The sequence below is a fragment of the Spinacia oleracea genome, chromosome 4 (genome assembly GCF_020520425.1).
Source record: "Spinacia oleracea cultivar Varoflay chromosome 4, BTI_SOV_V1, whole genome shotgun sequence".
Classification (NCBI taxonomy): domain Eukaryota; kingdom Viridiplantae; phylum Streptophyta; class Magnoliopsida; order Caryophyllales; family Amaranthaceae; genus Spinacia; species Spinacia oleracea.
In genome coordinates, this window is record NC_079490.1 from 33,271,105 (window position 1) to 33,343,193 (window position 72,089).

The window sequence follows — 72,089 nt, forward strand, 5'->3', positions numbered from 1 at the left end:
AATTCTAGAATTCAGACCGTTTTCGTTATTGGGGCGTGGTTTGGACCTTGCTTTCCTACTGACCAAACTCCAAGGTCCGTACTTAGGCCCAGTTGCTACAACTGAATCCATGCATTCATTGTCATTTTCTAGACCTTGAAACTCACCCAAGTTAGAAGCTTCCACAATGTTCATGCCATGATTATCATTAGTATCATGCAAAGGACTCTGATTATCCTTCTGTTTTCCCTTATCTTTGTTATTGATGGACTTATCCGCAACATAACTTTATTGTAAATGACCAATTCGTCCACAAGCAAAACATAATGAAGAAATATTCTCATATTGAATGGCTTGCCAAGCACCGCCAACCCAAATCTTAGTAATTAAAGGTTTTGACAAGTCTATGTCGACACATACACGTGCATACCTTCCTCGTGTTACTTTATCCGTCGCATAATCCACCCGAATAGGTTTTCCGACCACTTTTTCAATCGCAAACAACACTTCCTTATCATAGTACTCAATCGGTAACTCATCAATTCGAATCCACACATACATATTATCAAAACCATTCTTTGACGGCCTAAAATTGGGCTTCCATGTTGAAATCATTAAGTAATGATCCAGGATGAACCAAGGACCCCCCAAACAACGCTTTTTCATAATCATCAGATTGAGTAAACTTGAATAAATAAACACTACTACCAACATCAATAAACTCCAACGATCCTTTAATTCTCCACATAGCACGAACCCTAGACTCCATAAGACTAGATTTAACATTGATGCCTAAACACTTACCCATTAAGGTGAGTTTCCAAGGAGATCTTAACATATCCAACGTTAACTTTTAAATTGGAGAGCCAAATCTTCTTCTGGGGCTAACTCTTCACTTTCATCCCAATCCTTGGATGCGGTAATGATTATCCTAGCTTCCGAGAACCATTGCGTAGATGATGCTACTACCTCTCGAAAGGATTGATTTACCTTTGGCAACGGATAATGATCATCTCCATGCTGATCCTCCATCACAACTTTATCTGGGGGATCTGATGGTGTTGAGACCTCCATCCGAGAAGGTAACAAGGAACTTAAAACAAAGTTGAACTCTTTCTAACTTTTGCTTGGAATCACTATATCGCTCTACAATTTCTTACAAATTCATTTGAGTGTACTTAGAATAACATATAACGATCCAAGCTAGGTAAAGCTTTGAATGCCTTGTGTATGTACCATCTAAAAACTTGGTTGATTAAATTTACTTTCGATAAACATAAATTCAGTCTACAATAAATATATGTATACCCGAGTGTACAATAGACATATACATACTCGTGACTTGTTTTGCTTATATCTTTTTCAGTAAGCTAAGCAAGCTTCATGGTTCCTGAAAGAATTATATTTCGTGATTATCTCATTCATTGAGGTATCAATAAATACATTCATACAAATGAGTAATTTCTAGGTGCTAAGTATGGTTAAATATGCTAACAAATAATTTTACGTTATTTTACAAGTAAGAAATATATTTACATATATTATAATACTACCCCGCAGTCGAAACAAGAGACTTTCGAACGTTGAGAAGGTCCCAAAAATCTTTAAACAAGACTTGTGGAAGGATTTTAGTAAAAATATCGGCAATCTGATATCTAGACGGAACATGTAGTACACGAACCTGTCCATGCGCAACTTTCTCACGGACAAAGTGGATGTACGTCCATTTCAATGTGCTTGGTGCGCTGATGTTGTACTGGTTACCTGAAAGATAGATAATACTCACATTGTCACAATAAACCAAGGTCGCCTTACGAATCGGACAATGTAGCTCTAATAGAAGATTTCAAATCCATCAGGATTGGAGACAACATTAGCAACCCCTCTATTGTAATACCTCGTATTTTTCTGTACTTATAAATATATTTTATTATATTTATAAAGCATTTTTATGATTCTTAGAATTTAAATCGCATTTAAATATTATTTAAATATTTTATTAACTAATTAGAATATTCATTATTTAAATTAATTAAGAAATGAATTTATTATTTAAACTCGGGAATTTATTGGGTTTGATTTTTAAATGTTTTGAATTAATTCTAATCCCAATTCGTTCTACTAGTTGAGCCCAACTTAGATTTCTAACCTCAAATTTTTAATTCAAACCCAACCATCTATTTTGAAAAGCCCAATATCAATTTCCTAAGCCTAACCCATTAGGGATTGAGGAAGCCTATCAATACCCCACTTCATTAAATTGATCCCCACTCCCTCATTAATTTTCTTTCTCCTCTTTCTTGCACCACACAACCGACCCCTCTCTCTTTCTCTCGTCCCTCTCCTTGCCCGCGCACAGCAGCCGAGCACTTCGCGCCTCGTTGCTGCCTCATTCCCTCGTGCACACGTTGCTCTCGCTCCTTATTGTTGCACGCTGCTGCTGCCCCGCACAACACTCGTGCCTTCACTCCCTCTCCCTCGCCTCTCGTCGCTGCATCACTCGCACACTCTCGTGCCTTCTCTTGCTCGCTGCCGAGCCTTGCTGCCCCGTGTTGCTGGCCGTCGCACACCACACGCACACACACGAGCACCGTGTGTTGTCGTGTATTATACTCCGTATATTTTGATCCTTTTGCTCCCAATCACATTCAATTCGTGATTGTACCATGCTATAGGCCGGTTTGGTATAATTATCTTCTTCTTCCTTGCCTATTCTATTTCAATTCCGTGTTTTAAATTAAATTATTATTATTATTATGGATTTTGATTAATTAAACTGCTGGGATCGGTTATGAACACCGAATTTTATTGATTTGTATGATTGGATTAATGAGGAGTATTTTATATTGAAGTACTACAATTTTCAGATTCGTTATTTAATAAAGTGTCAATTTTTAAAGGTTTAAAGTGACTTTTATGACAAATTAGGGTTAAGGTTTTAATCGCAACTTAATGGTTGATTGATTTACAAAATTTAATGTTAATTTCAATTATGGAAATCAAGTATAATTTTCAGAATTATTTCAAGGCTTAAAAGTTTCGATTTTGATGATTTTAAAGGTGGAAAATTAATGTTTTCATACTGGGACTTTAGGTTTTCAATTGAGATTATTATTTTAATGGACAATTAATTTCTAACTAATTCAAAGGTTTTTGTATTTATAAAATTTGGTGGAAATTTAGTGAGCATGAGTAATAATTAAATTTCATTATTTTAATGATAGGAGGTGATTTCTAATCTTGAGTCGTGATTCTCAAAGTGGCCCCCGTACTTAGATATTCGAGGTACGTACTGAAGGAAATAATGCCATTGGTAGAAGTATGCATTCAATGCTAAGTCTAATAAACGCGGTTCAGTATTAATTAATTAAACAAGTTAATAATTCAGTGAGATCAAGTGAGCTGAATGCCTAGCTAGAGGCCGCTTCAGTTCAAGTGGAATTAATAATATTAATCCACAACTTACTCTTGACTGAATCCGTAGGGTCACACAAATAGTACGTGAACGGATCAAGTATTTAAGTAAATTAAATACTCTATTTATGAATGTTCGGAATCGATGGATCTCGGTTCCAGTGGGAGCTGAAATCTTCAACAGGCAAAATATGAATACTCCGGAAACGATGATATTGCCGGAAACAGAAATATGGATCATAACAGAAATATAAATATTATCCAAGTCGTAGATGTTGCCGGAAACGTAAAAATGGTACGTATCGGAAAATATTATCGAAAATAGAAATTTGTTGGAATCGGAAATATTGCCGGAAACGGAAATATTATAGGAATCGGAAATATTGTCGGAATCGGGAATAAATTCCGGAATCGGAAATATTAAATATTTGTTCGAATCGGAAATAAATTTCGGAATCAGAAATATTAAATATTGTTCGAATCGGAAAAGAATTCCGGAATCGGAAAACGAATCGGAAGCGCGACGTACGAAATGATCGTCGGACGAGCTTACTAGACGCAAGGCCCGGCACGAAGCCATGCCCGCGCCTAGCGAAGCCCGTGCGCACAGCGAGCAGCAAGGCAAGGCCCAGCAGCAGCGCCCACGATGGGCCGCGTGCTGCCAGCGCCCTTCCTTGGGCCGAGCCGCGCACCAATGCCCTTTGTGGGCTGCGTGTGTGCAATGCTACATACGATCGATTCCTTGGTCGTTTAGGATTTCATGATTAAACCGTTTTCCTAATTCTACACGAATTAAATATTTTTGTGTTTGATTAAACATTAAATTCTAATGGATTAATTTAACTAGAATCCTAATAGATTTAGTTATTTGAATCCTAGTAGAAATCTAAGTCCGTTATTTCCACCCTAAAAATACGTGGTTCATAATCACAATTTATACACAACAATTCAATAAGTATTCATATAGTTTAAGTTCAAGTACGAATTTAATAAACTGCCTAAATATATAACTAAGCTTTCGAATAAACATAATACCTTACAAAATATCCTACTTGGTTTGAATCCAAGGCGGATCCGAACGTGCCGTGGACTATCTACGGATGGGTGACATTTGGAGTCCTAAACTTGTTCTTGTTCGGTTCAGGAGCAGCTAGGGAAGGCACGCATCACACGTATGTATCCTAAATTATGCTAATTGATTATGTGGCAATTAATTTGAATTCCTGGCTTTATGGTTTTTCCGCATGAAATATATGTTTTATATTTGTCATAACCTAACAGTGGTATCACGAGCCTCTAATTAATTCCATAATCAATTATAGTTAACATGGTTAAATTTTATAAATTTGCAATGAATTAAAGGGGTGATTAATTTCGTTGTATGTAATTAATTGCAAGTTCGTGCGATTATTTGATTATATGTTCGCAGGATTTTTCGGCACTTTTGTCAATAATGGTCGAAATCGTATAATTTGATAGTGAATTTCGCACGACGTTTTAAAATTTTGACAAAAATCAGGGATTTGTCGCCGAACCCAGAATTCCCAAATTCGAAGCCTAATTATGACGTTTCAGAGGTTTTAGTTTTTCGAACGCAAAATTTATAATTTTATGATGTTAAATTAAATATTTGCGAACCTTGTTTGTAAATATTGAATCTATGAATTACCTTACAGTATATGTTAAACAAATTTAAAGCCTAAACTTGTTAATTATACAACCTAACTTGTAATTGTAATTAATTTGTTGAAATTCGAATAATTTAGAATTTGTTTTGATTTTCATAATTAGTTAGTAATTTAAGTAGGATTCTATGATTAAAAACCACCATAAAATTTGTTGAAATTGAAAAGTTTTAAAATTTTATGACCTAGATTTGAATCCATGAAAATAAATATAATCGGAAATTAATTTGAATAATAAATTTTCGATTTTTCGCCTAAATTTATGAAATTAATATGAGCTATTAATTTGTCAATAAACTTAAATTATAAAAGTTTAGATTTTTATGAAAATCGTTCATGAATCTTGCATGCACGAAGCAATGGAAGCTAAGTGTTACCCTTAAGGGGTGTTGCATTGTGCGGGCATGCGACGACGAGCAAGGGAGCTCGTCGCCCATGTGGTACTAGGCAGCCAGCAAGGCACGGGGCACATGCGCGGGGGCTACGCTCCTGTGCGGTGTGTGTGCTGTGTGCATGTGAGCGAGTGGCGAGACGAAGGCAACGAGTACACAGGCCGCGCGCGCGAGCAGCGAGCGATGCTTGCTGCGTGCTATGCGTGGCCTGCTCGACGCTTGTGCTACGACCATCGCAGTGGCAGGCCATGGGCGCTGCACTCGTGCATGCGGCCCATGGGCGCTGCTACTACAAGGCTTCGACGAGGCATGGGAGCAAGCATGTGGCTTTGACTTAGCCCGTTGGTTCGTTTTTTTTTTTTTGGTTAAAACCAATTTTAATTAAGTTTAATTTCGTAATTTAATTTTTTCTCGGAATTTAATTTTGATTAATTTAATTATTATAAATTAATTTATACTAATTATTTTACTAAAATTAAAACCATGATAAAATTTAAATTAACTAATTTTAATCAACTGAAAATAAAATTAAAGGATTTAAATATTATTTTATATGAGCTTTAAATTTTAATTAAATTAAATTTGTAAGTTTCCGGTTGGACTAGGAAATATACTTTTATGTTTAAAATTTGTAAAGCATGTAAATTTCTTGGTTTTAGTGGGAGCTTTTAGTCATTAAACTCTTGATTAGGTCTACATTCCTTTAAGGTTAAAACAACGCGATTAGAACTAATAAGGATTGAATAATTTGTAGATTATTGGAAGCCTTAATTAGTTGTTGCAAATATTTATGTGATGCATAATATGTTCTACTAACTTGCTATGTGGGCCATTCATTGATAAATGAATGGGTGAATGGTATATTGTAAATGTACTGTTTTGCAGGTTATGGAAAGGGACTAGTATGACCCAAATAGGATAGAAAATATGGTATGCATACCATTAATTTGAATGTAAAAGTGGCATAATGCACCAAAGTTTTTAAGTTTAAATATGGTATTCGTACCATCAAATAGTTGTAATTAGTTTCAACTAGATTTAAAGCCCGTGCGATGCACGGGTTAATTTTTTTTTTTATGAGATATTTTTTCAACTTTAAGTGATAGTTAAGAATGGGTCTTTATTTATCTATTAAATTTTTAAAAAATAAATGTTTAAAATTTATCTCTTATAATCTTTTACCGGATCTTTATTTATCTATTTTTAATTTTCTCGTACTATCTTTTACTCCCTCCATTCCTTTTTGTTGTTCCCATTTCCTTTTTTGGCGTTTCTTTTTGTTGTTCCCCTACTGAATCTTTACTATTTTTGGCCATAGTTTTTTTTACCAATTTACCCTAAGATTCCCCACTATTTACCAAAAATACCCTAAGATTCTACCCTTTCCCACCCACTTTTACCCCACCCACCTTATTTAATTATTTAACCTAACCCCACCCCCCTCCCTTTATAACCCGTCGCTTTCTCACACTTCACTCTCATCCCTCATTCTGATTTCTCTCTCTCACCTCTTCGGATCTCTCTCTCTCTCTCTCTCTCTTATTTCACTCTCTCTCTCTCTTAAAATCCCTCCCCTGTTCTTGAGAAAACCCTAGATTTTCCGCCTCTGTTCTGGGTTTTCCTCTCCAAATCTCTCAAATCTGAAACGTTTTCGCCGAAAAACTTTCATAAAAATTACTCGGATTCATTTTCCGATCAGATCCCCTCTATGTTTGTCCCCTTTTTGGTCCCTAATCGTCGCTGATCTTTGTTTTTCTGGTACGTGATGGGTTCTTCTTTGTCTAGAACTCGAGATGATTCTAGGGTGGGAACTTCTGGTCAAAGAATCCCCGATTCCAACTGTGATTGGGGATCCAAGTGCAACTGTCCCAATAACGAGCATTCCTACTCCGCCGAATATAAAAACAATCTGTATTTGGCCCAAAAAGAAAATACGAGTACTCGAAACTATTTGGAAGAATGGTTTCGGAAGAGGGAAGTGGAGCCAGGAGAGGAGGTTGAGTCAAAATATGACGATCGGAAACCCACTCCCTCAGATCTGCGTTTTTTCGGTGAAGGAGATTCCGACGAGGTATTACTTTTGATTTTTTGCGATTTATTTAGGGTTATTTATGTCGGTTTTATTAAAATGGTTTGATGATTGTTTGCATGTCTAAAAAAGTGGGATTTGATAAATGTTGGATTTATTTAGAGTATTGTTCATTGAACTCGGATTATTTATTGGATAAGTTGCTCTGATTTCCCATTGCATGTGTTAAAAATGCAGATCTGATATTATTTCGAATTTGTTGGGAATTTTTTGGAGATTTGTTGGATTCAATCGGGCTTTTTATGTTATTTTTTGCTCTGTTTTCTCATTGCATGTTGTTAAAATTGAGTTCTGATTTTATTTGGATATATTTGGAAATTATTTGAAGAAAATCGGAATATTCATGTGTTTTGTTGATCTGTTTTCCCATTGCATGTGGTTAAAAATGGGATCTGGATGTATTTGGGATTTTTTTGAAATTTTTTCGGTAAAAATGGGATCTGGATGTAAAAATGGGATATGGATTTATTTATCTTTTTTACTTCCTAGCAAAATTTATCTTTTATTATCTTTTACCGGGTTTACAATTTTAAAAGACGAACATATCTGAATCATCCACCTAAATCGCATCCATATGTCAAACTGCTAATAAAGCAACTTAATTCCGTCAAAAAGAATGCTAAAACCAGATATAATAAGCAAAAATTAGGAGAGAAGAAGTACCAATAGATTCATGTAATGGTCAGGATCAAAGGATGGGGAATTAATTGTATCCAATGTAGCGTACTTTGAAGAAAGTGTACTTGAATTAGCTACTGAAATTGTTTGATCCGTGAAATAGAAGCTCGATAAAGATTAACTCGGCAAAGAAGTAATCAACATCGTGCAACAGAAAAAATAACACCATTGAATCTTCTCGGAGACTCGGAGTCATTGAGACATGAACGTAAAGGGATATTTTCAGCAAGAAAATTCACCTTAGATGGTAATACAAAGCTAGAACAACGATGTGATTAAACCATAGGTAAAAGAATGGTCATATTATACAAACTATGGAAAACCGATATGATTTTGTCCAAGGTCGTCAAAAAGTTGATCTCAGGATCTTTGATGCAATGTTAATCATAAAATATGATCAAGATGTTAACCGAGTTAAAGAACAAATCTAAACTTTAGCATAATTCTTTGCCTTACCTAGGATAATCCTTTGCAATTACTCGTATCCATTATGGCAAATCATAAAATCATTCTTGGAAAAAAAAAAAAGTAAGTACCCTACACAATGCCTACAAAGTATAAAGCATTAACAAATGAACAAATACTAATAAGGCTTACTATGAAAAATACATTCAACAAATTAAAAACAAATTATTAAGAACAAATTATACAAAACGTTTATTTGCTTAAAGGAATACGTTTATTTGTGCTGAAAGATATTTATTATCTCAATTATTCATCCCAAAAGGTTTCCCTCTTTATATATACAAAAAGGTAGAAGAGAAAGATAATTTTTTGTTGAAATCTATCTTTATCATATTATCTACTAATTTAATCATGGCAAGGGATCTAATATTTATTTTTTATTTTTTAATAAACCTAAAATATTAGTTAATAATATGTGATGATGTGGAAATCCTACGTGGACGCTCTAAATGCTCTCCAAAAAACTCCCCTTTATATATATATATTAGATTATAGTTTATCCTATTTGAAGAAAATGGCGCCTCCCATGGTGAAATTCAAGACGGAGTTTCCAATCCATTTTCAAGACGGAGTTTGAAGTTGAAGCTTCAAGATGAAAACGGGCCATACTAGATCACATTTATATCTGTTAGGTTATGAGAAATATAAAACATATATTTCATGCGGAAAAACCATAAAGCAAGGAATCCAAATTAATTGCCACATAACAATTAGCATAATTTAGGATGCATACATTTGTAGCGTGCCCTTCCTAGCTGCTCCCGAACCGAACAAGAACAAGTTTAGGACTCCAATTCATACATCAATTCAAGTATTCATATAGTTTTAAGTTAAAAACTAAAGTAAATAATTTTCCACAAAATTATAACCGAATAAAATAATACCTTAGGCTAAATTCATACAATTGGAGTCCTAAACTTGTTCTTGTTCGGTTCGGGAGCAGCTAGGAAGGGCACACTGCAAATGTATGCATCCTATTGACATCATTCTCCATTCGCTTTATAGTGGATATGATCAGTTCAAGTTAAATTACAACATGAACAACATGGAGAAAACTCTTACTGAGCTTCACGGTATGCTGAAAACCGCTGAAAAGACACTCAAGCAAGAGAATAAGCATGACGTGCTTATGGTGCGTAAGGGCAAGAACTTCAAGAAATATGGCAAGGGAAAGGGCAAGAAGGGTAAGGGCAAGGCTACGCCCTCACCTGTTCTCCTGCCGACTCTGAATGCTTCTACTGCAAGAAGAAGGGGCATTGTAAGAGGGATTGCTTGTAGAGAAAGGAAGATGAGAAAAACGGGAACGTTGCTTCTACTTCAGGTATGTATGTTATACATTGCAATATTGCTAATTCTAATTCTTGGGTATTAGATAATGGTTGTGCATGGCTCACACTTATGTTCCAATTCGCAGGGACTAAGGAGAAGTAGAAAGCTTAATAAAGGCGAGATGGATCTACTCGTGGAAAATGGAGCACGGATTGCTGCATTAGCCGTAGGATCTAATTTTATTTCTTTTCCTAGTGGTTTTGTTTTGGAACTAGAAAAATGTTACTATGTTCCTAGTATCACCAGAAACATCATTTCCGTTTCAAGTTTGGATTTTAAAGGTTTTAGTTTTCAATTTAAAGACAATAGTTGTTCTTTTTCTTTGAATGGAATGTTTTATGGTTCATCACAACAAGAAAATGGTCTATATGTGGTAGATACGAGCAAACACATTTATAACATAAATACTTAAAAGGCTAAAACTAGTGATTCCGATCTCACGTTTCTGTGGCATTGTCGATTAGGCCATATAAACACAAAGCGCATGGAATTACTTCAACGGAAGGGAATTCTAGAATCATTCGACTTAGAGAAGATTGATCAATGCGAATCTTGTTTACTTTGCAAAATGACAAAGCAACCTTTCTCAAAGGTGGGAGAAAGAGCAAGCGAACTACTAGGGCTAATACATACGGACGTATGTGGGCCTATGAGTATGAAAGCTAGAGGTGATTTCAGCTATTTCATAACGTTTACGGACGATTTCAGTAGATATGGCTATATTTACTTAATGAAACACAAGTCTGAATCGCTTGAGAAATTCCGAGAATTTCAAAATGAAGTAGAGAATCAACATGGCAAGAAAATCAAAGCTCTAAGATCAGATCGAGGAGGTGAATATCTTAGCCACGAGTTTGATGACCATCTAAAAGAATGCGGTATTCTTTCTGATTGACTGCTCCGAGGACACCTCAAAGGAATGGAGTGTCGAAACGGAGAAACAGGACCCTACTCGATATGGTCAGGTCAATGAAGGGTCAAGCGGAACTTCCTTTACAATTTTGGGGACATGCGTTGCAAATAGCAGCACTCACACTGAATCGTGCTCCGTCAAAAGATGTTGAAAAGACTCCATACGAATTATGGACTGAGAAAATTCCAAAGTTGTCTTTTCTAAAGATTTGGGGTTGCGAAGCATATGTCAAGCGATTAATATCGGACAATCTCGAACCAAAATCTGACAAATGTCACTACTACAAAAATAGGAATAAGAAACGGGGAATATAGAGCGGTCAAGTGTGATAAGCGTTTCATAGGATTATATAGAGCGGTTATCTGTGTTGACAGTTTCATGTTTAAAAGAATATAGAGCTCCTAGGAGAGTTAACTGTTACATATGTTTTTACCCTAAAAAATAAAATTAAAAGCTAATAGCATATAGAGCAGTGTGTGCATTTCGTGTACTATATACCAATTTAAAAAAAAAGGAAAAAAAATAACTAACCCAAATTTGGGAAAATTTGGCGGCATATCTAAAAAAAATCAAAACTGAGCATGTACTTCTTCTCGCGCAAAACCATCCCAAATTAACCTAATTAATTCACACTGAGAACTCTTCCCAGCGAACCGTATTACTCACAAACTGCGTACCATCACCACCGCTGATCGATCTCCCGCCGACCCCAAACTGCGTACCATCACCACCGCCGTCAGGGTTGTACGACCACCACACGCACGCTCCACCACTTTGAATTTCTGAGGTTAGCATCCTTAATTTTTTGACAATTTATCCTTTCAATATTATTAATTTTCAGATTGTAATGCCTGAGTATGAAATTCTTGTTATAATACGTATTAGAATAGGTTTTCAATGAATTTTAGGTCTAATTAAATAGAATTGCAGTTAATTTAGTAGAATTATTGTAGAATATGATGAACGTAGTCTAATTAAACAGAAGTTTTTTGGTAAATACAATTTAAGATGAATTAAGTTAAAATTCGGAAATAAAGAGGGGAAGGAAAAATGATTTCATATAGTCTGGGAGATGTCAGACAGGCTCCAGACGTGTGAGAGCCTATTGGCCTCCGATTGTGGCGGAGTGCAGGGCTGCTGCTAAGGCTGTCCGTCTTGCTGCATTCATGCCCTGTCTGATGTGATTATTGAGCTGGTTGCGAGATAGGAATACAGTAGCCCACAATCTTGCTCGTTTAGTTCCCTTTGGAGTTGAACAAATTTGGTAGAACCATAGTCATTGTGAGGTTGGTCCGTATGTTTTGATGGATAAGTTAATAATATAGGCACCAACGCTTGCTCCGTATGTTTTTGTTTTTAAATTTGAGCAAAGGGGGTTCATGTTCGATAAGGACCTAATGCCCTTAATTGCATTTTTTTTAATATTGTCTTTACAATTATGTGTTTTTTTTAACTTACTAGTTTGTAGAAATGGATCGAAGTTGGATAACAACAACAAAATTGGGGGACCCAAAATACAAAGCTGGAGTTATGGAATTTCTCAAATTTGCTTTGGATAATAATAGTGAAAGTCGTGATAGGTTGCCTTGTCCTTGTTATATGTGTCACAATCTTATGCAACACAAAGTTGACGAAATACTCAACCATTTGAGTGTTAGGTTATGATACATATGACAATTCATAAATCATGCGGAAACAACCATTAAGCCAGGAATACATATTATTTACACATAATCATTTAGCACAATTTAGATGCATACTCTTTGTTGCGTGCCTTCCCTAGCTGCGCCCGAACCGAACAAGAACAAGTCTTTAGGACTCCAAGTGTCGTCCCTCCGTAGATAGTCCACAGCACGTCCGGATCCGCCTTAAGATTGACCAACTAGAATCGCCCTTAAGGTACTATTAATTTTCGGCACTTTTAGGCAAATGGGTGACTGAATTTTTCTCTCAAAAACTCACTTTGAATACTTGAAACTCGTTGTAAATATGTGACCCTAGGCACTTATTTATAGAGTTTACGGAAAGGAATTATAATCCTATTAGAATACAAATCTATTTAATTACAACCCTACTAGGATTCTAATTAAACAAAGTTTATCTATTAGGATTAGATTTAATCATATTACGAATCCCGGTAGCCTTAGGATTCCGAGTAACACACACGAGTGGCGCACAAGCACCGCACGCCCGCACGCAGGCCTTGCGGCCCACGCAGAGCGCACAGCGCAAGGCCCACTGCCGCAGCCTTGCCCGCGCGCGCGCCCAAGCTACGGCTGGGCCTGGCTTTAGCGCTGGGCCTGGTCGTATGCTTGGCGTGTGGTTGTTGCGCTTGGCTTGCTGGGCGATGGCCCGGCTTCGTGTTGGGCCTTCGTCTGGCAGGCCTCGTCCGATGCTAATTCGTACGATACGCTTCCGATTAAATTCTCGATTCCGGAATTCATTTCCGATACGAACAATATTTAATATTTCCGATTCCGGAATTAATTTCCGTTTCGAAAAAATATTTAATATTTCCGTTTCCGGAATTATTTTCCGATTCCGATAATATTTCCGATTCTGACAATATTTCCGTTTCCGGCAATATTTCCGATTCCGGCAATATTTCCATTTCCGATAATATTTTTCGATACGTACCATGTTTCCGTTTCCGGCAACATCTACGACTTGGATAATATTTATATTTCCGATACGATCCATATTTCCGTTTCCGGCAATATCATCGTTTTCGGAGTATTCTTTTCTTGCCTGTGACGATCTTAGCTCCCACTGAAACCAAGATCCGTCGATTCCGAATATCCATAGATGGAGTATTTAATGCCATTAAATACTTGATCCGTTTACGTACTATTTGTGTGACCCTACGGGTTCAGTCAAGAGTAAGCTGTGGATTAATATCATTAATTCCACTTGAACTGAAGCGGCCTCTAGCTAGGCATTCAGCTCACTTGATCTCACTGAATTATTAACTTGTTAATTAATACTGAACCGCATTTATTAGACTTAACATTGAATGCATACTTGGACCAAGGGCATTATTTCCTTCAGTCTCCCACTTGTCCTTAGGGACAAGTGTGCATTTCCTAATTCCTTTGTCGCTCGATGCTTGCTCTTGAACATAAGGTAAGAGTTGTCATCCTTATTATGTCCAGAGGTGTTCCTCGGTTTCAGAGTTCAACTTGATCAAATAAACAGATAATCATAGCCTATGATTCATCCGAGCACGGCCATGCATTTCACAGTTTCTAGCTCTCCGCGTGGCCTTGTACAACTTTTAAGCATCTCATCCCGATTTATGGGAGGACAATCCCAATCTTACGATCTTGAGATTAGACTTCGTTTGATAGGTGATTACCTGAGCGTTGCCTTTATAGCCTCCTTTTACGGTGCGACGGTTGGTCAACGTCAAAGCAACCAGTTCTCAAACAAGTAATCTCAAATCACTCAGGTATTGAGGATTTAGTGTCTAATAATTTTAATGAAATTTACTTATGACAGATTTTCATCTCTTACAGTAAAGTTTCATAGGTCTTGTCCGATACTAGTCTTCCCAAAGTAAGTATCTATGCAAATGATTATGACATTGCCATGTCCACATAGTTCAAGAAACAGAACTACTAGTCATTTTGCATTCTAGTCGTCTAACGTTTTCTATGCGTCCAATTTTATAGAAAACTCCGACTAGGGACCATTTTCAACTTTTGACATTCAAGTTCACTTGATAGACATTTCTTAGTCACAGGACTGGTCCTGACAGTCTATCTTGAATATATTGTCAAATTGAAGGGACTCATCATTTAATACTAAACCAAGATTAAATGGAATATGAAAACACATTTCATATATGATAAATGTTCAACGCCAATGTTTTATAACCATGGGCCTCAAACCCATCTTTAAAACAGTTCATGGAATTCAAAGCTATGCTTGATTTCCAGTGCCACAATGTGAGTGTTGTTTCTCACTTGTTGCATAGGTTTAGTTATCATGCTTTGCCAATCTTAATATCCTTTCATCGAATGTTCTTCGAGATATGATGATAAGATCTTTTGAGTGTGTTTATTTTGTGATCTATTCCTTCTAGCTACAAGAGTAGTTCTACGCATCTTGCAATGAAGAACCATCAAGTCAGAAGACATATGATCTACCCAAGTTCAGTGAAGAAACTCTTTAACATAAACAAACAACCCTGTTTTATTGCTTCTTAGGCAATAAGTACTTTTACTTCAACTGTTTAGGTTGCTAGTGATGCTTTGTTTGGATTTACTTATCCAAGCAGTTCACAGATATGTGGAAGACTTTCCAGTTGTATCTTAGAACATAGAAATTAATATTTAATTTCCCACGCAACAACTCATGGTCTCCAATCCATGTTGCCATTTCAAAACACGATGCTCTATAGCTCGTCCTTATCAATGGTTAACTCCAAAGGGTCTTGCTTGATCCTTTTCCAGTGTTTATGCGTGTAGCATCAATATTTAGCATATCTTTATTTCCTTGAGTCAAGAACTAGTCTTATGTACCTTTTCAAGTACCATAAGTTTTTCTTGATCTCAATCTAGTTGATCTTCACTTAGATCAATAGAGATTGGTATATGTTCGTCATGTCCAAAGTCATACGATACGTTTTTGGCGATCCTCATATTATATCATACATGATAAATTCTTTTGCAGAATAATTCCCAATTGAATTCTATTCATGTAACTTTAGCTTATCTAGTTTCAGTAGATACTAAATTCAGCTAAATTCTTTGACATATAATATAGGTTAAGAATCTCATTTAGACTCTTTGATGTTTAACTTAGTAAATGCTTATACATAGTTCAAACATCCTTTACTTAGATTTATTCACATGGGTCGAATATCTCCAATGGAGACTTTCGTGTTTGATTTAGTAAATGCCATTACTTAATCTAAAACAATATTATAAGATCTTTGTAAATAGATCTTAATACCCAATATGTACTAAGTTTCGCCATGGTCCATTATTGATGAATAATTTCAAATCTAAGTCATTAGCATTTGAATGTTATTTCACAATAGAGAGATATGTGTGTGATACACATAGGACCAAATCAGTTTTTATGTACTCCCACTAAACTTCTTATACATCTATAAGAATCATGTATATTTTATGAAACTAAAATGCTTATTAGCTTCACTTAAAATACAGTTCCAATTCCCAATTGCTTGCTTAAATCTGTACTTAGATTTTATAAGCTAGCTTTCCTTTTCAAGCATTTATTTGGATCCACAAATTCTATGACATACCATGTACATATTATATTCCAACATTTGATTGAGGAATACGTTTTGTCATCCAATTGCCATATGTACCAATATGCAATCATTGCTTGAATTATAGACTTAAGCATTACGATTTTGCATGAGGTTTCAACACAATCCATGCCATGAATTTGCTTGTAACCTTTAGCAACTAATCTAGCTTTGTGTGTGAACACAATTCCATGTTTGATGGTTTTTATCCTTAAAAAAAACTTGCTAATAGGTGTGAAACTATTCTTGCAAATCAACAAAATTTCAATTTTGTCATCAAAACATTGAGTATATTTTATGGCCTCTAACCATTTAAAACATTTGAGTCTATATATGGCCTCTAACCATTTTAGGGAATCTGGGTTTCGTCATAGCTTTCTTATAAGTCACAAACTCATTAATCTACATGATAATAGTTTGACTGCAAGTTGTAGGTTTCTTCACTATTTAATAGAAGAATCTCATAGTTTCATTGACCTGATCTCTATGTTTCTTCACTATCTAATAGAAGAATCTCATAGTTTCAGTGACTTGAATTCTATGCCTACTTGGGTATAGAACATCAAACAATAGAATATCAATAGCCACTTGAAAGTCCTTTGAATATTCTGTTCTCCTTGAAGCACTTGTAAAGTTTCTAAGAGATGTCTATTCTTTAAAGCCACTTCTAAAGTCCTTAAAGAATAAGTTCGGATTTTCTGAAGCACTTCGAAAAGCCTCCGGAATGTCCGTTTATGTTTGTTGTTCGCCTCGAAAACTTTCGAGGTCTATTTTCTCCCACTTGTCATTTTGGAAACGAATCTCCAAAAGGACATTATTTCGAGCAAACAAACATTATGTTCTCAAAAATTCGTGGTAGAAACAATACCCTTGTGTCTCATTTGAATAAATCACAATGAAACATATATCTATACTTGGGCCTTAGTTTGTTGAATAACAAACACTAAGCTCCCACTGAGTTTAGGAACTCTTTAGATATATTATGAAAAGATATTCTGAAATTACTTTTCAATAGCTTTGACGAATTTGGTTTAGTTTGGTGGTAGTTGAGCATTTTGTTTTAGAAATTATAGGAAAAGTTTATATGATTCATCATTGATCGAATCAAGTACTAATTGACTTCGATCATTCCAACGTAGATATGCCATATCTTATGGAGCTAGATTGTGAAATTACAACACACAATCATTGATGATCATATTTGGTCTCAAGTAATCATCAACATGATCTAACCTAGATCTTTATGATTTCTTGCCAAGTGGATTTTATACTTCTGAATCTTTGAACTAGCCAAACAGATTCAACTTATATCACATTTGAGTAAATAAACCTATATTCACTCAAATCCATGTGAAATAATAAAGTCATAAAACCTTTCTTTAGCTTTGAACTCTATCGTCTAGGCGTTCTAACAATAGTTCATATTCTTTGTTACTTTCAACAAGTAAGACTAGCTTGTCTTAAGTTGATCTAGAAATCAACCAACTTTCAAAAAGTCCATCAAAATAGAGCTTATGAATGTTAACTTGTTGATATGGTCTAAGCAACAATGCCAAAGATTAATGGAACTCAAATCAAGGGTTTGATTTGAACCTAGTAAAGTTCTTTAAAAAGTTGTTTGTTTTAATCAAGCATATTGACTCAACCTGTAATTGATCATTTCATTCAAATAAACAAACAAACAAGCATTGTTTTTGTTCTTCTGAATGTGAGTCTTTCTGTGTTTGAAGCAGAAATTTAGGTATGCTGATTATGGAACAAAATAGCCATTAAGTTCCAGCCTTTGAAAGGACTTAAAACAAACTAGATGACCCTACAACTAATGTAGCATTGCCATGCTTCATTTCCCACTTGTAGGTCATTAGTGTATCCTAGCTTCCATTGTTTGAGTTATTACCGAAGTAAGAACCTCAAGCGGTATATGATACCAAGGAAGTTTGATTGCTAGGTCACTTCTCTTTAAACATAAACTTATAGGTAGAAACGGAATCGTAAATTCTTTTCATTTGTTCCTCGTTTTCCTATTTCTTGTACTATTTCTTATAGTCTTAAGAATTGATTTCTTTAGTGTTGACTTTTATACTTTGTTAGACATGTCCAACGTCACTCCAACAAGGTTCTTACCATTTAATTTATGTTGAATATTCTGTTTCAACTAGATGATCTTACCAGAAGCTTCTAAAGTTCTCTAAGCATCGATCTATTCGGATGACTAGGGACTAGACTCATTCGAGAATTAAATGGACAAAGATATTAGGTTGTTAACCATTGGTAAAGCTGAGTGTTTAAACTCAATGCTTTATGATCTCAAAACTACATTGTATTTTGAATTCACAAGCACCAATCGGTTTGCCATTCGACTTTGATATTCGAAAACAACCATAAAAGTCGATATAAGAAACGTACATTTTAAATTGCTCACTTTCTCTCATTTCCGTGAATCGTTCTTGGATTCATTACCAATCGAGGAAATTTACTGTTACCTTTCTAAAAGGATTTACCGCAGTGCAAGATATTTAATTATAAATAATAATTAAAACATTCATTGAAGCATGCAAAGTCTAAACATTTATCATGAATAATAACTTGAAAATGAAAGCAATCATGCAATTTAAACAAGTTATTAGCATTTTATTCGAATTTATTGTTCCGGCAGGTGTGAATAAAATGATTCCAAGATCCTAAAATCATTGAAGAACTAAGCACAGTTTGTCGACTTAATCCTAAAACATCTTAGGTAAGCAAAAGCCTTTTGCTAATAGTCTAGAAACTATTCTTGGTTGATAGGTACGTCTAAGAACTTATTAGGTAAACCTATCGATTTTTGCCACGACATAAAAGGACTCCTTACTTATATCGTTGAGTTTCACCAAAACTAACATGTATCACAATTATTTGTGTACCTTGCCCCTTTAGGACCAATAAGTAACACCTCGCTGAGCGAAAACTATTACTAGATTGATGTAAAGGATATCCAAGCAAGTGTATATTTTGGCATGGCACCTTATAACTCAATTTTTAAGTTTGGAACTTAAGGCTCTTACTATGTTGGTTAGATTTTAAGTGAACTAAAATCCTTAATCATGCAACATAATCAAGCTTTTGATCTCATGCATTTTAAGACATATTTAAAAGCAATAAATAACTTAAAACATGCATAAGATAAATGTGATCTAGTATGGCCCGACTTCATCTTGAAGCTTTAACTTCAAAGTCCGTCTTGAAAATCTCCGTGGGAGGCACCATTTTCTTCAAATAGGATAAGCTATAATTAAAACTAATTACAACTATTTGATGGTACGCAGACCATATTTGAATTGAAAAACAACTTTGGTACTTTAGACCAATTACATTCAAATTAATGGAACGCAGACCATATTTTCTATCCTATTTGGGCCATACTAGTCACTTCATAACCTGCAAAACAGTACATATACAATATATACCATTCACCCATTCATTATCATGAATGGCCCACATAGCTGGTTAGTAAAACACATTATGCATCACGTAAACATTTGCAGTATTTAATCAAGGGCACCAATAATCTACCAATTATTTAGTCCTTATTCATTCTAATCAAGTTGTTTTAACCTTAAGGATTTGTAGACCTAATCAAGAGTTTATGACTAAAAAGGGCTCCCACTCAAACCTATAAATTCATATGCTTTACTAATTTTAAACATAAAAATGTATTTCTAGTCTAACCGGAAACATACAAATTTAATTAAAATTTAAAGCTCATATAAATTTATAATTGAATCCAAAAGTTTAATTTACTTTCAGTCGTATTTAAATTAATTCATGATTTTAATTTTAGTAAAATAATTAGAATAAATAAAATTTATTATAATTACAATATTCAAAATTAAAATCCAAGAAAATAATTTAAATTATTAATTTTAAAATTAATTAAAATTACGTAAACTGAAAATTTTAAATTAAAATTTCAAAACGAATTAATCGCAACGCAAACACCCTACGCATCGCACGCCCATGGGCCACACGCACACATCCATCGCTGGCCATGTGCGCGCAGCCCATGCGCTGCGTTGCATAGCTGCTGCTGCTATCCTTCGCAAGGCTCCACGCGAGCTTGTGCTCGCTGCGCGCGCGCCAGCGCTCGATGCACGCGAGCCATCGCTCGCTGCATTCGCTCGCCAGCGCTCGCTGCATGCGAGCCAGCGCTTGCTGTGCGCGCTCGCCAGCGCTCGCTTGATGCGAGCCAGCGCTCGCTGCGCTCGCTTTGTGCGAGCCAGCACTCGCTGCGCGAGGCATCGACGCTGGGCGCAGCACTCGTGGCACGCGAGCTTGCGCTCGCTGGGCGCGAGGCTGCGAGGCAGTGCGTGTTGTGGCGCAGCTCGCTTGCTGCCCACACGCGACTGCCGTGCCTTGCCTTCGCCCATGCCCATTCGTCCATTGCTCATAGCCCACGAGACAAGGCAGGGCTGTTGCCTTGTGTTCGTGCACCATGGCCTTGCTCATTGCATTCGTGCCGCATGGGCGACGAGCTCCCTTGCTCGTCGTCACATGCCCGCACTATACAACACCCCTTAAGGGTAACACGTAGCGTCCATTGCTTTGTGTGTGCAAGTTATATGAACGAATCGCATAAAATTTAAAAAATTTATATTTAAAATTAATGACAAATTAATAAATAATATTAATTTCATAATTTTAGGGCGAAAAAATCGAAAATTTATTATTCAATTGATTTCCGATTAACATGGATTCAAGCCTAGGTCATAAAAATTTAAAATTTATCATAAATTTACAATTTTTATGGTGGTTTTTAATCATAGGTATCTAATTAAATTATAATTAATTATGAAAATCAAATTAATTCTAAATTATTCTAATTTTCAACAAATTAATCATAATTACAAATTAGATTGCATAATTAACAAGGCTAGGCATTCAAACTTGTTAAACATATACAGTAGGTAAATAAAAAATTCAAGATTTATCAACAAGAATCGCAAATATTTAATTTAACATCTTAAATTTACGAAATTTTGCATTCGAAAAACTAAAACCTTCGAAAAGTCATAGTTAGGCTTCGAATTTGAGAATTCTGGGTTCGGCAGAAAAATATTCTTTTTGTCAAAATTTTAGAATGCCTTTTACATGCGGAATTGACACAAAAATCACTCAATTTGGATGAGTAACGAAGAAACTGCCGAAAAACTGCGTACGTATAATTAAATAAACGCAATTTGCAATTAATTAACAATTACGAAAATTAATCACCCCTTTTAATTCTTGCAAATTTGTAATATTTAACCATGTTCATGCAATTTAGATTATGAAAATAATAAGAGGCTCGTGATACCACTGTTAGGTTATGATACATATGACAATTCATAAATCATGCGGAAACAACCATTAAGCCAGGAATACATATTATTTACACATAATCATTTAGCACAATTTAGATGCATACTCTTTGTTGCGTGCCTTCCCTAGCTGCGCCCGAACCGAACAAGAACAAGTCTTTAGGACTCCAAGTGTCGTCCCACCGTAGATAGTCCACAGCACGTCCGGATCCGCCTTAAGATTGACCAACTAGAATCGCCCTTAAGGTACTATTAATTTTCGGCACTTTTAGGCAAATGTGTGACTGAATTTTTCTCTCAAAAACTCACTTTGAATACTTGAAACTCGTTGTAAATATGTGACCCTAGGCACTTATTTATAGAGTTTACGGAAAGGAATTATAATCCTATTAGAATACAAATCTATTTAATTACAACCCTACTAGGATTCTAATTAAACAAAGTTTATCTATTAGGATTAGATTTAATCATATTACGAATCCCGGTAGCCTTAGGATTCCGAGTAACACACACGAGTGGCGCACAAGCACCGCACGCCCGCACGCAGGCCTTGCGGCCCACGCCGAGCGCACAGCGCAAGGCCCACTGCCGCAGCCTTGCCCGCGCGCGCGCCCAAGCTACGGCTGGGCCTGGCTTTAGCGCTGGGCCTGGTCGTATGCTTGGCGTGTGGTTGTTGCGCTTGGCTTGCTGGGCGATGGCCCGGCTTCGTGTTGGGCCTTCGTCTGGCAGGCCTCGTCCGATGCTAATTCGTACGATACGCTTCCGATTAAATTCTCGATTCCGGAATTCATTTCCGATACGAACAATATTTAATATTTCCGATTCCAGAATTAATTTCCGTTTCGAACAAATATTTAATATTTCCGTTTCCAGAATTATTTTCCGATTCCGATAATATTTCCGATTCTGACAATATTTCCGTTTCCGGCAATATTTCCGATTCCGGAAATATTTCCATTTCCGATAATATTTTCCGATACGTACCATGTTTCCGTTTCCGGCAACATCTACGACTTGGATAATATTTATATTTCCGATACGATCCATATTTCCGTTTCCGGCAATATCATCGTTTCCGGAGTATTCTTTTCTTGCCTGTGACGATCTTAGCTCCCACTGAAACCAAGATCCGTCGATTCCGAATATCCATAGATGGAGTATTTAATGCCATTAAATACTTGATCCGTTTACGTACTATTTGTGTGACCCTACGGGTTCAGTCAAGAGTAAGCTGTGGATTAATATCATTAATTCCACTTGAACTGAAGCGGCCTCTAGCTAGGCATTCAGCTCACTTGATCTCACTGAATTATTAACTTGTTAATTAATACTGAACCGCATTTATTAGACTTAACATTGAATGCATACTTGGACCAAGGGCATTATTTCCTTCATTGAGTAAATGGGAATTTGATATAACATATACTTATTGGTATCGTCATGGTGAAAAAAGGGAAGAAACTTCTTCCCATCAAGGCGATAATACTGATGAAGGTGGTACCTTGGAGGAAATGATGGATCAACTTCATGAAATAGTTGATGATGATCCTCAAGTGATAGAGGAATTGTTGACTGATTCTGAACTGCCCTTATACAAAGAGAGTAAGTACACAAAACTATCGGCTATAGTTAAGCTTTATAATGTGAAGGTGGGTCATAGTGTGACAGATCAGTGTTTTACGGCGTTCCTTAAGGTGTTTAAAGACATACTTCCACCCGAAAATGTTTTGCCTAGCCGTACATATAAGGCAAAAAAGATGTTGTGCACAACGGACTTGAATTACGAAAAAATTCATGCTTGTCCTAACGATTGCATACTGTATCGAGATGAATTTGAAGCTTTAAAGAATTGCCCTGAGCGCAATGTCTCGAGGTACAAGAAAAAGGAAGGAGTTCCGGCTAGGTTTTGTGGTACTTTCCAATAATACAAAGGTTCAAACGAATGTATGCAGATGCAGGAGATGCAGAGAAGTTGACATGGCATAAATTTGGTCGGAAAAAAAATGATGGGTTACTAAGACATCCAGCTGATTCTCCGCAATGGAAATTTATTGATGGAAAGTTCGATGATTTTGGTAAAGAAGAAAGAAACCTACGCCTTGGATTGTCTACTGATGGTATGAATCCATATAGTTCCCTTAGTAGCACTTATAGTACTTGGCCGGTCATGTTGGTGACTTACAACTTACCTCCTTCCTTATGTATGAAAAGAAAGTATATTATCCTGTCAATGCTTATATCTGGGCCAAAACAGCCAGGAAATGACATTGATGTGTACTTGGAACCTCTTATTGACGATTTAAAGTTATTGTGGGAAAAAGGGGTTGAAGTATTTGATGGCAGTCGAAATGAAATGTTCAATTTAAGAGCCATGTTATTTTGCACTATGCAAGATTATCCAGCATATGGTAATCTTTCTGGTTATACCGTGAAAGGAGAATGTGCGTGTCCTATATGTGAAGATGGTTGGAAGGGAAGGTGGGTAAAAGCATCGGGAAAACATGTCTACTTTGATCACCATTTCTTCCTCATGATCATCCGTACCGCAAATTGAAAAAGGCCTTTAATGGGGAACAAAATTTTGAAAGTCCTCCAAAAGTATTTACTAGCGAAGAAGTGTTTGAAAAGGGAAAAGACATTAAAATTACATTTGGCAAGTTGAAGAAAAATAAGGCTGCCCTTTCTACACAGGGATACAAGAAGTGTTCCGGTTTTTGGCATCTCCCTTATTGGAGATTTCTATTTGTTAGGCATTCTTTAGATGTGATGCATATCGAGAAGAATGTATTTGATAGTCTGATTAGCACATTATTGAATATTCCTAAGAAGACAAAAGACGGTCCTAAGGCTCGGGCTGACTTAAAGGAATTGAATATTAGAAATGAGCTACATGTTGTTGAGGAGACTGGAAAACGGAAGTATTTACCCCCTGCTGCCTATACATTGTCCAAAAAGGAGAAAGTCGAGCTTTGTTCTTCCTTAGCTGGAGTTAAAGTGCCCGAGGGTTATTCTTCAAACATTTCTTCTCTTGTTTCAATGGAGAATTTGAAACTCCTGGGGCTGAAGTCTCATGATTGCCATGTTCTGATGGAAGATTTCTTACCTGTTGCTATTCGTTCAATTTTGCCTAAAAATGTACGATATGCCATTATTAGGTTATGTTTTTTCTTTAAGGCAATACACAGTAAAGTCATAAATCCTAAAGATTTGGATTCTTTGGAGATTGAAATTGCTGTTATTTTGTGCCAATTGGAGATGTAATTTGTTAGGTTATGATACATATTACAAAACATAAATCATGCGGAAAACCTTAATGCCAGGAAACATATTATTAACACATAATCATTTAGCATAATTCAGATGCATACACTTTGTAGCGTGCCCTCCCTAGCTGCGCCCGAACCGAACAAAAACAAGTCTTTAGGACTCCAAGTGTCGTCCCTCCGTAGATAGTCCACAGCAAGTCCGGATCCGCCTTAAGCTTGACCAACTTTGAATACTTCAATTCTCGATATTAATATGTGATCCTAGGCACCTATTTATAGAATTTATGGAAAGGAATTATAATCCTATTAGGATACTAATTAGTTTAATTAGAATTTCATTAAAACTCTTTTAAACTAATTCTATCTTTATTAGGATTAGGATTTAATCAATGAACGAATTCCATCAGCTTTAGGATTCGTATCGAACACAAACGTAGCACGACCACGAGCGTACCGCACAGCCCGCGCAGGCCTTGCTGCCCACACGAGCAAGCGCTGCTCGCAGCCCACGAGCATCAGCCCCCGCGCGCGCGCCTTGGCCTTGCTGGGCCTGGCTTGGCCTTGCTGGGCCTGGCGTGGCCTTGGCTGCGTTGAGTTGGGCGCTTGGCTTGCTGGACGCGGGCCTGGCTTCGTGCTGGGCCTTCGTCTAGTAAGTCTCGTCCGATGCTAATTCGTACGATGCGCTTCCGATTAAATTCTCGATTCCGGAATTCATTTCCGATACGAACAATATTTAATATTTTCGATTCCGGAATTAATTTCCGTTTCGAACAAATATTTAATATTTCCGTTTCCGGAATTATTTTCCGATTTCGATAATATTTCCGATTCTGAGAATATTTCCGTTTCCGGCAATATTTCCGATTCCGGCAATATTTCCATTTCCAATAATATTTTCCGATACGTACCATGTTTCCGTTTCCGGCAACATCTACGACTTGGATAATATTTATATTTCCGATACGATCCATATTTCCGTTTCCGGCAATATCATCGTTTCCGGAGTATTCACTTGCTTGCCTTTGACGATCTCAGCCCCCACTGAAACCAAGATCCGTCGGTTCCGAATATCCATAGATGGAGTATTTAATTCCATTAAATACTTGATCCGTTGTACGTACTATTTGTGTGACCCTACGGGTTCAGTCAAGAGTAAGCTGTGGATTAATATCATTAATTCCACTTGAACTGAAGCGGCCTCTAGCTAGGCATTCAGCTCACTTGATCTCACTGAATTATTAACTTGTTAATTAATGCTGAACCGCATTTATTAGACTTAACATTAAATGCATATTTGGACCAAGGGCATTATTTCCTTCATATTTCCCCCAGCTTTTTTTTGATATCATGATACATTTGCCTATTCACTTGGTAAGAGAGATCAGATTTTGTGGTCCAGTGCACATGAGAGCTCAATGGGCCTTTCAAAGGCAAATGAAAACATATAAAGGATATGTTAAGAATACTTTTCGACCCGAGGCTTGTCTTGCACATATAGACCATCCGAAGACAATAGGGCTTCCTACATCTCGACACAGTGGCCGATTTGATGGTATGGGAACCATAGGTCGTAGAGAACATGACATGCCTCTTGACAAGTGGCACATGGCTCACACATATGTTCTTTTTAATGATGATGAAGTTGCACCATATGTCAACCGGCACATGTCTTTCTTAAAGACAAAAAATCGAAGGTCTAACCCAAAAGCATTAGCTATTGAGCATAGTAAATTATTTCGTTTTTGGTTCAAATATCAAGTAATGAAAGAGCGCCAAAATTCATTACAACCCGTTTCTGATCGACTTAGGAGTTTATGTGATGGTCCAGATTTCTCTGTCTCTTATTATTCTGCAAATGTTATTAATGGTTGTACATTCTACACAAGGGACCAAGATGATAAAAGTACCATGCAAAACAGTGGGGTATCTCTTGAAGCCGAAGCAATGCATTTTTCAAGTGCTAAAGACAACCGTCCTATCTATAGTAAAATGCAATATTATGGAGTAATTGATGAGATATGTGAGTTGCATTATATGGGGTTTTCAATACCTGTATTTGGTTGTAAATGGGCTGAAAATAACAACAACGTTATATGTGATGGCTTAGGGCATACTTCAATGAATCTTAACAAACTTGGTAGCAAGGAAGATCCTTATATTTTGGCTAGTCAAGCTAAACAAGTGTTTTATATGACTGACCCACTTGATAAAACAAGCTCAGTTGTTCTAACATCGAAACCTCAATATGTCATTGATGACCATGATGACAATATTGTGTTCGAGGAAAGGTCTCCTCCCACTGAGATACAAAATGTGAATGATAATATTGATGATACATCGGCATATGTACGTAGTGACCATGAAGAAGGGATTTGGTGTGAGGATGAAAAGAGTGGTGCAAATCGACCTAAAAAGCTTCGTTGTAGAGGTTGAATTGACTAACTTAATAAACCTAATTTTAGTATAAAATGCATATATTTATCTTAATATAATGATTTGGTTATGTTGTTTAATGAAATTTGTATTTTTGTAGGTTGATGGCAAGAAAGAGAAAGAAAGCAAGTAAGCCTTCTGCTGAATGTGAGAATCGCAAAGGTCGTACAGTAATTGGAATAGTTGGAAAAGCAATTCCCAAGGGAGAAAAACTCTCCTTAGAACGGAACTGCAATAAAGTACCCGTTGGGGATAACAAGGACCTTTTCGCCTCTTATATTGGTGTAGTCGTTCGTGAACGGGTGAATATCAATTATGGTGATTGGGTTGAAGTTCCTAAAGAAGTCCTTAATGAAGTTTATGAGAACATCACAGTAAGTTAATTTGTGTGCCTGCATCGAAGTTAATTTTTATTCTTTTAGCTTGTTTATGTAGATAACATATGTCCTGCTGTGAGGGGGTCAAAAAAGCACGAGGCTAATGCGTGACCTCGTCCCTCGTGGGTGTGACGCTTCTTTTTGTCAAATCAAGTGTAATTGGATTTCCTGTGAGTTTACACCCAATTCACTAGTAATATAGGAGTCGCCTTTCAGTTTTTAACGACAATGAGAAAAACTTACAAAACCCGGTTATCGTGACATAAAGGGAGTGCAATTATGTTTGACCACGACGACCGTAGGTTCCCTTGTGATCCCTGGTGTGGGGATCTCTCAACGTACACCCGCAGGGTAGAGATTGAGGGTTCGGGGGACTGTAACTACCGAGAGGAGTACTCGCTCTTCGATAACTCCAGAGGCAGGATATCCTTACTAGCTCAGCATAAATAATTGAAGGGACATGCGTTAACTATTAAACTAATCTGAATTGATTTTAACAATATGCAACACATAATACTAGATCGATCGCGATTATCTGATTTAGATTGTTTTAAGGGACCTAGCATGATAGTTCAATTTCCCAAAATATTATCTTTATTAGGCGTGATAGAACAATTAGATTTAATAGTTTAACAATTTATAAAAGGGCGAGGAAAGCAATTAAATCATGCGAAGGGACACATTACGACGCACCCTTGAGAGGTGCGTCACGGTTCTCAGAAAACTAACCACTTTGACTTTGCTATTTCTCCTTTTATTTAACGAATCTCAAGTTACGGGACAGGATACGTTCTGTTCGATTTTTGGATCGATTGCGACAGAACGCGTGATCAATTTCGCAGCGTGAGGCTTAGGCTTAGGGGTTAGAGTCAATACTCAGAATATGAATTATGTGTTGTGTTTCTTTCACGTCGAACTTGGGGCCATATTTATAGAAAAGAGTTCGTGGAAAGATAGAATTGTAGAACTCTAATCCACGAAGAATTAGGAAAGAACACGTCCCAGGTATTTTCAGCGCCCAGGGCTGGGCGCCGAAGATTTCGGCGCCCAGAGCCAGGCGTTGAAAATAGGGTCTGGGCCGTTTCTTTGTCAGATTCGGACTCTTAGAATCCGGAGTGTATGAGACTTAATCGAGTCTTTTAGTGCGTATTAATTTTATGACGGGATGCGTCTGGGCCCGTTACGAACTCTAGGCTCGTTAGGATTTTAATTAATACGTAACCCTTATTTTCGAATCATATTAGGAATAGGATTCTCTCGCAATTTCTATCTCATTTAGGATTTATGTTGGAGTGCAACACCTAATTCTGACAGGTTTCTGTCTTTTATGACTTGCCACTTTTTACAACTACCCATTACGGCAGTTACTATTTTTAGCAGGTTTCCATAAATAGCAGGTTTCTATAAATAGCATGTTTCGGGTGAAATGAAAAGGGTGATTGAGATTCGTTATTTTATAGGAGATGCGTTGTCAAGTGGAGATTTATGTTCTCATCATCGAACCTTCCCTTTCGGGAATGGGGACAAAAGTAGGTGTCTACAGTTAGCCCCCACTTTGATTGAGTCTTGGAGTAAGACGATGGTCAAAGTATTAGACGGAGTGCGTCACACAAGCCATGGTGACCTGCTTTTGCGAAGGTCTCACAAGTCCCCGAGTGATAACATTTGACTTAAGGGTCATCACTTGAAGTGTCGACATATCCCTCACGTGTCATTGGGATTTGTAAACGGATAGTATAGAAACTCCCTCACTTTGTCATTGGAAGTATCTAAAGAGGCGTAGAAACTACCTCACTTTGTCATTGGGAGTAGCTACAGATGTTTTCGAAATTAAAGCTATAAAGTGTAATTGGGTCTGGCCAAGCCCAACCACGAGGTAAAAATGTTTTTAAAGATTCTCATTTTCAGAGCTAGCTAAACGAGAAAACCCCCTTGTTTTTATGGGACGTAAAACGAAGGAAAATCCAGCACATCGTTCTTTTTTGGAAAAACAGAAAACCAATCCTTTAATTTTTGGAAAAAGGGAAAACCGGAAAAAGTTATCGCTGCAGCGATTAAGGACCTGCCCGGTTAGTGACGCAGACCCCGCCGGCTAAAGATGGCGAGCCTGTCCGCTAAGGGTGGACACCCCGTCCGATAGGAGTGGACGAATCTGTTTTTGAAATTTGAAAATAAGGACCTACGCGGCTTGTGACGTAGACCCCGCCGGCTAAAGATGGCGAACCTGTCCGCTAAGGGTGGATAGCCCGTCCGATAGAAGTGGATGAATCTATTTTGAAATTCGTTTGTGCTTTTTGAAGATAAGGACCTACGTGGTTTGTGACGTAGACCCCGCCGGCTGAAGATGGTGAGCCTGTTTCATTTTGTTTTTTTGAAGATTTTATTTTTCGAAAACTGAGGACCTGCGCGGCTAGTGACGCAGACCCCGCCCGCTGAAGGTGGGCGAGCCCTGTCCGCTAAGGGTGGACGCCCCGCTCGCTGGAGGTGAGCGAACCTGAATTTGTCTTTTTGATTTGGGATTCGCGTGCCGCGGTCTTGCCTGATTGAGGTGGACAAGTCCCTATCGTGATTTCTTTTGAGAATTTCTTTTATTCATTCTTGTAAGAGCGAATTCTTTCTAGGGATGCTCGGATTTAGTTGTAACTTGAATGTGGGTTGACAACGTGCTTAGACGGACCATTGTCTTCTGGCCATCATCTTTTCATGGTTTTGAGCTAGTCTTTTCGGCTCAATTTTGCCACTACTTGGGTCCTTGATTAGGGACTATGTATAAGTATCAACGACGACCTTTGTCTTGAGGTCATAATCCGGTTTTATTTTTTTTGAGACATCCAAACATGGGACTTCGTACAGCGTAGTCTGGGAATATTGTTTTAACTTTGCATAATATGTATTTTCCTTCGAGCCCCCAAGCACTCGTGCTTGACGGTCATTTCTTGTCAAAGAGGTTCCTTGGGGATACGCATTCTGTAATGTCCTTGATCGTGTTTGGGATTGTGCTCGTAAGTGCGACCGATCTTTGTAGTGGTGTGCTACTCTTAACAAAGCCGTGAGGTGTGACTTTCAGTAAAGAAATCCGCAATTTTCAAGTCGAATGAATATGGCAGGGCCCTATAGAAGTCAGAGCTGTTTTTTTTTTTTTTTTGGGTCTGGGATCATTTTCGGCGCCCATGCCTGGGCGTTAAAGATTTCGGCGCCCAGCGTTGGGCGCTGAAAATGATTTCTGGCGAGGGTTCTTGATGACACAGTTGGCCTCTTGTTTGTTTATTTCACTTGGAAATTCTACGTATTCTCTTCTTTTTTGTTTTTTCTTTATTATTTTTTGGAACGTAGAATTTTGTTAGAAATCCCAATGAGTTGAGCTGATTTACAGCGCCCAGGGCTGGGCGTCGGGATATCTGGCGCCTGGTCCTGGGCGTTGAAAGTGCGTCCCAGGCAGGACTTTCTCGTGATGATTTCTCAAGAAGCCGTAGCCGATTGGTGGACTACGGTGTTTGTCGCTTTGGGGCGATTATTTAAAGGAATTGTCGCTCTTTAAGCTGTACAGTTATTGTAATAGCTGGGCGAGTCTATGTGGCCTGAGGAACATACCTTGAGGCGTAAGATTTTGATCGCTCTTGTATATATTTTTTCCTTTTGAGCGCGTTCGTGAATGTTCGATACTTAGAATGATGATATGTATGTGCGAACGAGCGTTCATAGAATGGCCGTTGTGTGCAATCTCTTAATCAGTTTGCTTGAATCATTTTTTTTTTGAGCAATGACTGATTTTGAATAGTTTGCTTAGAAGCCTGATAGGATTCAGGCCCATTCATGAAGTGGGCTCAAGCATCGTGCCCTTTCGATCGTTCAAACATTTGCTTCGAGATTTTTTATTTTGCTATGGTCGTTTCGTAGCTTGGAGCCCCCAAGTATGCATGTTGGGATGCTTCCTTTTGGCGTATGATTTTTGTAGGTTCTTTCGAGAAAGATGCCTTGGGGTTTCGCTCGTGTAGGTGCGAGCTATTCCTGCGGTGGTAGGTAATATTTTGCTACCCTTAATCCTTAATGTAGAAGTCGTGTGGCTTGCATTTTGAATTTGGGCGATAAGTAGTCTTTGCCTCTTACTCTTTTTTTATACTTGTACCGTGGGATGGTTGAATTTATGGTGCGACGTAGGCTTGTGTGGCCTAACAGCGTGTCTTAGAACATTCCTCCAAGTGTTGGGATATCATTATTTTTTGCATTGGAGTACTTCATCACGCCTCGTTCAGGTGCTCGAACAAGTGTAGCACCTTTTGCGTGGGTGTGCACGGTTTATTACTTCGTTCGATGCGAGGATTCATAGATGTTCCTTTTTGGTTTATCCTCGACAGCCTTTGCCTAGAGTTGATTTTCAGCTCCCAGAGCTGGGCGTCGGAATCTCTGGCACCTGGTCCATGGCGTTGAAAGTGCGCCCCAGGCAGGACTTTCGTTTTTGCTTTGGAACGACGTAGACTGTGTAACGGGCGCTTATAGGGCGAGCGTTATATGCAGTAGTTTGACCGGAGTTTTGGTGACTCGCGATTTTCAGTTACCCTTGATAGTGGGGTGACTTTATATACTCTAAGTAGTGCTTAGAATTCGGGAGGGGTTGTAGCCATTCTAAGGTTCGTTTCACACGATTAAAGCTTAGGATTGTGCCCCTATGACATATGTATAGCATTAGCGTCGAGTATTTGCGATGAAATCGTCATTTCGAGCATTTTTAGAGTGTTTTTCTAAAGCCCCCAATTGTAGCTACGGGATTGGCTTGGTGCTATAATGCTTGGCATACGTTTTTATGCATTCATGGTGACATGGATCATGAATAGTTTGAACCAGACTCGTTTAGTGCGAGGTACGTTCGAGTAGTGATTTGCTACTTCTCTTGTAAATGTCGTATTGTGCGACATTGCCATGGTCAAGGTAGTCACATCTTGAAGTGTGCCTTGACCAAAAGCTAGGTGCCTTTGTTTACCCATAATCATATTTAGAAATCCTTTTGACTCACTTGCAACATCGGGATAAACACATACTTAGCTTAAACCAACGACACTTTATTATGTTCGAAGAAGTCTTTGAAAATTATTTGAAATCCGAGTCCTACTGTGTATAGTCCGAGGTGTCCTAAGTAGGTTGACTTATAGAAGGGTTCGTATAGGATTACATGAGTGAATCAAAATACTGTTACGATTTTTGGAATGCTGTCTAAGGATTTGCTGGAAGCCAGGGTGCAGGCGTCAAGATATACTTGTGCCTGCTTGGCATATGCTTTAAGCTTTTAGGGCCATCTTTTCCAGAATTGCGGGTATATAATCGTTTTCAAATTGACTTAGATGTACTTGGTGTATGTCTGAACAAAAGGTCAAGGTATACTTAGTTCTTTCCCTATCTCTTTCATTTCAATTTTTTTTTAGCCCCCAGTTGCTATTATGTCTTCCCATTAATGATGCTTTCAGATTTCGATTTTAGATGCCCGTGTCATATGTCCGAGTAGGGTGAGCCTTGGTTAAGTGCCAAGTCCTATTGACAATGTCTTTTTTTTTTTCAAAGGGGATTCGCAAACATTTGAATTACCATGAACGGGTGCCCTGAGTTTGAAGGAACGATGGGGCGACGCCGTAGAACAATCCTCTTTATTGCAAGCTTACTGCCTTTACTACTTGTTGGCGATTATAACTGTGTCTAGTGGTGAAAGAAGGTCTTTAAGCGAACGACTATGTCTAGTGGTGAAAGAAGGTCTTTAAGTGAGTTAGTTCGCTTTAGGGAGGGTCAAGTCGAGTACTTTAGAGGTCATGGACGCTTGCGCTAGCCCCCATTCAATTGAGGCAAAGCGATCTTTTGAGTCTTGGCTAAGTGCCTAGGAGTGTGAGTGCTCCTTCTGGCAAGGGTACGTGCCCTTATTATTTTTCGATGTGTGCCCATTAATTTTGGCATTTTGATGACTTGGATTCTTCCTTTGACTTAAATTTTTCTTTCGACTTGGGTTGCAAGTAATTAAATTTCAATAAGGGACTCTATTTCTTATTCTTGTTATTCTATAGGCTTTAATATTTTTGCAAATTGGTTGGACCGAACCATGGATTGCCTACGTATCCGCCTTAAATAGATTTAATTTTGAATCAGGTCTTGCGTAGTTCTTAGCCTAGAAAATGGTTTTTTAGAATGCCGATTTTAAACAAGTACGTTATGAGGTGGAATCGCAATGTTTGAAATAGGGTGAAATAAGTGAAGTTTATTATTATTATTTTAATCTGCCGCTTTGCCGTAAGCCAAAGTTTTGTTTGTTTGTTTTATTTTTTGAGTACATGTATATTTTTTTGGTGGTACGTATATCTGAATACGTGCTGTACCCCTCCAAGTGTTCGTTATTTTTCCGTGCATGTGCGGATAAAATGACGAGCATTTCTGGACAAAATTTGGCAGGCAGAGAGATTCAGCGCCCAGGCTGGGGCGTTAAAGATTTCGGCGCCCAGCTGTGGGCGCTGAAAATGGCTTCTGGGCGGATCTTTTTTGGTGCGCTAAATGCTTCTTTTCCCTTTTTTTTTGTGCGCTTTGCAAAGTTTTTTTTTTTATTTTTTTTACGTTAAGTGTAGAATGTACTTTTCATTTGTCTTTTTTTATTTTTTTTTATTTTTATTATTCGTGACTCAAGACGGCTTGAAAGATGGGTTGAATGAGTTGTATAGGTATTAGTCAAGCACGAGGATTACATCAACCAAGGCCAATGAATAGCATGGGCACGGCTCAAGGGTATATCAACAGGATGTATCCAAATAAGTTATATGGTCATTATACTAATGGTGGTGTAATAATGGGTATGACGCACGTGTCAATGGCCGTACGTGGTTTGCAGTTGACAACAAGTTCAAGACCAAGAGTCGAGGTAATGGTTTCTTGGGTTATGGCAATGAGAACATGGATGGGTTAAATGAGCTGAACAGGGGCCCCAGAGCGAAGGCGTCTAAGAACATAAGGATTGGAAAGGGTAGACATCGTAGAACCTTATGTAGTTTTTGTGGCATGATTTGGATTGGTTGACTCAATTCTTTTCCTTGTTTACTTGGGTAAATTTCGCACTTTGGGAGGTACGGGCTAAGTATTTCATGGTTCGCTCTCTTCGCTCTCCCTTTTCTCTTTCTATCTTCTCTTTTTGCTTGGGATTTCTCCCCAACATAAATCCTTCAAAATTTTTTATTTGGGCTAAAAGGTAGATGGTTGTGGTCTTTGAGTCACGAGGCGAGACTGAGTGAGCCTCGTTTGGTAGGCCTATAGTGGACCTTTAATTTTAGCGGGCCTAGGGCGGACCTTTAATTTTAGCAGACCTAGGGTGGACCTTTAAATTGTCTTACTTTGCAAGCGTATTTAGTCGTTTCTTAAAATGTGCAAATAGCGTAGATTCAAAATGTCGCTTCTACCTTATTGAAATTTAACGAAAGAATTACATCGAAAATAATTTTTTTTGCTTCTTTTCAGACTCCGGTTTCTGGGATTTAATTGGAAGTTGTGATTTAGACTCGAATTTTCATTAATCTTTCTGATTATAACCCGTGTATGAATACAAGGAGGTGGCCTATACTCAAAATAATGACATGGAGTAAGCCTATAATACTTGACCAAGCGACTTTTAGACTTAGGTTAATTGGACCATAACGTTCGTTGGTTGACACTTTAAATTTTAACCCTTGGGTGTTCATTTGTCATGCGCCATTTTGCTTAATGTTCGCAAGGTAGTTAGTTGGGGATATTGAATTTTTATTTTTGCAAGACTAGAATCATTAGTGTGGCTTCCCTCTTAGTGTGTATTGCTTTACCCCAATGGTAGCATTATGGTATTGCCGATTTGGGTATTTTCATGGTTCGTCATGTTGCATTCATGGAAAATCTTTTAGTCCGTACTTAGGAGTATTTAAAGGAGCGAGTGGCTCGAGAGGACTATGATAGTCGTGACCCAATGTGATCATAAGCCTTGAGGCCATTAATTTTTTGCTAATGGTATTGACACCTTAGGTTCACTTTGGGGGTTGTGCGACTATGGGGGAATGATTTTCAGAATGTGACTGTTTCCATTTTGCAAATACTATAATATATTCTTTTTATTGGTGGGAGAGAGTATTGAGGCCGTAGATTCTTAGCAAGGGATGACAATTACATATGGGTGCTTATTGATTTAAATGTTAGGAAGGGAGACCCAATATGGTCTAACCTTTTAACTTGCAGAACGACACCAAGCATTAGGACCAATTCTATGGATAAGACAACTAAGACTTAGGATTTAGATTGTACTTTGGCATAGCCTAGTCTAGACTCGGATTTATTTTTTATCCGGACATTATTTTCCCTTGAAAACTTCGTTTGAACATTATTTTTTGAATACTTTGCCCATGTGACATTCAAGGTCGTTTAATTAGCATGCTCGGTTAACTATTAAACTAATCTGAATTGATTTTAACAATATGCAACACATAATACTAGATCGATCGCGATTATCTGATTTAGATTCTTTTAAGGGACCTAGCATGATAGTTCAATTTCCCAAAATATTATCTTTATTAGGCGTGATAGAACAATTAGATTTAATAGTTTAACAATTTATAAAAGGGCGAGGAAAGCAATTAAATCATGCGAAGGGACACATTACAACGCATCCTTGAGAGGTGCGTCACGGTTCTCAGAAAACTAACCACTTTGACTTTGCTATTTCTCCTTTTATTTAACGAATCTCAAGTTACTGGACAGGATACGTTCTGTTTGATTTTTGGATCGATTGCGACAGAACGCATGATCAATTTCGCAGCGTGAGGCTTAGGCTTAGGGGTTAGAGTCAATACTCAGAATATGAATTGTGTGTTGTGTTTCTTTCACGTCGAACTTGGGGCCATATTTATAGAAAAGAATTCGTGGAAAGATAGAATTGTAGAACTCTAATCCACGAAGAATTAGGAAAGAACACGTCCCAGGTATTTTCAGCGCCCAGGGCTGGGCGCCGAAGATTTCGGCGCCCAAAGCCAGGCGTTGAAAATAGGGTCTGGGCCGTTTCTTTGTCAGATTCGGACTCTTAGAATCCGGAGTGTATGAGACTTAATCGAGTCTTTTAGTGCGTATTAATTTTATGACGGGATGCGTCTGGGCCCGTTACGAACTCTAGGCTCGTTAGGATTTTAATTAATACGTAACCCTTATTTTCGAATCATATTAGGAATAGGATTCTCTCGCAATTTCTATCTCATTTAGGATTTATGTTGGAGTGCAACACCTAATTCTGACAGGTTTCTATCTTTTATGACTTGCCACTTTTAACAACTACCCATTACGGCAGTTACTATTTTTAGCAGGTTTCCATAAATAGCAGGTTTCTATAAATAGCAGGTTTCGGGTGAAATGAAAAGGGTGATTGAGATTCGTTATTTTATAGGAGATGCGTTGTCAAGTGGAGATTTATGTTCTCATCATCGAACCTTCCCTTTCGGGAATGGGGACAAAAGTAGGTGTCTACACCTGCTGATAACTTTGTCTTGAATGATGCAGAAGGGTTTCATTGTGCCCGAAGAACGTAGATCTTATGTGTTAAGGCGACCTTCGATTCGGTGGAGATGTTTCAAGGCTAGATTATGGAGTGATTTTCTGTATGACTCTAAGAATGTGATAATAAGGAGTCCACCTTTGTTGTATGGATGGATTACACAAAATTATTGGGACAAATTCATTGCAACATCCACTGATCCTAAGTTGAAGGTAATCTTTTAATAATCCATATCACTAATGCATAGTTACTGAACAACCGTAAAAGAAGAAATTTGCCCAGACTTGTATCTTTTAGTTTACTCATGAAACGATTGCAGTGATGTTTAGTATTATACTTGTATTTATGGGACTGTTTGGAATGAATTCAGTCTACTCATTCTCATTTTGTGATTCTACTCATTGTCAAACAGCTACCTTGATGTTGTCAGCTTCCGTTCTTCTACAGGTTCTCTTTTTGGAATTCGGACTGCATTATGTTGTGTTGTTCGTAATCTTCTCCTCCTGTTTGATCATGGACCTGTTTTCTGCATGTATTGGAAAGTGAATTCATATGTAAATAACACATTTCTGGTGATTCGGATGGTGTTGTGAATCTTTCTAGTCATTTTTCTAATTAGAGGGTGATTAGGCTGTTGCTAATTTTTCATCGGTAGCATCTATGAAGTTGCTTGTTTTTTCTGGATTCTGGAAATTTCAACGATTGATTTTTTTACAATGTTGGATTCTTATGGTGTTTGGTTATGTTCTCCTAGGCTTGTGCTGGAATTTATTATCTACATGATGTTTTTTCTTTGTCAATTCTGTAGCTGGTGTCTTGTATTGATCATTTTGTTTTTATTGTCTATATTCTGAAGATTTTTACTCATTTTGTATGGAGATAGCTTGTGGTTCGATGACTTTGAATGATATGGGTCTTATTAGAGTTGGTGGCGCAGGATCTTGGTAAGAGATGTCTAGAACTGTTGATGTAGTTTCCCTTCCTGTCCTCTCCCTCCTGAAATCTGGGTCTTATTAGGTTTACTTGCCTCATAATTGTTGGTGCTCAGAAACGTACGGTTGTTGGTGGCCTTGGGATGCGTTGTGGTTTACTCATAATTTTTTGTTGGGTAATTTGGCTTTGATTGGTTTGGAACATGATGAGGTGTTAGTTGCTTGTAGACTGTGTATCACAAACTTTATGGGTTGATTTTATAGCAGAAACTATGCAACTCTATTTGGTGTTTTTGATGGGGTGATACACTTTGGAGTTTGGACGTGAGTCAACTCTTGGGAGGCCATAAACATCACACTGAGGCCAGTTTGTTAAAAACCTTCTTTTCCTGGCCAATTTCTAGCTTCTGCTTCTTGGTATGTGCACTTTTGGACTCTTCTTCCACTGAGGCCAGTGTTGATTTATTCTACTTTTTTTTCTTTGTATGCATTAGTTTGTGCTGCGAAAGAAATTGGCTTGGTTTAGTCGATTGGGTAGCTTAGGAGTAAGCGTTCTCATTCTGCTGGAGTCCTTAAAATTTCTATTCTATTATTTTGATATTCCTTCAGTATTCCAAAGTGATTGGAGACGTGCTAGGTGTTGGCTTACTCACAAAGTTTGAGTGTAAAACTTTTAATTTGCTTTTTTGATTTGGCACTTCATGATATTTGCTTGAGCTGGTAACTGGGGGTGGACTGGTAGCGAACTGTCTTTTTCCCCCCCTTGTAGACGACAGAATTTGGTATTTGGGATGGTGTTATGCACTTTTGATTGCGGTCATGTCTTTAGTCAGTAGAGTTTTTCATCTTTCCTAGCAACAATCACTTCCGTCAGAATTCGCATTTAACGACAAGAAAAAAGCTAGATAGAATTCAATAAAGTTAGGAGTGTTCTGTAGGTTGGTTCTGGTTCTTTCACTCAAAATAAAATTGTTGCTACTTGCTGCTGTCTGACTCTTGCAGGGCTGCTGTTGCTTTTTCCTGTCTCTTCCTGTGCCTCCTGTTATAGAACAGATGTATGAGTGGTTTGGTGGTATGATCCATTACAGTTACTTCTGTGCTAAGGCTGCTGCTGTCCCCTCATTGTCTTCTTGCTGTTTCATGTGTGTGTGTATAACTTGCAATATCTACTGGTTCTGAAACCTCTGACATCAGCAGTAACTAAAAGATACAAGTCTGGACAGCAAATTTCAGATGAATTTTGTGCACTAACTTTTATGTACATCATATTAACAGGAACTAAGTGAGTTGAATCAAGAAAGAGCAAAAAAGAGAATTTCAACCTACCGAGGAGGTCGAAAGGGATACGTGTACTATGAAGAAGAGATTGTATGTTTAGAATGATCGATCACAAATCACCTAACAATATAAGACTTATATTATGTTCTTTTTATCATTAATAATCATGTATTGGTGGGCTGATGAACTTCAGAAACAAGAAGTCCAAGTCAAAGATATACCTCGAAATTTGGTTTGGATAAGAGCTAACTCTATACAAGAAGATGGTGTGATAACCTTTGACAATCCTGTTGACTTGGAAATAGCTCAAGCAATTGTGAGAACATGTTTATATTTAAATTAAATAACTCATTTTCCTATAACAATTATGTTAACTTTATTTGGTTTCTTATTGTTAATCTCAGAAAGTATTAGAGGCTCAACAAATCCGAGGAGAAATAGATGCCACGGGTCGAAATGATATCCTATCAAGAGCATTAAAGACTCCCGAACATGGTGGTAGTGTTAGGGGCGTAGGGTCGGGTGTTACAAATAAGCAGTACTTTGGGTACAACAAACCAACACCACCAAGTCAAATGCGTCGCGAACTCAATGGTGTCAAATCAGAGTTAGCAACTGTGAAAAACACTCAGACTTTATTGTTGAATTACTTAATGTCTGTTGGTCAGGTCAACCAAGAACAATTGAAACAATTTGGTTTTTCAAATGATAACCAAGTTAGCCATCGTTCTGAAAAAGAAGGTACAATTGAACAAGGACTTCAAGGTGCCCATTTCCAACTTGCCTCGAAACAAAATAAGTTTCAACAACAAGAAGTTCAAACTGAGATGTACCATGAGCCTGTGAATGAATATTTGCATGATCCCAACCAATTAAACACAACTGATCAAGGAATTCAAGGTGCCCACTTCCAACTTGCCTCAAAACACAAAAAAGTTCAAGACCGAGAGATTCAAGTTGAGCCGTACCATGTTTCTTGGCCTGAACCCGAGAAAGGAAACGTGGCTGAAGATGAGTATATATTTTGTAATGAACAAGTCAAGAGTGATCATCCATTTCCCCAGGTAACATTAATTCTATCATGTCTTTCCTATTTTTTTTGAGTCAGTGATAAACCAGACCAGAACCTGCTCATCCGCTTTCTCTGGTCTGCTCATTAACTTTCTTTGGTCTTCTCATTCACATTCTTTGGTCTGCTAATTCACTTTCTGTTAACTGTTATCTGCTAATTCACTTTCTGTTATCTGTTTCTGTTTCAACTGTTCACACTGCTTATTTCTGTTTCATTGTTATCTGCACAACTTTATTTCTGTTTCATTGTTATTTGCACAACTGTTAACTGCTTATTTCTGTTTCATTATCAAACTTGCTAGCTGCCAACTCTTAATGATCTGGACATACGCAAACAACACAACTAAGGAAATCTCTAAGTTAGCTATGTGGGATTCAAACTCCACTGTCTGGTGAAAACATTAACACTTAAATTAACCACACCTGAATAACTTCTGTCTATAGAAAGGATGTCCAGGGTACGCAGATAGTAAATAAAAGGCTCTTGACCACTAGACAGATTAGAATCACAGATTCACAGGAAAAAAAGAAAAGATTGGAAGCAGCAGTACAAGTAAACTACTATATCTGGACAGTGAGGCTCACAACTAAACTATTCTAACAGCGGTTACAAACAATTACTTCAAGTGAGAAATTCTAAGCCACATACCTCTTCTTTATATTTTCGACAGGCATCTTGTTGTTAACTCCCACAATATCATAAGGACTATCTGACTTCCCTGCCATTATTCTAGTAACCTGGTACAACAAATTGCACTGTGATAAGTTTGATGATCAATGAAAATATTCTGAACTAAGCTTATGTATTCTGAACTAATTCAAGATTTGACACAAAGTACTCGGTCTTCTAACTGCTCATTTGCTTTTTCTGGTTTATTCTCGTTAATTCAAGATATGTTTTCCTTCTAAAGTGTTGATTAATATTGAGCGCCTCTATGACTAGGGTGTTGACAGTTTTTGTTCCTTGGCGATTGAGAATGACCAAGGCGTCCAAATAGTTGCAATTGGAACAGTGTATGTTGTGAAGGAAGGGGAAGTGGTCAAGAATCATTTTAAACCCGTGCCTAGTGGTCATTATCGAGTTTGTATTAAAGAAGATATCAACTCAAGTGCACCTTTGCCATGTCCCGAAGGGGAAACAAAATACGTTTGTCAAGGCCGGAATAGATTTTTTATTTGGCCTGCACATTTGGTTTTTCCGATAAAGAAGGTATATTGCCGAAATTTATGTGTTTTATCTTACGATTATCTATATATAATATTTTATTCGGCCTATAATTTGTACATACTTTTTCATATATGTTTTGTGTTATTGTATAACAAGGCTGATAAGAAAGTCACAGAGGAATTCACGACACCATCTCCACGCTCGCCATCATCACAATCATCATCCACTCGGAGGTATACGATCACTCCTGAAGATAGGTTAAAGTTGACGTCTAGTTTGATTAATGTTTTCAAGGATGTAGCTATTGGAATGAAAAAGCGCGGAGAAGTCAAATCCTTCATAATTCCGGCTAGAGTGTTTCAAAATGAGCAAAGTATTAACCTTGATTATGAAGACATGCTTGATTGGTGCTTCCAAAGAGAGATAAGATCATCTCATTTTTCTATTTTAATGATGTAAGTGTGTTGTACCCTTTAGCATTTCAAGTAAATGTATATATTGCTTTTCGAAAAATGATGTTAATTTTTTTTTAATTTGCAAGGCATCTGAGTGAGATGGTTCAAGCACAAGGTATCTCTGGGCTATATGGATTATGTGACTGCAAGTATCTATCCCAGCTAACATATGTGAAAAAAGAGGATGATCGATGTGACTATTTACCTAGGGTCTTTGCGTGCAATGATGGGAAAAATGTGAAACAAATATTCTTCGTGCCTTATATTGAGGAGTATGTCATTTGATTAAATACTTGTACTAACTTTTAAATCAATATTGTGCAAAAACAACCTCTAAAATCCAAAGTATATGAAATTATTTATGTTTTATATGTGTAGTCAGGAGTGGATGTTAGTTGTTATTTGTCCATGGGTTGCATTGGTGCAATGGCTAGATCCGTCTGGAGCACAAACTGAACCTCCTAGATTTGCTCAAACAATAATCAACAGGTATGTTGTGCTAAATTACTTACTTTGTCATATATTCTTCCTATCGTAACTAAACCTTTTACAAATCATCAAATTTAGCAAGGTACACCGAAAAGACATCACGAAAATAAAGACGAATCCTTTCATTATGTGGAAACAAATAGAGGTATTTACAATTTTGTAACACTATACATAGTTCGTTAATAAATTGTGTTATTGGGTGCTTAATTGATTTAATCTCTTTTGTGTAATAGTGCCCTCGTCAACCTCTAGGCTCCAAGGATAGTGGATATTATGTCTGCCGCTTCATGATCGAGACAATAGAGTCCAGACATATGATCATTCCTGACAAGGTACTTCTTCCGCTGCATGATTGTGTCTTTGAGCTGCTGGTTGTATTTCTTCTGCTGCTGCATGCATGATTTTGTGATGATTCTGTTGTAGCGTATGTCCCTTCCTTCCTTCTTTTGGTATAAGTAATACATGACTGATCGAGACCTAGAATGTCTAATTGCTGGTTGGTTCCTTACTTGTCTTATATGACTTAGTTTAGAATTAGTAGTTCTCTTTACTTCTATAGTAGCTAACATATCCCCAATAGTCAGTTGTGGTTTCAAACTGAGTTTCTTTTGTTCATATCATATTTTAGCTAACATATCCCCAACAGTCAGTTTTGGTAATTTTGTGTCTATTAGAATAGTAGTCAGTCGTGTATATCCCCAGAACATTAATCATTCAAGGCAACGAAACAAAGAAAAAAGATGAATGCTAAAAGCCAATGCAAGCAAGATTTGGATTGTTGTACTGGTACTTCTAATAAAAGGCAATACAACAATCCGAATCTTGCTTTGTATTACTAATCTCCTTTTAGTGTTTGTATTGAGTGATATATCTGAAACCTCTAACGGGGCATTTGTATTACTGAATCAAATCAAGGCCCGCTAAGGTTGTTAATTGTATCATCCAGCATCAAGTCTAAACGGGTTCTGCCCAGCTTCCCCTTGCATATTGCCTTCGCCACTGCACTGCAACTCAACTTTAAATAAGCATGTCTGTTAGCTACTCACAGGCCAAAGCGAGCAGCCATCGCTTCCCCAAGTCTTGCATCCCAGGTTGTCTCATGTCGTCTCACCCCAAAGCCAACACCACCCCTTCACTCGACCTCACCACAGCCCCCAGCCCCACCCTTCCTCCAGCAAACACTACAGCATCTACACTCACCTTCACATGCCCATATTCTGGGCTACACCACCCTGCCCTTAACGTTACACCATTCAGATGCCTTGCCTTGCCAAACACCGCACTGGCATAGATTTTGCTGCAGGGTAGTTGTTGACAGTGTTTCAAATGAGGGTAATAAAAATGGGTATAACTTCTATTGCAGTGTGTGGAAATCAGTGCGTTGTGTGAAAAATGGATTAAAATTTACAATTGTAGCTTAATTGTGTTCATGTGATTGTCTAAAAAATTGGTTTTGGTGGTTCAAGTGGGATCTCCTGTGATTGTCAAACCTAGAAAAGAAAAAGAAAAACTGAATTTTAAACTGATCAGAAAGAGTAATCTAGAATCAGTAATATTATTATGCGATGGATAACTTGGTTAGATGTACTGGTCAGAATTGTTGCAGTTCGAAGGTGATGCTAATCTCCTTGCATGCTTAGGTTTTGGTGCTAGTTAGGAAAATTCTCTCTCTTCTTATTTTTAATACGTGAGAGAAGTTGATCTCAAGATCTAAGTTTGGCTTTATGTATGTGGCAGAACTGTAAACAAGTATTACTATAAGCTGCACTATATGTGCCCAGCTAGATGAGTAGTACAGGTGTGGGTAGTCGGAGTTTGTGTCTTTTTTGCTTCTTACTGGTATATTTCTAGCTTAGGTATAATTAAGTGGTAACTGAACTTAACAAGTTAACAGAGCTGGATGCTTCAGAAGATAAGACTCTTCCTTGCGCTCTTCGCCATACAATCAGCCACCTTGTTGGTAAGCCGAGCTTCAAAGATCAGGGTGGTGTTCTGTAGTGCATCAAGCTGTGCCCTGCATTCATCAATGATTGGTTTATGCCTCGAATTACAACCAGAAACATTGGTTAGCTCATTAAAAACAGCTACACAATCTGTGGAGATTATACAATGAGACCAATTATATTCTTCTACCCATGATAGAACCTCTTTTATGCCCAAATACTCAGCCATAAGCGCATCATTCACATAGCAAACCATGGTTGTTAAGTTTTTTTTGTTATTCACGATTCATTCGCATAGCAAACCATGCCGATTGATGTGCTTGACTCTCTTTGTTATTACAGGTATAAGCTAGTTTCACTGCAATCCAAGATATAAGAGGTCCATATACACCTCTGTCAGGAGAGCTTGTAGTTCCTCTTCCAGCCCAGTATAAGTAAATCTCAAGAGTGCTCCCACTTACATTGATATCAAACTCCTTAACTACCGCCTTGCCTGCCCTTCCAACTTCACTTTCAACATTAAAGTCCTTAAGCTTTACATGCATTCCCCTATTCGACCCCCAAAAAAACAAGAAACATATTAATTAATATATGAATTAAAATTCAGAGTGATGGACAATTGAATAATCTGTAGAATTGATGGACAATGAATAATCTGTAGAATTGTGGAAGCATGACGCAGGATGATAAAATTCAGATTTTTTCTCTTTTGTTGTTGGTGACATGATACATGAGCTAGCAGGTGCTTGGTGTGCGTTCATTTGACCCTGGAATCTGTTTTATTTCACTTGTTGCTTGTTTGGACTGTCCAAGTATATGTCTAGTAGTTGTTTAGTTGATGGATCTGTTATCTTCAGATGCGTTGATATCCATGTTTGATTTGTACTAAGCTGAATATTAAGTTGTACCCCCCTCCCCCAGTTTCTTCCGTTCAAGAGTGTCAAGGTTTACCAGAACCATGGTTGATAATACTATACATATTATCGGCCCTCATTTTGTGTTTGCATGCCATTGAGTGTTGCACCCACTGTTACCTACTTCACATTGTACATTTAGCTCTAAATTATGACTAATATTGTATATTAACTTATATTTTACTTTGTCTTGTAGTATTTTAATAAAGCTCCTCCCACGTATTCTCAAAAACTGATTAACAAGCTAAGGGAGACGTGGATCTCATATGTTACCGGATATTACCAACCAAATAACGATGAAGATGATGATGATCTATATTTGTGAGTTGGACTAGCTCAACGGATGATTAGTTAACAAACTACTTTTTTTTTTTTTTTTTTTGACATTAGAATGGTCTTTGATTTTCTTTTGGTTTTATTATATATGAATCATTTTGTCAATGAATAATAGGATTTTTTATTGAATGAAAGGATTTATGGATGAATTTTTTTTATATATGAATATATGTTACCTTTTGGTAGATTGAGTGATATGATCGAATGTATCTATTTGTATTTGGTGTATGAGGATAATATCCCAAAAAATGGTGACGTGGCAAACAGGTGCTGACGTGGATTATCGTAAATTTATTAATATATTTTTAAAAAAACAAGCAGGAAATATAGAGCGGTTGCCTATAACAGGCGCTCTATAAGATCATTAAAAACAGGGTACTATACAGAGCGCCTATCTACAGAAGCCGTTACATATGCCAATGTTTATTTAACAGTTACATATGATAGGCGCTCTATATTCCTTCTCTATTTATTGATTTTAGGAAGGGTATATAGAGCGCCTTTCTCAAACAACTTTCATATATTAGCAGACATATAGAACACCCCTTTCAACTGCTTTATAAACTTTATAAAGCGCTGAGCAGGAGAGCGCCTCTAAGGCGCTTTATAAAGCCTATTTTAACAGCTCTATATTCCTATTTTTGTAGTAGTGTGTTTCTTCGTTGGGTATCCAAAAGAAACAAAGGAGTATTACTTCTACAAAAAGTCAGACAACAAAGTATTCGTTGCTCGTGACGGTGTCTTTTTGGAAAGAAATCATATTTCCAAATTGACAAGTTGGAGAATAATAGACCTCGAAGAGATTCGAGACGAACAACGAACCAATAAATATTTAGAAGCAGTTCAAGGTGATGAACCTCCAAGGTATTTAGAAGAGCCAGTGGGATTAGTTCCTCAAAACGTCGTTGCCCCTCGTAAGTCAAATAGAACTAAGGTTCAGCCGGACAGATGGACAGGCGTCCTCTTGACTGAAAACTTATACGTTCTCATATTAGATAGTGATGAACCTATGACTTACAAGCAAGATATGATGAGCCCCAGCTCCACTAAATGGTTAGAGGCCAGTCCATGTCTGAAAATCAAGTTTGGGATTTGGTAGGTTTGCCGGATGGGTTCACACCTATCGGATGCAAATGGGTCTTTAAATTGAAGAAAGACAAAGATGGAATTGTATACATATACAAAGCTAAATTGGTAGCAAAAGGTTACAGGCAAGTTCATGGCGTTGACTACGATGAAACCTTTTCTCCAGTCGCGATGCTTAAGGCTATTCGGATAATCCTTGCGATTGCCGCATTTCATGACTACGAAATATGGCAAATGGATGTCAAAATTGCCTTCTTAAATGGTATTCTTGAAGAGACTGTGTTTATGACGCAGCCGGAGGGTTTTGTAGATCAAAAGAACCAAGGAAAGGTATGCAAGCTTAAGAAATCCATTTATGGATTAAAGCAGGCATCAAGGAGTTGGAATAAACGATTTGATGAAGCAGTCAGTGAGTTTGGCTTCATCAAGAATCAGGACGAATCTTGTGTATACAAGAAGGTCAGTGGGACTAAAATTGCATTCCTAGTCTTGTATGTAGATGACATACTACTTATTGGAAACGACATTCCTATGTTGGAGTCTGTAAAGACTTAGCTTGGGAAGTGTTTCTCAATGAAGGACTTAGGAGAGGCACAGTACATATTGGGCATCACGATCTATAGGGATAGATCTAAGAGGATGATTGGACTAAGCCAGAGCACTTACATTGAGAAAGTGCTAGCTAGGTTCAATATGATGGAAGCTAAGAGAGGCCATCTACCCATGTCACATGGCACATATCTAAGCAAGACTCAGTGTCCCAAAACATCTGATGAGCGTAGAAAGATGAGTGGAATTTCATACGCTTCGGCTATTGGATCCATCATGTATGTTATGATTTGTACAAGGCCGGATGTTTTGTTCGCACTCAGTGCAACGAGAAGGTACCAGTTAGAACCAGGTGAGGCGCATTAGACTGCTGCCAAGAATATCCTAAAGTATCTGAAAAGGACTAAGGATCAGTTTCTGGTCTATGGTGGTGCAGATGAGTTGATTGTTAAGTGCTATATGGACGCAAGCTTACAAACCGACATACATGATTTCAAATCACAGTCTGGGTTTGTGTTCTGCCTTAATGGCAGAGCAGTAAGCTGGAAAAGTGCTAAGCAAAGCACTGTTGCGGAATCTACAACTGAAGCCGAGTACATTGCTGCCTCGGAAGCAGCAAAGGAAGCTGTTTGGATTTGGAAGTTCATCGAAGAACTTGGGGTTGTCCCCTCATTAAAGGACCAATGGCTTTGTATTGCGATAATAGCGGAGCCATTTCCCAGGCAAAGGAGCCTAGGAGCCACCAGAAGTCCAAGCACGTACTGAGGCGATTTCATATACTTCGAGAAATTGTTGAAAGGAAAGAAATCGAGATTTGCAAGGTTGGAACTGACGACAACGTCGCGGATCCATTGACTAAACCGTTGCCACAAGCGAAGCACAACGCACATGTAGCAACCATGGGAATCAAGCATATTGGAGAATGGCTTTGATTTTCTAAGTTTTGTTTTAGAACATCTGTTAGATCTGTGTTTAAATCAATTGGTTTAACCATTTCATATTTATGAAATTTATTATTTCATATTCATTTAATTTGGTTTAGTATTTAATGATAAGTCCATGTGATTCAAAACACCCATAAGTGAACTTGAATATTGAAGTCACATAGGATCCCTAATCCAGGTCATTGAAATGTGGACGACCAATAACTAATGAAGATTAGATTGCAAATAGATTTGTAGTTCGGTTTCTTGAACTAGATTAAATGGATGTCAGAATCTTTTGCATAGATACTTATTGGATCTTGTATCGGATTGACCATGAGAACACTTTAAGAGATTAAAGTCATTGTTAGGTTATGATACATATGACAATTCATAAATCATGCGGAAAAACCATAAATCCAGGAAAACATATTATTTACACATAATCATTTAGCATAGTTTAGATGCATACTCTTTGTTGCGTGCCTTCCCTAGCTGCGCCCGAACCGAACAAGAACAAGTCTTTAGGACTCCAAGTGTCGTCCCTCCGTAGATAGTCCACAGCACGTCCGGATCCGCCTTAAGATTGACCAACTAGAATCGCCCTTAATGTACTACTTATTTTCGGCACTTTATAGGCAATTGTGTAATTGAATTTTGCTCTCAAAAACTCACTTTGAATACTTGAATTCTCTATGTAAATATGTGACCCTAGGCAGCTATTTATAGAGTTATGGAAAAGGATTTGGAATCCTATTAGGATACTAATTTATTTAATTATAATCCTACTAGGACTCTAATTAAATAAACTAAATCTTTTAGGATTAGATTAATCATATGACAAATCCCGGCAGCTTTAGGATTCGAGTAGCACACAAACACACACGCACGCACAGCAGCCCACGAGGGGCGCCATGCGCGCACGCGCGCAGCCCGCGAGCTCGCAGCCCACTGCCGCAAGCTCACACGCTGCCGCAGCCTTGGCGCGCGCTGGGCCTGCCTTGCGGTGGGCCTGGCGCAGCCTTGGCTGGTGCGTTTGTGGCGCGCTGGCTTGCTGGGCGATGGCCCGGCTTCGTGCTGGGCCTTCGTCTGGCAGGCCTCGTCCGATGCTAATTCGTACGATACGCTTCCGATTAATTTCCCGATTCCGGAATTCATTTCCGATGCGAACAATATTTAATATTTCCGATTCCGGAATCAATTTCCGTTTCGAACAAATATTTAATATTTCCGTTTCCGGAATTATTTTCCGATTCCGATAATATTTCCGATTCTGACAATATTTTCGTTTCCGGCAATATTTCCGATTCCGGCAATATTTCCATTTCCGATAATATTTTCCGATACGTACCATGTTTCCGTTTCCGGCAACATCTACGACTTGGATAATATTTATATTTCCGATACGATCCATATTTCCGTTTCCGGCAATATCATCGTTTCCGGAGTATTCATTTCTTGCATGTGACGATCTCAGCTCCCACTGAAACCAAGATCCGTCGATTCCGAATATCCATAGATGGAGTATTTAATGCCATTAAATACTTGATCCGTTTACGTACTATTTGTGTGACCCTACGGGTTCAGTCAAGAGTAAGCTGTGGATTAATATCATTAATTCCACTTGAACTGAAGCGGCCTCTAGCTAGGCATTCAGCTCACTTGATTTCACTGAATTATTAACTTGTTAATTAATACTGAACCGCATTTATTAGACTTAACATTGAATGCATACTTGGACCAAGGGCATTATTTCCTTCAGTCTCCCACTTGTCCTTAGGGACAAGTGTGCATTTCCTAATTCCTTTGTCGCTCGATGCTTGCTCTTGAACATAAGGTAAGAGTTGTCATCCTTATTATGTCCAGAGGTGTTCCTCGGTTTCAGAGTTCAACTGATCAAATAAACAGATAATCATAGCCTATGATTCATCCGAGCACGGCCATGCATTTCACAGTTTCTAGCTCTCCGAGTGGCCTTGTACAACTTTTAAGCATCTCATCCCGATTTATGGGAGGACAATCCCAATCTTGCGATCTTGAGATTAGACTTCGTTTGATAGGTGATTACCTGAGCGTTGCCTTTATAGCCTCCTTTTACGGTGCGACGGTTGGTCAACGTCAAAGCAACCAGTTCTCAAACAAGTAATCTCAAATCACTCAGGTATTGAGGATTTAGTGTCTAATAATTTTAATGAAATTTACTTATGACAGATTTTCATCTCTTACAGTAAAGTTTCATAGGTCTTGTCCGATACTAGTCTTCCCAAAGTAAGTATCTATGCAAATGATTAAGACATTGCCATGTCCACATAGTTCAAGAAACAGAACTACTAGTCATCTTGCATTCTAATCGTCTAACGTTTTCTATGCGTCCAATTTTATAGAAAACTCCGACTAGGGACCATTTTCAACCTTTGACATTCAAGTTCACTTGATAGACATTTCTTAGTCACAGGACTGGTCCCGACAGTCTATCTTGAATATATCGTTAAATTGAAGGGACTCATCATTTAATACTAAACCAAGATTAAATGGAATATGAAAATACATTTCATATATGATAAATGTTCAACCCCATTGTTTTACAACCATGGGCCTCAAACCCATCTTTAAAACAGTTCATGGAATTCAAAGCTATGCTTGATTTCCAGTGCTACAACGTGAGTGTTGCTTCTCACTTGTTGCATAGGTTTAGTTATCACGCTTTGCCAATCTTAACATCCTTTTCATCGAATGTTCTTCGAGATATGATGATAAGAACTTTTGAGTATGTTTATTTTGTGATCTAGTCTTTCTTGCTACATTAGTGGTTCTACGCATTTTGCAATGAAGAACCATTAAGTCAACAGACATTTGATCTTCCCAAGTTCAATGAAGAACTCATATAAACAACTCTATTTTATTTCTTCTTAGGCAATAATTACTTTTACTTCAACTGTATAGGTTGCTAGTGATGCTTTGTTTGGATCTACTTATCCAAGCAGTTCACAGATATGTGGAAGACTCTCCAACTATATCTTAGAACATAGAAATTATTATTTTAATTTCCCACGCAACAACTCATGGTCTTCAATCCATGTTGCCATTTCAAAACACGATGCTCTTTAGCTCGTCCTTGTCAATGGTTAACTCCAAAGGGTCTTGCTTGATCCTTTGCCAGTGTTTATGCGTGTAGCATCAATATTTAGCATATCTTTATTTCCTTGAATCAAGAACTATTCCTATGTACCTTTTCAAGTACCATAAGTGTTCTTGATCTCAATCTAGTTGATCTTCACTTAGATCAATAGAGATTGGTATATGTTCGTCATGCCTAAAGTCATACGATACGTTTTTGGCGATCCTCATATTATATTATATACATGATAAATTCTTTTGGAGAATAATTCCCAATTGAATTCTATTCATGTAACTTTAGCTCATTCAGTTACAGTAGATACTGAATCCAACTAAATTCTTTGACATATAATATAGGTGAAGAATCTCATTAGATTCTTTGATGTTTAACTTAGTAAATGCTTATACATAGTTCAAACATTCATTACTTAGATTTATTCATATGGATCGAATATCTCCAATGGAGTCTTTCGTGTTTGATTTAGTAAATGCCATTACTAAACAATATCATAAGATCTTTGTAAATAGATCTTAATACCCAATATGTACTAAGTTTCGCCTTGGTCCATCATAATTTCAAACCTAAGTCATTAGCATTTGAATGTTATTTCCCAATAGAGAGATATGTGTGATACACATAGGACCAAATAAGTTTTGCTTACTCCCACTAAACTTCTTATATATCTATAAGAATCATGTATATTTTATGAAACTAAAATGCTTATTAGCTTCACTAAAATACAGTTCCAATTCCCAATTGCTTGCTTAAATCTGTACTTAGATTTCATAAGTTAGCATTCCTTTTCAAGCATTTATTTGGATCCACAAATCCTATGACATGCCATGTACATAGTTTTCTTCCAACATTTGATTGAGGAATACGTTTTGTCATCCAATTGTCATATGTACCAATATGCAATCATTGCTTGAGTTATAGACTTGAGCATTACGATTATGCATTAGGTTTCAACACAATCCATGCCATGAATTTGCTTGTAACCTTTAGCAACTAATCTAGCTTTGTGTGTGAACACAATTCCATGTTTGATGGTTTTTATCCTTAAAACAAACTTGCAACCAATAGGTGTGAAACTATTCTTGCAAATCAACAAAATTTCAATTTTGTCATCAAAACATTGGTTATGTTTTATGGCCTTTAACTATCTAAAACATTTGAGTCTATATATGGCCTCTAACCATTTTAGGGAATCTGGGTTTCTTCATAGCTTTCTTACAGGTCACAAACTCATTAATAGTTTGACTGCAAGTTGTAGGTTTCTTCACTATTAATAGAAGAATCTCATAGTTTCATTGACCTGAACTCTATGCCTACTTGGGTATCAAACAATAGAATATAAACAGGCACTTTGAGAGTCCTTTGAATATTCTGTTCTCCTTGAAGCACTTGTAAAGTCTTGTAAGAGATGTCTATTCTTTAAAGCCACTTCTAAAGTCCTTAAAGAATACGTGTTCGGATTTTCTAAAGAACTTCGAAAATCCTCCGGAATGTCCGTCTATGTTTGTTGTTCGCCTCGAAGACTTTCAAGGTCTATTTTCTCCCACTTGTCATTTTGGAAACGAATCTCCAAAAGGACATCATTTCGAACAAACAAACATTATGTTCTCAAAAATTCGTGGTAGAAACAATACCCTTGTGTCTCATTTGAATAAATCACAATGAAACATATATCTATACTTGGGGCCTTAGTTTGTTGAATAACAAACACTAAGCTCCCACTGAGTTTAGGAACTCTTTAGATATATTATGAAAAGATATTTTGAAATTACTTTTCAATAGCTTTGACGAATTTGGTTTAGTTTGGTGGTAGTTGAGCATTTTGTTTTAGAAATTATAGGAAAAGTCTTTATGATCCATCATTGATCGAATCAAGTACTAATTGACTTCGATTATTCCAACTAAGATATGTCATATCTTATGGACCTAGATTGTGAAATTACAACACACAATCACTGATGATCATATTTGGTCTCAAGTAATCATCAACATGATCTAACCTAGATCTTTATGATTTCTTGCCAAGTGGGATTTATACTTCTGAATCTTTGAACTAGCCAAACAGATTCAAACTTATATCACATTGTGTAAATAAACCTATATTCACTCAAATCTGTGTGAAATAATAAAGTCATAAAACCTTTCTTTAGCTTTGAACTCTATTGTCTAGGCGTTCTAACAATAGTTCATATCTTTTGTTACTTTCAACAAGTAAGACTAGCTTGTCTTGAATAATCTAGAAATCAATCAACTTTCAAAAGTCCATTAAAATAGAGCTTGTGAATGTTAACTTGTTGACATGGTCTAAGCAACAATGCCAAAGATTAGTGGAACTCAAATCAAGGGTTTGATTTGAACCTAGTAAAGTTTTTATTGTTAAAGAGTTGTTTGTTTTAATCAAGCAAATTGACTCAACCCGTAAATGACCATTTCATTCAAATAAACAAACAAACAAGAATTGTTTTTGTTCTTTTGAATGTGAGTCTTTCTGTGTTTGAAGCAGAAATTTAGGTATGTTGATTATGGAACAAAATAGCCATTTAGTTCCAGCCTTGAAAGGACTTAAAACAACCTAGATGACCCTACAGCTAATGTAGCATTGCCATGCTTCATTTCCCACTTGTAGGTCATTAGTGTATCCTAGCTTCCATTGTTTGAGTTATTACCGAAGTAAGCACCTCAAGCGGTATATGATACCAAGGAAGTTTGATTGCTAGGTCACTTCTCTTTAAACATAAACTTATAGGTAGAAACGGAATCGTAAATTCCTTTCATTTGTTCCTTGTTTTCCTATTTCTTGTACCCTTTCTTATAGTCTTAAGAATTGAATTCTTTAGTGTTGACTTTTATACTTTGTTAGACATGTCCAATGTCACTCCAACAAGGTTCTTACCATTTAATTTATGTTGAATATTTTGTTTCAACTAGATGATCTTACTAGAAGCTTCTAAATTTCTCTAAGCATCGATCTACTCGAATGTCTAGGGACTAGACTCATTCGAGAATTAAATGGACAAAGATATTAGGTTGTTAACCATTGGTAAAGCTGAGTGTTTAAACTCAATGCTTTATGATCTCAAAACTACCTTGTATTTTGAATTCACAAGCACCAATCGGTTTGTCATTCGATTTTGATACTCGAAAACAACCATAAAAGTCATTAAAAGAAACGTACATTTAAATTGCTCATTTTCTCTCATTTCCGTGAATCGTTCTTGGATTCATTACCAAGCGAGGAAATTTACTGTTACCTTTCTAAAAGGATTTATTGCAGTGCAAGATATTTAATTATAAATAATAATTAAAACATTCATTGAAGCATGCAAAGTCTAAACATTTATCATGAATAATAACTTGAAAATTAAAGCAATCATGCAATTCAAACAAGTTATTAGCATTTTATTCGAATTAATTGTTCCGGCAGGTGTGAATAAAATGATTCCAAGATCCTAAAATCATTGAAGAATTAAGCATAGTTTGTCGACTTAATCCTAAAACATCTTAGGTAAGCAAAAGCCTTTTGCTAATAGTCTAGAAACTACTCTTGGTTGATAGGTACGTCTAAGAACTTATTAGGTAAACCTATCGATTTTGCCACGACATAAAAGGACTCCTTACTTATATCGTTGAGTTTCACCAAAACTAACATGTACTCACAATTATTTGTGTGCCTTGCCCCTTTAGGACCAATAAGTAACACCTCGCTGAGCGAAAACTATTACTAGATTGATGTAAAGGATATCCAAGCAAGTGTATATTTTGGCATGGCACCTTTTAACTCAATTTTTAAGTTTGGAACTTAAGGCTCTTACTATGTTGGTTAGATTTTAAGTGAACTAAAATCCTTAATCATGCAACATAATCAAGCTTTGATCTCATGCATTTTAAGACATATTTAAAAGCAATAAATAACTTAAAACATGCATAAGATAAATGTGATCTAGTATGGCCCGACTTCATCTTGAAGCTTTAACTTCAAAGTCCGTCTTGAAAATCTCCGTGGGAGGCACCATTTTCTTCAAATAGAATAAGCTATAATTAAAACTAATTACAACTATTTGATGGTACGCAGACCATATTTGAATTGAAAAACAACTTTGGTACTTTAGACCAATTACATTCAAATTAATGGTACGCAGACCATATTTTCTATCCTATTTGGGCCATACTAGTCACTTCATAACCTGCAAAACAGTACATATACAATATATACCATTCACCCATTCATTATCATGAATGCCCCACATAGCTGGTTAGTAAAACACATTATGTATCACATAAACATTTGCAGCAATTAATCAAGGGCACCAATAATCTACAAATTATTCAGTCCTTATTAATTCTAATCAAGTTGTTTTAACCTTAAGGATTTGTAGACCTAATCAAGAGTTTATGACTAAAAAGGGCTCCCACTTAAACCAATAAATTCATATGCTTTACTAATTTTAAACATAAAAATGTATTTCTAGTCTAACCGGAAACATACAAATTTAATTAAATTTAAAGCTCATATAAATTTATAATTGAATCCAAAAAGTTTAATTTAATTTCAGTCGTATTTAAATTAATTCATGATTTTAATTTTAGTAAAATAATTAGAATAAATAAAATTTATTATAATTACAATATTCAAAATTAAAATCCAAGAAAATAATTTAAATTATTAATTTTAAAATTAATTAAAATTACGTAAACTGAAAATTTCAAATTAAAATTTCAAAACGATCTAATCGCAACGCAACAATCCCACGCAACGCACGCCCATGGGCCACACGCACACAGCCATCGCTGGCCATGTGCGCGCAGCCCATGCGCTGCGTCGCATCGCTGCTGCTCACCATCGCAAGGCATCACGCGAGCTGGTTCTCGCTGTGCGCGCCAGCGCTCGATGCACGCGAGCCATCGCTCGCTGCGCTCGCTCGCCAGCGCTCGCTGCCCGCGCTCGCCAGCGCTCGCTTTATGCAGGCCATTGCTCGCTGCGTGCGCTCGCCAGCGCTCGCTGCGCGCGCTTGCCAGCGCTCGATCCTGTGAGCCATCGCTCGCTGCGCGAGGCATCGACGCTGGGCGTAGCACTCGTGGCACGCGAGCTTGCGCTCGCTGCGCGCGAGGCTCCGCACGCTTGCGCGAGGCAGTGCGCGTTGTGGCGCAGCTCGCTTTCTGCCCACACACGACTGCTGTGCCTTGCTTTCGCCCTCGCCCATTCGTCCATTGCTCACAGCCCACGACACAAGGCAGGGCTGCTGCCTTGTGCTCGTGCACCATGGCCTTGCTCATTGCATTCGTGCCGCATGGGCGACGAGCTCCCTTGCTCGTCGTCACATGCCCGCACTATACAACACTCCTTAAGGGTAACACGTAGCGTCCATTGCTTTGTGCGTGCAAGTTATATGAACGAATCGCATAAAATTTAAAAAATTTATATTTAAAATTAATGACAAATTAAAAAATAATATTAATTTCATAATTTTAGGGCGAAAAATCGAAAATTTATTATTCAATTGATTTCCGATTAACATGGATTCAAGTCTAGGTCATAAAAATTTAAAATTTAACATAAATTTACAATTTTTATGGTGGTTTTTAATCATAGGTATCTAATTAAATTATAACTAATTATGAAAATCAAATTAATTCTAAATTATTCTAATTTTCAACAAATTAATCATAATTACAAATTAGATTGCATAATTAACAAGGCTAGTCATTCAAACTTGTTAAACATATACAGTAGGTCAATCAAAAATTCAAGATTTATCAACAAGAATCGCAAATATTTAATTTAACATCTTAAATTTACGAAATTTTGCATTCGAAAAACCAAAACCTCCGAAAAGTCATAGTTAGGCTTCGAATTTGAGAATTCTGGGTTCGGCCGAAAAAATTTTAGAATGCCTTTTACATGCGGAATTGACACAAAAATCACTCGATTTGGATGAGTAACGAAGAAACTGCCGAAAAACTGCGTACGTATAATTAAATAAACGCAATTTGCAATTAATTAACAATTACGAAAATTAATCACCCCTTTTAATTCTTGCAAATTTGTAATATTTAACCATGTTCATGCAATTTTAGATTATGAAAATAATAAGAGGCTCGTGATACCACTGTTAGGTTATGATACATATGACAATTCATAAATCATGCGGAAAAACCATAAAGCCAGGAAAACATATTATTTACACATAATCATTTAGCATAGTTTAGATGCATACTCTTTGTTGCGTGCCTTCCCTAGCTGCGCCCGAACCGAACAAGAACAAGTCTTTAGGACTCCAAGTGTCGTCCCTCCGTAGATAGTCCACAGCACGTCCGGATCCGCCTTAAGATTGACCAACTAGAATCGCCCTTAAGGTACTACTTATTTTCGGCATTTTATAGGCAATTGTGTAATTGAATTTTGCTCTCAAAAACTCACTTTGAATACTTGAATTCTCTATGTAAATATGTGACCCTAGGCACCTATTTATAGAGTTATGGAAAAGGATTTGGAATCCTATTAGGATACTAATTTATTTAATTATAATCCTACTAGGACTCTAATTAAATAAACTAAATCTTTTAGGATTAGATTAATCATATGACAAATCCCGACAGCTTTAGAATTCGAGTAGCACACAAACACACACGCACGCACAGCAGCCCACGAGGGGCGCCATGTGCGCGCGCGCGCAGCCCTCGAGCTCGCAGCCCACTGCCGCAAGCCCACACGCTGCCGCAGCCTTGGCGCGCGCTGGGCCTGCCTTGCGGTGGGCCTGGCGCAGCCTTGGCTGGTGCGTTTGTGGCGCGCTGGCTTGCTGGGCGATGGCCCGGCTTCGTGCTGGGCCTTCGTCTGGCAGGCCTCGTCCGATGCTAATTCGTACGATACGCTTCCGATTAATTTCCCGATTCCGGAATTCATTTCCGATACGAACAATATTTAATATTTCCGATTCCGGAATCAATTTCCGTTTCGAACAAATATTTAATATTTCCGTTTCCGGAATTATTTTCCGATTCCGATAAAATTTCCGATTCTGACAATATTTCCGTTTCCGGCAATATTTCCGATTCCGGCAATATTTCCATTTCCGATAATATTTTCCGATACGTACCATGTTTCCGTTTCCGGCAACATCTACGACTTGGATAATATTTATATTTCCGATATGATCCATATTTCCGTTTCCGGCAATATCATCGTTTCCGGAGTATTCATTTCTTGCCTGTGACGATCTCAGCTCCCACTGAAACCAAGATCCGTCGATTCCGAATATTCATAGATGGGGTATTTAATGCCATTAAATACTTGATCCGTTTACGTACTATTTGTGTGACCCTACGGGTTCAGTCAAGAGTAAGCTGTGGATTAATATCATTAATTCCACTTGAACTGAAGCGGCCTCTAGCTAGGCATTCAGCTCACTTGATCTCACTGAATTATTAACTTGTTAATTAATACTGAACCGCATTTATTAGACTTAACATTGAATGCATACTTGGACCAAGGGCATTATTTCCTTCAGTCATGTCATAAGTATTTCTCATTAATGGTGATTGGAACCATTCCTCGGAACATGAGTGATTATGTCTGCTCGTTTGAGAATTAGTTCGCTCTAATGCTAGCTAAACGTCGCACCGTATAAGGAGGCCATAAAAGCAGTTATTGGGCGTACTATGAAACAAAGTGAGTGTTCATAGATTGCAAGAATGGATTGTCCTCCTATCTTTGATAGGATAACAAGGCCTCTCGGAGAGTTAGATACTGTGAAAATGCATAGCCGTGCTCAGAATGGTTAAGGCTTAACCATCTGTAAAATTTTAACAGTTGAGCTCTGTAATCCTAGAAACACTTCTGGACCTAATAAGGATGGCTTGGATCTTACCTTATGTTCAGCAGGTAACACTAAGCGACAAAGGAATGTGAATGCGCACTTGTCTGAATGACAAGTGGGAGACTGGAGGAAATATGTCCTTCACCCAAGGTGCATTAAGTCTAATACCAAGGTTCAGATTAATTGCGAACAGTTAATTCAGTAAGATCAAGTGATCGGAACAGCTAGCTGGAGCAATGCTTCCGATCAGTGCTTCTAATCTATATTAGGCTCACAAATTAATCTTGACTGAATCTATAAGGTCACACCAATGACATGTAACAGATCATCGGATTAAATGAATCGGAAATTCATTTAATAGCTTTTCGGGAATTAGTTTGGAAAAACGTATTATACGATACGACCTTGTATCGGAATTGTATATCGTATCGCGAATATTCGTAAGCTAGGCAAAAAGAAAAATCGTATCGTACGACGGTGATTCGTCGTGTACGATACGATAAATAATAGCCGTAAGGCGTTCGTCGCGAATACGAGCCGCATTGGAGTTGTCAGCCCGTCGAGCCAAGCGCGCATGCGTGCAAGGCCCAATAAGCCAGCGAGCTCGCAACGCAGCAAGCAAGCCAGCCCGCGTGGGAGTGGAAGCTCGCACAAATGCGCAGCAGCACAGCAGCGAGCAAAGCAAAGGCCCACGGCCCATGCTGCTCTGTTGCACTGTGGGCTTCGGCCTGCTGTGGGTGTGCTGTGCGCGGGCTGTGCACGCGTGTGTGATGTGTGGACGGTCAACGCCTTTGGTCTTGGCCAGTTACACTTAATATAACAATTAGGTTATATTTTTCCACACACCAACACAATTAGTTTTTCTAGTAACCTAAACCTAATTCCAAAAGCACGTAGTTCAGTTTTTGCTCTCTTCCAAAAACTGTTTATCCCGAAAAGCAAACTATCTTGTACGTTGTCTAAGCTACAATAATCAAGACGGATCTGAACGTGTCGGTGAACCAAATAGAGGAACGAAAAGTGGAGTTCTTTGTTGGTGTTTGTTGATACTATACTCGGGAAAACACGCTTCAAATGTAAGTATGCTTAATCTGTGCTTTATACATGTTTCCTGGCTTTGGGGATGTTCCGCACATGTTATGTATGTTTAACTGTATTCCCCTACATGATGTTATGTGGAGAGACTTTTACTAGTCTAGATACCCTATATGGAAAAGCTGCCCATCTGTATGGACTGCAGCAGAAGAAGAACGGAGTTGGTGAGAAGAGGAAAGATGTTGGAAACCAGAATCAGGGTGGTAATCAACAGAACCAAGGGAATTTTAAGAGGAATAAGGGAAATAACCAGTTATAGTTCAAGGGCAATGGCAGTGGAAATCGAAACAACAATTTCTAGAACAATAATGGCAATAGGAACCAGTCTGGAGGCAATGGAAATGGAACCATAGTTTTCGAGTGCAGTCGTTGCCATAATAATCACCTAGGGAAAGACTGTGATGGAAATCCTCTGATATATATAGGTTCTGTGAGAAGCCTGACCATAGGGAATTTGAATGTTGGGCCAAGAATGGGAAACCTAACCTGAACAACTCTCAGAACAACGGTCAGAACAACAACCGGAATAACCAAAACCGAAATGGAGGGAATAATGGAAATAATGGTGGAAACCAGAGAGGTGCAAGGCGGTAACAACAACAACAATAATGGCCAGAACAATGGAAAGTCTGGGGGAAACTATCAGCGAAATAGGAACCGAAACAGTAATGGAAATTCCAATGGAGGTGGCTATAACAAAGGAGTTTCCCAAGGAAAGCTGAAATGATCCCTAGGCAAGAAGCAGAAACTTCGTCCGACGTCATAGCCGGTAATTTTTCTATTAACTCCAATTTAGTTAAAGTACTATTTGATTCTGGTGCCACCTATTCGTTTATATCAGTGAGTATTTTGGAGAAACTAGGATTGAAAGGACTTGAAGCAATTGAGGTACCCATAGTTATACCAACAGGCATAGGGATGTGCCTTTGACCATAGCCAAAACCATATTCTTATCTAGCCTAATTGAATTTGAATGGGACAACTAGACGTGATTCTAGGGATGGATTGGCTGGCAATGTTCAAAGCCAATATTGATTGTGAGAAGGAGAAGATCCATTTGAGGTTTAGTCTAGGGAAAGTAGTGTCCTATTGTCGTTTTGGAAAGCCTAGAAGTGTAGGAATCATCACGTCAATGGAAATCGTGAAGCTAGTCAGTAAAGGAAACCCTGTGCTCTTGTGCAATGTGAGAAACCTTGAACATGTTATTAAGGAATAACCTGAGGAAATTGCAGTAGTGAATGAATTTCTAGACATGTTTCCGAAAGAGATACCGGGAATACCGCCCAATCGACCTATTGACTTTACCATAGACATAGCACCTGGACCTGCACTTATTTCGAAAGCTCCATACCGAATGGCTCCAGCATAAATGAGTGAGTTGAAAGGTCAGTTGGAGGAGTTATTGGAGAAAGGTTATATCCGACCAAGTGCATCGCCTTGGGGAGCATCAGTCTTGTTTGTGAAGAAGAAGGATGGAAGTATGAGACTCTATATAGACTACAGGGAGCTCAATAAGGTCACAATCAAGAATAAGTATCCCTTGCCTAGGATAGATGATCTGTTTGATCAATTGAAAGGAGTAGGAATCTTTTCAAAGATTTCCTTGAGATCAGGTTATCATCAGTTGAGAATTGCGGATCATGATATACCAAAGACTGTATTTAGGACTAGATACGGTCATTATGAGTTCACCGTCGTGCCTTTTCGGTTAACCAATGCAACTGCTATCTTTATGGACTTAATGAACCAATTCCCTGCATTCTTGGACAAGTTTGTAGTGGTTTTCATAGATGATATCCTTGAGTATTTAAAGTGTGAAGAAGCATTCCAAGCCCTGAAGATGCGATTGACAACCGCGCCAGTGCTAACTCTGCTAGACGAAAGTGGTACTTATGATGTGTACAGTGATGCGTCTAAGAATGGTCTAGGGTGTGTTTTGATGCAGAACGGGAAGGTGATTGTGTATGTGTCAAGACAGTTGAAACTGTATGAATCCAATTACCCTACCCATGACTTAGAATTAGCTGTCGTAGTGTTTTCATTGAAGATATGGAGACACTATTTGTATGGTGTGAAATGTAGGATATTCACGGATCACTAGAGTTTGAAGTACATTTTCACACAAAAGGACTTGAATATGCGCCAAAGAAGGTGGTTGGAATTGATTAAGGATTACGATTTGGGCATCCAATATCACGAAGGGAAAGAAAATGTAGTTACAAATGCCTTGAGTTGGAAATCAAGCCATAGTGTGAATGGTTAGTAGTTGCTAACGAGCTATGCAAGATATGCAACAATTGAATCTAGAAATCATGAGTGGTGAATGTCTGGAAAGAATGGTGAATGCATTAACCATCCAACAGTCAGTATTTGACGAAATCAAAGAGAACCAAGCTGGATATGTTAAGTTAGAGCGAATCAAGGAGAATATTTCGCAAGGAAAAGAAACGGATCGATTTCAAGATCTATGAGGATGGAAGTTTGAGGTACAAAGGAAGGTAGTGTGTGCCTCAAAAGTGTGGTGAATTGAAGGAAATATTGATGAAGGAAGGTCACAGTACACCATATTCGGTTCACCCGGGTGGTGACAAGTTGTATAAGGATCTGAAGAATTGAAGGTCTATTGGTGGCCAAGGATGAAGAATGAAGTAGCCGAATTCGTAGCTAGATGTTTGACTTGCCAGAAAATCAAAATAGAGCATAGGAGACCTCAAGGAAAGGTCCAACCATTAGAAATTCCAAGTTGGAAGTGTGACTGTATTTCAATGGACTTCGTCACTTGTTTACCCAAGTCAAGGACCAAAAATGATACCATTTGGGTAGTGGTAGATAGATTGACTAAGTCAGTAGTGTTTATATCAATGAAGGAGACCTGGAAGATGGAAAAACTTGCCAAAGCTTACATTAAGTATGTTGTGAGACTACATGGAGTTCCTAAGGATATCGTATCAGATAGGGATTCAAGGTTTCTTTCGAACTTCTGGAAAAGTGTGCAGAAGAACTTTGGTACAACATTAAAAATGAGTACAGCGTTCCATCCAGCCATAGATGGACAAACGGAAAGGACAATTCAGACACTTGAGGATATGCTTAGAGCTTGTGTCATAGATTTCCAAGGAGGATGGGAAGATAGTCTAGATCTTATTGAATTTTCATACAATAATATATATCATGCCAGTATAGGAATGGCACCATTGGAGGCCTTATATGGACAAAAATGTAGAAGTCCCTTATGTTGGAGTTACATTAGTGAGACCGTTGTGTTAGGATCTCAGCTGATAGAAGACACAATGAACCAAGTTAGAACCATTCAATCCAAGATTCAAGCGGCACAAGATCGTCAAAAGAGTTATGCAGACTTGAAACGTTGGGATGAAGAGTTCTAAATAGGTGGCAAAGGGTTGCTCAGAGTTTCACCAACGAAAGGTGTAATGAGATTTGGGAAGAAAGGAAAGCTCGGCCCAAAGTATATAGGCCCATATGAAATCTTGGAACGGATAGGAAAGGTAGCTTATAGACTAGCCATTGCCCATGGACTTGCATAGAGTGCACTATTGGTTCCACATATCTCAATTGAGGAAGTATGTCCTGTATAACTCTCATGTGTTTCAACCGGAGACTATAGAATTGGACTAAAGTTTAACCTTTGAGGAAAGACCAGTTAAAATCCTTGATAGTAAAGTGCGTAGTACACGAACTAAGGATGTTATGATTGTCAGTAGTGTTATGGTCTAACCAATAATCTGAAGAAGCTACCTGGGAAGCCGAGGAAGAAATGAGAAAGAAATATCCCAAGCTTTTTCCCGAGGTTAGCTGAGTTATGGGGCCGTAACTCGTTTCTTTTAAGGGGGTAGAGTATAGTAGAATTTCACGTTTTTTACCTTATTTTCCTTTATTTTATGCCTAATGTAGTGCTTTCTATTGGAATTTGACTTCATAGTGTCATGTTGAATTACTTAAAGAGTACAGCAACTAAACATTTTTGCAAGAAAACGCAATAAAGTCTCATAAAGTCTCAAGTTTGATTTCAAATTGTGATTTTCGTGCCAAAGTTTCGAGACAAAAATTCTTTTAAGGAGGGTAGACTGTAATACCTCGTATGTTTATTTATTTATAAAAATATTTTATTATATTTATAAAGTCTTTTATGATTTTTAGAATTTAAATCGCATTTAATATGGATTTAAATGTATCATTCATTAAATAAAATACTTATTATTTTTATTTAATTCCGAAATAAAATTAAATGAATTTATTATTTTATTATTTAAGTCGGGAAATTTATTGGGTCGTATTTAAAAACAATTTAAATTCAATTCCAAGCCCAATCCCATTTAGTTGGTGAACCCAACAAAGCCTTAAAGCTTTCAATTCTAATTTAAACCTAATTGCAAAGCCCAATGCAAAACCCTAAGCCTAAGCCCACTAGGGATTAGGAACCTATAAATATAACCCCTTTCATTGATGATCCCCTCATAATTTCATTAAAATTTCTCTCTCCTCCTTGCTCCCTCTCTCGTTCGGCCCTCTCTTTGCTCGCCCCTCACTCGCACACGCAAAGCATCGTGCGCTCGTGCCCGTGCTTGTGCCTCTTGACAGCGCGCGTCCGTCGCCTTACTTTGCTGGTGCTAATATTTGTGCACGCATCACCCCTCTCCTCTCGCTCTCTTTCTCTCGTGCCTCTTGCACACAGCCCGCACTCCCTCTATCTTTTGTCTCGCTCTCGTCGCTCACTCTCCCAACACACAGGCACCTTTGTTGTGTGTTGGTGTTGTTGTGTTGCGTCGTTGTTTTTTCCGTGTGTTTCTGCTGCTCGTGTGGTGCCCTCGCCCAAACACCCGCACACTCTCTCATTCACTCATTCTCGCGCCTGCTGCCGAGCCTAGGCCCCTACCTTATTGTTGCCTTCGCTGCCCGTGTGTACAACACACGCCCCTTGTGTGTTATGTGTTGTTCCGTATACTCCGTATACTTTTATCCCTTTTTCAATTCCGTATTTTAAATTATATTATTATTATTGATTTTGATTAATTAAAATGTTGGGATCGGTTATGAACATCGAATTTTGATGATTTCTATGTTTGAATTATTGAAGAATGTTTTGAATTGAAGTATTATAATTCTCATATTTGAAACATATATTAAAGCTTCAATTTTCATTAGTTTTAATGGTTTTAATTACAAACTATGATTGGGGTTTTAATGGGAACCTAATGACTAATTGATTAGCATAATTAGATAAAGATTTTAATTATGATAATCAATTATAATTTTGAGATTCGTTTTAAAGACATAAATCGTCGATTTTAATGGTTTTAATTAATTTCATGCTAGGGTTTTAAACGATTAATTGAGACTATTATTTTATTAATGAACGATTAATTTCTAATTAATTAAAGTGTATTAAAACTAAAAAAAGTTGCTGGAAATTTAATGAACATGGATAATAATTGAATTTCATTATTTTAATGAGAGGAGGAGTTTTCTAATCTAGAGTCGTGATTCGCAAAGTGGCCCCCTTACTTAGATACTCGAGGTACGTACATGCCTAGGGTGACCATCGTTTACATGAGGATTATGTGACGATTATTATTTGTAAATCATGTGATTTGAAGTATTATTGAATTGATGTTTGATGTGGTGAACAAGCAGGTTATGGTTTATTGTTGAATTATGAAGCCTATGTGAACAGTTATGTTGTGATAATTTATAATCGCTGAATTATGTCAAGCATGTTGTTCAAGTTTATATGCATGTATGAGTGTTTCACATGCAAGGATTATGTTATGCTATTGTACGGGATGTCTAGCATACTTTAAGCCAAGTAGTTTTGCCGCAGTGTAGTTTTTATTCTACTGCCGAGTATAATATGTTTGGGAATTCTATGTGAATTGAACTAAGGACTATTCGCTCCATGTGCACACCCCACTTGTTGACTGGCAATGTCGGGTTATCTCAATAGCATATTGAGAAGGAACAATAGGATTAATATCACTTGAGTCCTATGTTTGATCACAAGTCCTAAAGGATTAAAATAAAGTGTCAATGTTTGGTTTCTTGTATTTTGTGTCTTCTTGTTGAGTCTTGAGTTCACCTTGTGCCTAAAATATTAATTAACGTAAAGTGAAACCCAAAGGAGCTTCAAAACTCTTGGAACGTATATACCTTGAGTATGAACAATGGGGGGATTCTTGCCGGAAAACTTGCACTCCTTGAATTATACAAGACATTGTTTCATTCTTTATTTTAAGCACGGGAATTCCGTCGGTATAGTCCGACAGTCGGTATGGTCCGATATTTATTATTTTGGTGTGTGGTTAGCTTCCAGCACCCTTTATTTCCATTTATGGATATTTTCTTTTACCCGTTTGAAGCTAATTTTTAATTAATATGTGAGTCAAGAGTCGTGTCGTCGAGTCTTGTCTCCATGATTACTTGTTATTAAATGGCTTTTGCATGTGGATTATTATATTGTTGAGTGAAGCATGTTAGGATAGGATTTCATTCTAGCTTGTTCGTACTCAGCTTTCGCTAACTTCGTGCTTCATGTCTTTCGGTCATGGCCTTTGCCTTAATGACCCTATGATGATCCATCATTGCATTTGCGTTGTTGGGGAGTAGATTTTAATAAACAGGTTTGTAGAGATAACTTGCGGGAGAAGTTTTCATTATGGGATTGAGTTTGAGAGATTGTTTTCTCTTACGCATTTATAAACTCTATATTTAATTTATAGTCATGACTACAATATTTACTTAAACTTTAGTTAATAGATTTTTAAACTATTAAATGATTTGGTAATTCCTGTATTTTGAGTTCGAAAATAGTTTTATAAAATAAGGAATTATTAGGGTGTTACAGTGTTGGTCATGGGCCTACTGTAACGTGTGCCTGTGTAGCGCTGCAGCGCCCATAGGCCTTGCGCGCTTGGTTCGTAGGTCTCAGCGTTACTCACCCCATCTCGTATATGCATCCAAGGCCTTACGACCATTATTTATCGTATAGCACTTGACGATCAAATGTCGTACGATACGATTATTTGTACGGCGCGGCCTACCAATATATGCAATACGATATATGATTACAATCCAACAACTTATAGTATATTTATGTTTTCCGAACTAAATTCCCGATTAGCCATTCATTTAATCAGACGATCTGCTATATGCCATTGGTGTGACCTTGTAGGTTCAGTCAAGAGTAAGTTGTAAGCCTAATAAGGATTAGAACTCACTGTGAGGGGGTCGAAAAAGCAAGAGGCTAATGCGTGACCTCGTCCCTCGTGGGTGTGACGCTTCTTTTTGTCAAATCAAGTGTAGTTGGATTTCCTGTGAGTTTACACTCAATTGACTAGTAATATAGGAGTCGCCATTCAGTTTTTAACGACAATGAGAAAAACTGACAAAACCCGGTTATCGTGACATAAAGGGAGTGCAATTATGTTTAACCACGACGGCCGTAGGTTCCCTTGTGATCCCTGGTGGTGGGGATCGCTCAACGTACACCCGCAGGGTAGAGATTGAGGGTTCGGGGGACTATAACTACCGAGAGGAGTACTCGCTCTTCGATAACTCCAGAGGCAGGATATCCTTACTAGTTCAGCATAAATAATTGAAGGGACATGCGTTAACTATTAAACTAATCTGAGTTGATTTTAACAATATGCAACACATAGTACTAGATCGAGCGTGATTATCTGATTTAGATTGTTTTAAGGGACCTAGCATGATAATCCAATTTCCCAAAAATATCATATTTATTAACCGTGATCGAACAATCAGATTTTAGTTAGTTTAACAGTTCATAAAAGGGCGAGGAAAGCAATTAAACCATGGAAAAGGGACACATTACGACGCACCCTTGAGAGGTGCGTCACGGTTCTCAGAAAACTAACCACTTTGACTTTGCTATTTCTCCTTTTATTTAACGAATCTCAAATTATGGGACGGGATACGTTCTGTTCGATTTATGGATCGATTGCGACAGAACGCGTGATCAGTTTTGCAGCGTGAGGCTTAGGCTTAGGGGTTTAGAGTCAATACTCAGAATATAATTGTGTGTTGTGTGTCCTTTTCACGTCGAACTTAAGGCCCTATTTATAGAAAAGAGTTCGTGGAAAGATAGAATTGCAGAACTCTAATCCACGAGGAATTAGGAAAAAACACGTACCAGGTATTTTCAGCGCCCAGGCCTGGGCACCGAAGATTTCGGCGCCCAGAGCCAGGCGTTGAAAATAGGATCTGGGCTGTTTTTCTTAGTCAGATTCGGATTCCTAGAATCCGGAGTATTTGAGATTTAATTGAGTCTTTTAGTGCGTATTAACCTTGTGACGGGATACGTCTGGGCCCGTTACGAACTCTAGGCTCGTTAGGATTTTAATTAATACGTGACTCTTATTTTCGAATCATATTAGGAATAGGATTCTCTCATAATTTCTATCTCACTTAGGATTTATGTTGGAGTGCAACACCTAATTCTGACAGGTTTCTATCTTTTATGACTTGCCACTTTTAACAACTACCCATTACGGCAGTTACTATTTTTAGCAGGTTTCCATAAATAGCAGGTTTCTACAAATAGCAGGTTTCGGGCGAAATGAAAAGGGGAATTGAGATTCGTTATTTTATAGGAGATGCTTTGTCAAGTGGAGATTTACGTTTTCATCATCGAACTTTCCCTTTCGGGAATGGGGACAAAAGTAGGTGTCTACAGTTAGCCCCCACTTTGACTGAATCTTGGAGTAAGACGATGGTCAAAGTATTAGACGGAGTGCGCCACACAAGTCATGGTGACCTGCTTTTGCGAGGGTCTCACGAGCCCCCGAGTGATAACATTTGACTTAAGGGTCATCACTTGAAGTGTCGACATATCCCTCACGTGTCATTAGGATTTGTCAACGGATAGTATAGAAACTTCCTCACTTTTTCATTGGAAGGATCTAAAGGTGCGTAGAAACTCCCTCACTTTGTCATTGGGAGTAGCTACATATTTTTTCGAAATCAAAGCTATAAAGTGTAATTGGGCCTGGCCAAGCCCAACCACGAGGTAAAAATGTTTTTAAAGATTCTCATTTTCAAGTCTAGTTAAACGAGAAAACCCCCTTGTTTTTATGGGACGTAAAACGAAGGAAAATCCAGCACATCGCTCTTTTTTGGAAAAAACGGAAAACCAATCCTTTTAATTTTTGGAAAAGGGAAAACCAGAAAAAGTTATCGCTGCAGCGACTAAGGACCTACGCGGCTTGTGACGTAAACCCCGCTGGCTAAAGATGGCGAGCCTGTCCGCTAAGGGTGGACACCCCGTCCGATAGAAGTGGACGAATCTATTTTGAAATTTGTTTTGTGTTTATTTTTTGAAAATAAGGAACTACGTGGTTTGCGCCGTAGACCCCGCCGGCTGAAGATGGCGAGCCTGTTTCATTTTTGATTTTTGAAAATTTTATTTTTGGAAAACTGAGGACCTGCGCGGCTAGTGACGCAGACCCTGCCCGCTGAAGGTGGGCGAGCCTTGTCCACTAAGGGTGGACGTCCCTGAATTCGTTTCTTCCTTGATTTGGAACTTGCGTGGTTTGCGGCGCGATCTTGCCTGATTGAGGTGGGCAAGTCTCTATTTTTTGTTCATTGTGATTTCCTTTTTGGAGAATTTCTTTTGTTCATTCTTGCAAGAGCGAATTCTTTCGAGGGATGCTCGAATTTAGTTGTAACCTGAACGTGGGCTGACAACGTGTTCAGACGGACCTTTGCCTTGCGACCGTCTGCTTTCGTGGTTTTGAGCTAGTCTTTATGGCTCGATTTTTGCCACTACTTGGCTTTGATCAGAGGACCATGTACAAATGTCAATGACGACCCTTTTCTGAGGTCGAACCTGTTCTTTTGAGATCATCCAAACATGGGACGGCGTATAGCGCAGCCCGGGAATGTGATTTTGATTGCGCGCTCTCTGTTGGAGTATACTTTTCGCGAGCCCCTAAGCACTTGGGCTTTGGTGGTCATTTTTCGCATACTTCATAACGTTTTTTAATCATGTTTGGGGTCGAGCTGGTATGTGCGAGCGACCTTTCATAGTGATGTGCTACTTTGGCGAAGTCATGGGGTGCGACTTCAGTCTTCGGGCGACAAAGTTTAATATCATTCGGTTTATCTTGGCCCGATTTAATCCTTTGACAGACAAACATTTTTTATTTGAGAAACCAACGACTTAACAACGTTTTTTGGTGTTTCGAAGAATGACCTTGATATTTCATATTTGTTTTGAAAAGTGTACATATATGTTTCTTGAGACAAGTCTAAGTTTCGACCAAGTTTTACCATTCATTTTTGCTAATTGGGAGCTTAAAGGTGCTTTTGGGCTTGATCTTAATTGTACATAGGGCCTCGTGTCTAGCAACACGGTTTTAAGTCTTTTCCTGCTCCGCGTTTTGTGAAATCTGGGCCTTGGGCTGCATTTTCGGCGCCCAAGGCTGGGCGTTAAATATTTCGGCGCCCAGCTTCGGGCGCTGAAAGTCATTTCCTAGCGAATTTTGACTTTCGGATTTCTTAACGCGTTTCCGAATGGGATCAGGATGTCACTTGATGCGTTCAGCTATATATAGGGGCTAGATACGTCCCTATTTTCCATCACTCTCAATTTCCTTCTTTCTTTGCTGTGTTTTAACTACTCCTTGCTTTCGTCATGCCGATTCCTACTTTCTCACTCCAACGGGCTGTTAGGCGTTGGCTACGGGCCCTTAATCCTACAGGAAAGGCTTTGTTGAAAGAATACCACTTAGAGGCACTTTTAGGCTTACAACAAATTAACATTGACTATAATTTTCTGCACGCAGCCCTAAGCTTTTGGGATTCCGATCATCATGTTTTTGTCTTTCGGGGCAACGAAATATGTCCTTTGCCAGATGAATTTGCCGCGATCCTTGGTTATCCTACTAATGCTACCCCTGCCACTCCTGGCACTATTGAAGAGAGTAAAACAACCATAGGGGCTTTCTTAGGACTAGATGCTAACATGCTTGCTGAAGTTGTTGTAGGTGATGAGGTTAATTTGGCAAAACTTGTAAAACACCACTTTAGGCCTAGTAAGAATATGACCGAACAGAAGTTGAATATTCGAGCCCTTGTATTTTGCTTGTTGAATCATTATTTGCTGTCGAATAACAATAGCGAGTTCGATGACATAAGGTTGATCCCCTTGATTAGCCAGATGGAAAGTTGCTATTCTATTATGCCGTTGGTTGTTGCCGAGACTTTGCTGAGTGCGGATGAGCTGAAGAAGGACGCCAAATCTGAATATTTTAAGGGAAGCCCCCTATTACTGCAGGTAATCGATTTTTTTTGCCCACGTATACGTTTTTTTTTCGTATAGTTTTTATTCGTCCTGCCTTGGGGCTGAGTTTCAGCGCCCAGGGCTGGGCGCTGGAATTTTCTGCGCCTGGTCCTGGGCGTTGAAACTGCGCCCCAGGAACCGTTTTCTTTTTGTTATTATTTTTTCTTATCGTACCCGTTTTTGCAGATTTGGCTTGTGGAACGGCTTAGGCTCTTGGAAGCTCCTGCCGATCCTAAACATTATCGCCCTATAGCCTTGGGTAACCGAAAATATTTGCACCAAGGCCAGGACGAGGCCGAATGGGCCTCCTTTTTCACTTATGGCATCTGTTCTATTAAGTGGGTGGTACCATGGTGGGGTTTGACTACTATGATGGGGGGTTCTGATGTATCGGTTTATGTTTCTTTGTTGGGGCTATCTCGGCCCATT

The 72,089-nt window shown here is 38.0% G+C and overlaps 2 protein-coding genes across 3 annotated transcripts; both read left to right on the forward strand.

The window, feature by feature from the left end:
• The first annotated feature begins 23,072 nt into the window (after positions 1–23,072).
• LOC110787814 (uncharacterized) lies at positions 23,073–24,819 on the forward strand. The gene is made up of 3 exons (XM_056841579.1): positions 23,073–23,469; positions 23,511–24,036; positions 24,147–24,819. Exons 1-3 carry the CDS (start codon positions 23,073–23,075, stop codon positions 24,817–24,819), a joined length of 1,596 nt encoding a protein of 531 aa, XP_056697557.1.
• A 12,257-nt stretch (positions 24,820–37,076) lies between these two features.
• Positions 37,077–45,911, forward strand: LOC110787807 (uncharacterized). Of its 2 annotated transcripts, none has more exons than XM_021992454.2 (11): positions 37,077–37,369; positions 39,365–39,457; positions 39,561–39,683; positions 39,772–40,431; positions 41,382–41,648; positions 41,763–42,061; positions 42,148–42,333; positions 42,440–42,550; positions 42,629–42,695; positions 42,784–42,882; positions 45,604–45,911. In XM_021992454.2, exons 1-11 carry the CDS (start codon positions 37,154–37,156, stop codon positions 45,730–45,732), a joined length of 2,250 nt encoding a protein of 749 aa, XP_021848146.2. In that variant the 5' UTR covers positions 37,077–37,153; the 3' UTR covers positions 45,733–45,911. The 2 variants fall into 2 exon arrangements, with proteins under 2 accessions (XP_021848146.2, XP_056683401.1); XM_056827423.1 differs by lacking the exon at positions 37,077–37,369 and adding an exon at positions 37,453–37,604.
• The last annotated feature ends 26,178 nt before the right edge of the window (positions 45,912–72,089 follow it).

Coding starts and splice junctions, on each gene's coding strand:
- LOC110787814 (XM_056841579.1), top strand. CDS start 23,073: ATGGATCAACTTCATGAAATAGTTGATGATGATCCTCAAGTGATAGAG. Junction 23,470..23,510: donor AGTTCCGGCTAGGTTTTGTG/GTACTTTCCAAT, acceptor GAATGTATGCAG/ATGCAGGAGATGCAGAGAAG. Junction 24,037..24,146: donor GAAGATGGTTGGAAGGGAAG/GTGGGTAAAAGC, acceptor AAATTTTGAAAG/TCCTCCAAAAGTATTTACTA.
- LOC110787807 (XM_021992454.2), top strand. CDS start 37,154: ATGATGCAGAAGGGTTTCATTGTGCCCGAAGAACGTAGATCTTATGTG. Junction 41,649..41,762: donor TGGTTTTTCCGATAAAGAAG/GTATATTGCCGA, acceptor TTGTATAACAAG/GCTGATAAGAAAGTCACAGA. Junction 42,696..42,783: donor TTATGTGGAAACAAATAGAG/GTATTTACAATT, acceptor TTTGTGTAATAG/TGCCCTCGTCAACCTCTAGG.